This window comes from Passer domesticus, chromosome W (genome assembly GCF_036417665.1).
Source record: "Passer domesticus isolate bPasDom1 chromosome W, bPasDom1.hap1, whole genome shotgun sequence".
Classification (NCBI taxonomy): domain Eukaryota; kingdom Metazoa; phylum Chordata; class Aves; order Passeriformes; family Passeridae; genus Passer; species Passer domesticus.
This window is the reverse complement of record NC_087511.1, coordinates 36,159,760-36,230,406: the sequence shown is the minus strand read 5'-3', so window position 1 is coordinate 36,230,406 and position 70,647 is coordinate 36,159,760.

Here is a 70,647-nt window from a genome sequence, read left to right as displayed (position 1 = left end):
GCAGGCAACCGGCCACTCCGGGCCACCGTGCCCTGCTACAAAAAACAATGGTCTTTCCCCTGAGAAACAAAAGTCACCAGGCCAGGTTCCTGATGTCAGTTTGCAGGAGGCACTTGGCACTGTCAAACCAGCCACAGTTGCTTGAGGGGGCACCTTTCATCGGGGCGGCATCCTGATCTGTGCGGAATTTCAGCAGGCAGCCGGCCACTCCGGGCCACCGCGCCCTGGCTATGAACCATGGCCTTTCGCCAGAGAAACAAAAGTCAACAGGCCAGGTTCCTGATGTCAGTTTGCAGGAGGCACTTGGCACTGTCAAACCAGCCACAGGTCCTTGAGGGGGCACCTTTCATCGGGGCGGCATCCTGATCTGTGCGGAATTTCCGCAGGCAGCCGGCCTCTCCGGGCCACCGGGCCCTGGATATGAACCATGGCCTTTCGCCAGAGAAACAAAAGTCACCAGGCCAGGTTCCTGATGTCAGTTTGAAGGAGGCACTTGGCACGGCCAAACCAGCCACAGTTGCCTGTGGGGGCACCTTGCGTCTCGGAGGTATCCTGATCTGTGCGGAATTTCAGCAGGCAGCCAGCCACTCCGGGCCAACGGGCCCTGGAGAAGAGCGATGGCCTGTCCCCCGAGAAACAAAAGTCAGCAGGCCAGGTTCCTGATGTCAGTTTGCAGGAGGCACTTGGCTCTGTCAAACCAGTCACAGTTGCCTGTGCAGGCTCCTTGCATCTGGGCGGCATCCTGATCCGTGCGGAATTTGAGCCGGCAGCCGGACTCTCCGAACCCACGGGCCCTGGATATGAACCATGGCCTTTCGCCAGAGAAACAAAAGTCACCAGGCCAGGTTCCTGATGTCAGTTTGCAGGAGGCACTTGGCACTGTCAAACCAGCCACAGTTGCTTGAGGGGGCACCTTGCATCTGGGCGGCATCCTGATCCGTGCGGAATTTCAGCAGGCAGCCGGCCACTCCGGGCCACCGCGCCCTGCTACAAAAAACAATGGTCTTTCCCCTGAGAAACAAAAGTCACCAGGCCAGGTTCCTGATGTCAGTTTGCAGGAGGCACATTGCACTGTCAAACCAGCCACAGTTGCATGAGGGGGCACCTTTCATCGGGGCGGCATCCTGATCTGTGCGGAATTTCCGCAGGCAGCCGGCCTCTCCAGGCCAGCGGGCCCTGGCTATGAACCATGGCCTTTCGCCCGAGAATCAAAAGTCACCAGGCCAGGTTCCTGATGTCAGTTTGCAGGAGGCACTTGGCACTGTCAAACCAGCCACAGTTGCCTGTAGGGGCACCATGTATTGGGCCGGCATCCTGATCCGTGCGGAATTTGAGCAGGCAGCCGGCCTCTCCGGGCCACCGGGCCCTGGCTATGAACCATGGCCTTTCGCCAGAGAAACAAAAGTCAACAGGCCAGGTTCCTGATGTCAGTTTGCAGGAGGCACTTTGCGCTGTCAAACCAACCACACTTGCTTGAGGGGGCACCTTGCCTCTGGGTCGTATCCGGCTCCGTGCGGAATTTCAGCAGGCAGCCGGCCACTCCGGGCCACCGCGCCCTGGACACGAACGATGGTCTTTCACCTGTGAAACAAAACTCACCAGGCCAGGTTCCTGATGTCAGTTTGCAGGAGGCACTTGGCACTGTCAAACCAGCCACAGTTGCTTGAGGGGGCACCTTTCATCTGGGCGGTATCCTGATCCGTGCGGAATCTCAGCACGCAGCCTGCCTCTCCAGGCCACCGGGCCCTGGATATGAACCATGGCCTTTCGCCAGAGAAAAAAAAGTCACCAGGCCAGGTTCCTGATGTCAGTTTGCAGGAGGCACTTGGCACTGTCAAACCAGCCACAGTTGCTTGAGGGGGCACCTTGCATCTGGGCGGCATCCTGATCCGTGCGGAATTTCAACAGGCAGCCGGCCACTCCGTGCCACCGGGCCCTGGCTACGAACCACGGACTTTCCCCAGAGAAACAAAAGTCACCAGGCCAGGTTCCTGATGTCAGTTTGCAGGAGGCACTTGGCTCTGTCAAACCAGTCACAGTTACCTGTGCAGGCTCCTTGCATCTGGGCGGCATCCTCATCCGTGCGGAATTTCAGCAGGCAGCCGGCCACTCCGGGCCACCGTGCCCTGCTACAAAAAACAATGGTCTTTCCCCTGAGAAACAAAAGTCACCAGGCCAGGTTCCTGATGTCAGTTTGCAGGAGGCACTTGGCACTGTCAAACCAGCCACAGTTGCTTGAGGGGGCACCTTTCATCGGGGCGGCATCCTGATCTGTGCGGAATTTCAGCAGGCAGCCGGCCACTCCGGGCCACCGCGCCCTGGCTATGAACCATGGCCTTTCGCCAGAGAAACAAAAGTCAACAGGCCAGGTTCCTGATGTCAGTTTGCAGGAGGCACTTGGCACTGTCAAACCAGCCACAGGTCCTTGAGGGGGCACCTTTCATCGGGGCGGCATCCTGATCTGTGCGGAATTTCCGCAGGCAGCCGGCCTCTCCGGGCCACCGGGCCCTGGATATGAACCATGGCCTTTCGCCAGAGAAACAAAAGTCACCAGGCCAGGTTCCTGATGTCAGTTTGAAGGAGGCACTTGACACGGCCAAACCAGCCACAGTTGCCTGTGGGGGCACCTTGCGTCTCGGAGGTATCCTGATCTGTGCGGAATTTCAGCAGGCAGCCAGCCACTCCGGGCCAACGGGCCCTGGAGAAGAGCGATGGCCTGTCCCCCGAGAAACAAAAGTCAGCAGGCCAGGTTCCTGATGTCAGTTTGCAGGAGGCACTTGGCTCTGTCAAACCAGTCACAGTTGCCTGTGCAGGCTCCTTGCATCTGGGCGGCATCCTGATCCGTGCGGAATTTGAGCCGGCAGCCGGACTCTCCGAACCCACGGGCCCTGGATATGAACCATGGCCTTTCGCCAGAGAAACAAAAGTCACCAGGCCAGGTTCCTGATGTCAGTTTGCAGGAGGCACTTGGCACTGTCAAACCAGCCACAGGTCCTTGAGGGGGCACCTTGCATCTGGGCGGCATCCTGATCCGTGCGGAATTTCAGCAGGCAACCGGCCACTCCGTGCCACCGGGCCCCGGCTATGAACCACAGCCTTTCCCCAGAGAAACAAAAGTCGACAGGCCAGGTTCCTGATGTCAGTTTGAAGGAGGCACTTGGCACGGTCAAACCAGCCACAGTTGCCTGTGGGGGCACCTTGCGTCTCGGAGGTATCCTGATCTGTGCGGAATTTCAGCAGGCAGCCAGCCACTCCGGGCCAACGGGCCCTGGAGAAGAGCGATGGCCTGTCCCCCGAGAAACAAAAGTCAGCAGGCCAGGTTCCTGATGTCATTTTGAAGGAGGCACTTAGCACGGCCAAACCAGTCAAAGTTGCCAGTGCAGGCTCCTTGCATCTGGGCGGCATCCTCATCCGTGCGGAATTTCAGCAGGCAGCCGGCCACTCCGGGCCACCGGGCCCTGGCTAGGAACCATGGCCTTTCGCCCGAGAAACAAAAGTCACCAGGCCAGGTTCCTGATGTCAGTTTGCAGGAGGCACTTGGCTCTGTCAAACCAGTCACAGTTGCCTGTGCAGGCTCCTTGCATCTGGGCGGCATCCTCATCCGTGCGGAATTTCAGCAGGCCGCCGGCCACTCCGGGCCACCGCGCCCTGCTACAAAAAACAATGGTCTTTCCCCTGAGAAACAAAAGTCACCAGGCCAGGTTCCTGATGTCAGTTTGCAGGAGGCACATTGCACTGTCAAACCAGCCACAGTTGCATGAGGGGGCACCTTTCATCGGGGCGGCATCCTGATCTGTGCGGAATTTCCGCAGGCAGCCGGCCTCTCCAGGCCAGCGGGCCCTGGCTATGAACCATGGCCTTTCGCCCGAGAATCAAAAGTCACCAGGGAAGGTTCCTGATGTCAGTTTGCAGGAGGCACTTGGCACTGTCAAATCAGCCACAGTTGCCTGTAGGGGCACCATGTATTGGGCCGGCATCCTGATCCGTGCGGAATTTGAGCAGGCAGCCGGCCTCTCCGGGCCACCGGGCCCTGGCTATGAACCATGGCCTTTCGCCAGAGAAAAAAAAGTCACCAGGCCAGGTTCCTGATGTCAGTTTGCAGGAGGCACTTGGCACTGTCAAACCAGCCACAGTTGCTTGAGGGGGCACCTTGCATCTGGGCGGCATCCTGATCCGTGCGGAATTTCAACAGGCAGCCGGCCACTCCGTGCCACCGGGCCCCGGCTACGAACCACGGACTTTCCCCAGAGAAAAAAAAGTCACCAGGCCAGGTTCCTGATGTCAGTTTGCAGGAGGCACTTGGCTCTGTCAAACCAGTCACAGTTACCTGTGCAGGCTCCTTGCATCTGGGCGGCATCCTCATCCGTGCGGAATTTCAGCAGGCAGCCGGCCACTCCGGGCCACCGTGCCCTGCTACAAAAAACAATGGTCTTTCCCCTGAGAAACAAAAGTCACCAGGCCAGGTTCCTGATGTCAGTTTGCAGGAGGCACTTGGCACTGACAAACCAGCCACAGTTGCTTGAGGGGGCACCTTTCATTGCGGCGGCATCCTGATCTGTGCGGAATTTCAGCAGGCAGCCGGCCTCTCCGGGCCACCGGGCCCCGGCTATGAACCACAGCCTTTCCCCAGAGAAACAAAAGTCGACAGGCCAGGTTCCTGATGTCAGTTTGAAGGAGGCACTTGGCACGGTCAAACCAGCCACAGTTGCCTGTGGGGGCACCTTGCGTCTCGGAGGTATCCTGATCTGTGCGGAATTTCAGCAGGCAGCCAGCCACTCCGGGCCAACGGGCCCTGGAGAAGAGCGATGGCCTGTCCCCCGAGAAACAAAAGTCAGCAGGCCAGGTTCCTGATGTCAGTTTGCAGGAGGCACTTGGCTCTGTCAAACCAGTCACAGTTGCCCGTGCAGGTTCCTTGCATCTGGGCGGCATCCTCATCCGTGCGGAATTTGAGCAGGCAGCCGGCCTCTCCGGGCCACCGGGCCCTGGATATGAACCATGGCCTTTCGCCCGAGAATCAAAAGTCACCAGGCCAGGTTCCTGATGTCAGTTTGCAGGAGGCACTTTGCGCTGTCAAACCAGCCACAGTTGCTTGAGGGGGCACCTTTCATCTGGGCGGTATCCTGATCCGTGCGGAATTTCAACAGGCAGCCGGCCACCCCGTGCCACCGGGCCCCGGCTACGAACCACGGACTTTCCCCAGAGAAACAAAAGTCAGCAGGCCAGGTTCCTGATGTCAGTTTGCAGGAGGCACTTGGCTCTGTCAAACCAGTCACAGTTGCCTGTGCAGGCTCCTTGCATCTGGGCGGCATCCTCATCCGTGCGGAATTTCAGCAGGCAGCCGGTCACTCCGGGCCACCCTGCCCTGCTACAAAAAACAATGGTCTTTCCCCTGAGAAACAAAAGTCACCAGGCCAGGTTCCTGATGTCAGTTTGCAGGAGGCACTTGGCACTGTCAAACCAGCCACAGTTGCCTGTGGGGGCACCTTGCGTCTCGGAGGTATCCTGATCTGTGCGGAATTTCAGCAGGCAGCCAGCCACTCCGGGCCAACGGGCCCTGGAGAAGAGCGATGGCCTGTCCCCCGAGAAACAAAAGTCAGCAGGCCAGGTTCCTGATGTCAGTTTGCAGGAGGCACTTGGCTCTGTCAAACCAGTCACAGTTGCCTGTGCAGGCTCCTTGCATCTGGGCGGCATCCTCATCCGTGCGGAATTTCAGCAGGCAGCCGGCCACTCTGGGCCACCGGGCCCTGGCTAGGAACCATGGCCTTTCGCCCGAGAAACAAAAGTCACCAGGCAAGGTTCCTGATGTCAGTTTGCAGGAGGCACTTGGCTCTGTCAAACCAGTCACAGTTGCCTGTGCAGGCTCCTTGCATCTGGGCGGCATCCTGATCCGTGCGGAATTTGAGCAGGCCGCCGGCCACTCCGGGCCACCGCGCCCTGCTACAAAAAACAATGGTCTTTCCCCTGAGAAACAAAAGTCACCAGGCCCGGTTCCTGATGTCAGTTTGCAGGAGGCACATTGCACTGTCAAACCAGCCACAGTTGCATGAGGGGGCACCTTTCATCGGGGCGGCATCCTGATCTGTGCGGAATTTCCGCAGGCAGCCGGCCTCTCCAGGCCAGCGGGCCCTGGCTATGAACCATGGCCTTTCGCCCGAGAATCAAAAGTCACCAGGCCAGGTTCCTGATGTCAGTTTGCAGGAGGCACTTGGCACTGTCAAACCAGCCACAGTTGCCTGTAGGGGCACCATGTATTGGGCCGGCATCCTGATCCGTGCGGAATTTGAGCAGGCAGCCGGCCTCTCCGGGCCACCGGGCCCTGGCTATGAACCATGGCCTTTCGCCAGAGAAACAAAAGTCAACAGGCCAGGTTCCTGATGTCAGTTTGCAGGAGGCACTTTGCGCTGTCAAACCAACCACACTTGCTTGAGGGGGCACCTTGCATCTGGGCGGCATCCTGATCCGTGCGGAATTTCAGCAGGCAGCCGGCCACTCCGTGCCACCGGGCCCCGGCTATGAACCACGGCCTTTCCCCAGAGAAACAAAAGTCACCAGGCCAGGTTCCTGATGTCAGTTTGCAGGAGGCACTTGGCACTGTCAAACCAGCCACAGTTGCTTGAGGGGGCACCTTTCATCGGGGCGGCATCCTGATCTGTGCGGAATTTCAGCAGGCAGCCGGCCACTCCGGGCCACCGCGCCCTGGCTATGAACCATGGCCTTTCGCCAGAGAAACAAAAGTCAACAGGCCAGGTTCCTGATGTCAGTTTGCAGGAGGCACTTGGCACTGTCAAACCAGCCACAGGTCCTTGAGGGGGCACCTTTCATCGGGGCGGCATCCTGATCTGTGCGGAATTTCCGCAGGCAGCCGGTCTCTCCGGGCCACCGGGCCCTGGATATGAACCATGGCCTTTCGCCAGAGAAACATAAGTCACCAGGCCAGGTTCCTAATGTCAGTTTGAAGGAGGCACTTGGCACGGTCAAACCAGCCACACTTGCTTGAGGGGGCACCTTGCGTCTCGGAGGTATCCTGATCTGTGCGGAATTTCAGCAGGCAGCCAGCCACTCCGGGCCAACGGGCCCTGGAGAAGAGCGATGGCCTGTCCCCCGAGAAACAAAAGTCAGCAGGCCAGGTTCCTGATGTCAGTTTGCAGGAGGCACTTGGCTCTGTCAAACCAGTCACAGTTGCCTGTGCAGGCTCCTTGCATCTGGGCGGCATCCTGATCCGTGCGGAATTTGAGCCGGCAGCCGGACTCTCCGAACCCACGGGCCCTGGATATGAACCATGGCCTTTCGCCAGAGAAACAAAAGTCACCAGGCCAGGTTCCTGATGTCAGTTTGCAGGAGGCACTTGGCACTGTCAAACCAGCCACAGTTGCTTGAGGGGGCACCTTGCACCTGGGCGGCATCCTGATCCGTGCGGAATTTCAGCAGGCAGCCGGCCACTCCGTGCCACCGGGCCCCGGCTACGAACCACGGACTTTCCCCAGAGAAACAAAAGTCACCAGGCCAGGTTCCTGATGTCAGTTTGCAGGAGGCACTTGGCACTGTCAAACCAGCCACAGGTCCTTGAGGGGGCACCTTGCATCTGGGCGGCATCCTGATCCGTGCGGAATTTCAGCAGGCAGCCGGCCACTCCGTGCCACCGGGCCCCGGCTATGAACCACGGCCTTTCCCCAGAGAAAGAAAAGTCACCAGGCCAGGTTCCTGATGTCAGTTTGCAGGAGGCACTTGGCACTGTCAAACCAGCCACAGTTGCTTGAGGGGGCACCTTTCATCTGGGCGGTATCCTGATCCGTGCGGAATCTCAGCACGCAGCCTGCCTCTCCAGGCCACCGGGCCCTGGATATGAACCATGGCCTTTCGCCAGAGAAAAAAAAGTCACCAGGCCAGGTTCCTGATGTCAGTTTGCAGGAGGCACTTGGCACTGTCAAACCAGCCACAGTTGCTTGAGGGGGCACCTTTCATCGGGGCGGCATCCTGATCTGTGCGGAATTTCAGCAGGCAGCCGGCCACTCCGGGCCACCGCGCCCTGGCTATGAACCATGGCCTTTCGCCAGAGAAACAAAAGTCAACAGGCCAGGTTCCTGATGTCAGTTTGCAGGAGGCACTTTGCGCTGTCAAACCAACCACACTTGCTTGAGGGGGCACCTTGCCTCTGGGTCGTATCCGGCTCCGTGCGGAATTTCAGCAGGCAGCCGGCCACTCCGGGCCACCGCGCCCTGGACACGAACGATGGTCTTTCACCTGTGAAACAAAACTCACCAGGCCAGGTTCCTGATGTCAGTTTGCAGGAGGCACTTGGCACTGTCAAACCAGCCACAGTTGCTTGAGGGGGCACCTTTCATCTGGGCGGTATCCTGATCCGTGCGGAATCTCAGCACGCAGCCTGCCTCTCCAGGCCACCGGGCCCTGGATATGAACCATGGCCTTTCGCCAGAGAAAAAAAAGTCACCAGGCCAGGTTCCTGATGTCAGTTTGCAGGAGGCACTTGGCACTGTCAAACCAGCCACAGTTGCTTGAGGGGGCACCTTGCATCTGGGCGGCATCCTGATCCGTGCGGAATTTCAACAGGCAGCCGGCCACTCCGTGCCACCGGGCCCTGGCTACGAACCACGGACTTTCCCCAGAGAAACAAAAGTCACCAGGCCAGGTTCCTGATGTCAGTTTGCAGGAGGCACTTGGCTCTGTCAAACCAGTCACAGTTACCTGTGCAGGCTCCTTGCATCTGGGCGGCATCCTCATCCGTGCGGAATTTCAGCAGGCAGCCGGCCACTCCGGGCCACCGTGCCCTGCTACAAAAAACAATGGTCTTTCCCCTGAGAAACAAAAGTCACCAGGCCAGGTTCCTGATGTCAGTTTGCAGGAGGCACTTGGCACTGTCAAACCAGCCACAGTTGCTTGAGGGGGCACCTTTCATCGGGGCGGCATCCTGATCTGTGCGGAATTTCAGCAGGCAGCCGGCCACTCCGGGCCACCGCGCCCTGGCTATGAACCATGGCCTTTCGCCAGAGAAACAAAAGTCAACAGGCCAGGTTCCTGATGTCAGTTTGCAGGAGGCACTTGGCACTGTCAAACCAGCCACAGGTCCTTGAGGGGGCACCTTTCATCGGGGCGGCATCCTGATCTGTGCGGAATTTCCGCAGGCAGCCGGCCTCTCCGGGCCACCGGGCCCTGGATATGAACCATGGCCTTTCGCCAGAGAAACAAAAGTCACCAGGCCAGGTTCCTGATGTCAGTTTGAAGGAGGCACTTGGCACGGCCAAACCAGCCACAGTTGCCTGTGGGGGCACCTTGCGTCTCGGAGGTATCCTGATCTGTGCGGAATTTCAGCAGGCAGCCAGCCACTCCGGGCCAACGGGCCCTGGAGAAGAGCGATGGCCTGTCCCCCGAGAAACAAAAGTCAGCAGGCCAGGTTCCTGATGTCAGTTTGCAGGAGGCACTTGGCTCTGTCAAACCAGTCACAGTTGCCTGTGCAGGCTCCTTGCATCTGGGCGGCATCCTGATCCGTGCGGAATTTGAGCCGGCAGCCGGACTCTCCGAACCCACGGGCCCTGGATATGAACCATGGCCTTTCGCCAGAGAAACAAAAGTCACCAGGCCAGGTTCCTGATGTCAGTTTGCAGGAGGCACTTGGCACTGTCAAACCAGCCACAGTTGCTTGAGGGGGCACCTTGCATCTGGGCGGCATCCTGATCCGTGCGGAATTTCAGCAGGCAGCCGGCCACTCCGTGCCACCGGGCCCCGGCTACGAACCACGGACTTTCCCCAGAGAAACAAAAGTCACCAGGCCAGGTTCCTGATGTCAGTTTGCAGGAGGCACTTGGCACTGTCAAACCAGCCACAGGTCCTTGAGGGGGCACCTTGCATCTGGGCGGCATCCTGATCCGTGCGGAATTTCAGCCGGCAGCCGGCCACTCCGTGCCACCGGGCCCCGGCTATGAACCACAGCCTTTCCCCAGAGAAACAAAAGTCGACAGGCCAGGTTCCTGATGTCAGTTTGAAGGAGGCACTTGGCACGGTCAAACCAGCCACAGTTGCCTGTGGGGGCACCTTGCGTCTCGGAGGTATCCTGATCTGTGCGGAATTTCAGCAGGCAGCCAGCCACTCCGGGCCAACGGGCCCTGGAGAAGAGCGATGGCCTGTCCCCCGAGAAACAAAAGTCAGCAGGCCAGGTTCCTGATGTCATTTTGAAGGAGGCACTTAGCACGGCCAAACCAGTCAAAGTTGCCAGTGCAGGCTCCTTGCATCTGGGCGGCATCCTCATCCGTGCGGAATTTCAGCAGGCAGCCGGCCACTCCGGGCCACCGGGCCCTGGCTAGGAACCATGGCCTTTCGCCCGAGAAACAAAAGTCACCAGGCCAGGTTCCTGATGTCAGTTTGCAGGAGGCACTTGGCTCTGTCAAACCAGTCACAGTTGCCTGTGCAGGCTCCTTGCATCTGGGCGGCATCCTCATCCGTGCGGAATTTCAGCAGGCCGCCGGCCACTCCGGGCCACCGCGCCCTGCTACAAAAAACAATGGTCTTTCCCCTGAGAAACAAAAGTCACCAGGCCAGGTTCCTGATGTCAGTTTGCAGGAGGCACATTGCACTGTCAAACCAGCCACAGTTGCATGAGGGGGCACCTTTCATCGGGGCGGCATCCTGATCTGTGCGGAATTTCCGCAGGCAGCCGGCCTCTCCAGGCCAGCGGGCCCTGGCTATGAACCATGGCCTTTCGCCCGAGAATCAAAAGTCACCAGGGAAGGTTCCTGATGTCAGTTTGCAGGAGGCACTTGGCACTGTCAAATCAGCCACAGTTGCCTGTAGGGGCACCATGTATTGGGCCGGCATCCTGATCCGTGCGGAATTTGAGCAGGCAGCCGGCCTCTCCGGGCCACCGGGCCCTGGCTATGAACCATGGCCTTTTGCCAGAGAAAAAAAAGTCACCAGGCCAGGTTCCTGATGTCAGTTTGCAGGAGGCACTTGGCACTGTCAAACCAGCCACAGTTGCTTGAGGGGGCACCTTGCATCTGGGCGGCATCCTGATCCGTGCGGAATTTCAACAGGCAGCCGGCCACTCCGTGCCACCGGGCCCCGGCTACGAACCACGGACTTTCCCCAGAGAAAAAAAAGTCACCAGGCCAGGTTCCTGATGTCAGTTTGCAGGAGGCACTTGGCTCTGTCAAACCAGTCACAGTTACCTGTGCAGGCTCCTTGCATCTGGGCGGCATCCTCATCCGTGCGGAATTTCAGCAGGCAGCCGGCCACTCCGGGCCACCGTGCCCTGCTACAAAAAACAATGGTCTTTCCCCTGAGAAACAAAAGTCACCAGGCCAGGTTCCTGATGTCAGTTTGCAGGAGGCACTTGGCACTGACAAACCAGCCACAGTTGCTTGAGGGGGCACCTTTCATTGCGGCGGCATCCTGATCTGTGCGGAATTTCAGCAGGCAGCCGGCCTCTCCGGGCCACCGGGCCCTGGATATGAACCATGGCCTTTCGCCAGAGAAACAAAAGTCACCAGGCCAGGTTCCTGATGTCAGTTTGCAGGAGGCACTTTGCGCTGTCAAACCAACCACACTTGCTTGAGGGGGCACCTCGCATCTGGGCGGCATCCTGATCTGTGCGGAATTTCAGCAGGCAGCCGGCCACTCCGTGCCACCGGGCCCCGGCTATGAACCACAGCCTTTCCCCAGAGAAACAAAAGTCGACAGGCCAGGTTCCTGATGTCAGTTTGAAGGAGGCACTTGGCACGGTCAAACCAGCCACAGTTGCCTGTGGGGGCACCTTGCGTCTCGGAGGTATCCTGATCTGTGCGGAATTTCAGCAGGCAGCCAGCCACTCCGGGCCAACGGGCCCTGGAGAAGAGCGATGGCCTGTCCCCCGAGAAACAAAAGTCAGCAGGCCAGGTTCCTGATGTCAGTTTGCAGGAGGCACTTGGCTCTGTCAAACCAGTCACAGTTGCCCGTGCAGGTTCCTTGAATCTGGGCGGCATCCTCATCCGTGCGGAATTTGAGCAGGCAGCCGGCCTCTCCGGGCCACCGGGCCCTGGATATGAACCATGGCCTTTCGCCCGAGAATCAAAAGTCACCAGGCCAGGTTCCTGATGTCAGTTTGCAGGAGGCACTTTGCGCTGTCAAACCAGCCACAGTTGCTTGAGGGGGCACCTTTCATCTGGGCGGTATCCTGATCCGTGCGGAATTTCAACAGGCAGCCGGCCACCCCGTGCCACCGGGCCCCGGCTACGAACCACGGACTTTCCCCAGAGAAACAAAAGTCAGCAGGCCAGGTTCCTGATGTCAGTTTGCAGGAGGCACTTGGCTCTGTCAAACCAGTCACAGTTGCCTGTGCAGGCTCCTTGCATCTGGGCGGCATCCTCATCCGTGCGGAATTTCAGCAGGCAGCCGGTCACTCCGGGCCACCCTGCCCTGCTACAAAAAACAATGGTCTTTCCCCTGAGAAACAAAAGTCACCAGGCCAGGTTCCTGATGTCAGTTTGCAGGAGGCACTTGGCACTGTCAAACCAGCCACAGTTGCCTGTGGGGGCACCTTGCGTCTCGGAGGTATCCTGATCTGTGCGGAATTTCAGCAGGCAGCCAGCCACTCCGGGCCAACGGGCCCTGGAGAAGAGCGATGGCCTGTCCCCCGAGAAACAAAAGTCAGCAGGCCAGGTTCCTGATGTCAGTTTGCAGGAGGCACTTGGCTCTGTCAAACCAGTCACAGTTGCCTGTGCAGGCTCCTTGCATCTGGGCGGCATCCTCATCCGTGCGGAATTTCAGCAGGCAGCCGGCCACTCTGGGCCACCGGGCCCTGGCTAGGAACCATGGCCTTTCGCCCGAGAAACAAAAGTCACCAGGCCAGGTTCCTGATGTCAGTTTGCAGGAGGCACTTGGCTCTGTCAAACCAGTCACAGTTGCCTGTGCAGGCTCCTTGCATCTGGGCGGCATCCTCATCCGTGCGGAATTTCAGCAGGCCGCCGGCCACTCCGGGCCACCGCGCCCTGCTACAAAAAACAATGGTCTTTCCCCTGAGAAACAAAAGTCACCAGGCCCGGTTCCTGATGTCAGTTTGCAGGAGGCACATTGCACTGTCAAACCAGCCACAGTTGCATGAGGGGGCACCTTTCATCGGGGCGGCATCCTGATCTGTGCGGAATTTCCGCAGGCAGCCGGCCTCTCCAGGCCAGCGGGCCCTGGCTATGAACCATGGCCTTTCGCCCGAGAATCAAAAGTCACCAGGCCAGGTTCCTGATGTCAGTTTGCAGGAGGCACTTGGCACTGTCAAACCAGCCACAGTTGCCTGTAGGGGCACCATGTATTGGGCCGGCATCCTGATCCGTGCGGAATTTGAGCAGGCAGCCGGCCTCTCCGGGCCACCGGGCCCTGGCTATGAACCATGGCCTTTCGCCAGAGAAAAAAAAGTCACCAGGCCAGGTTCCTGATGTCAGTTTGCAGGAGGCACATTGCACTGTCAAACCAGCCACAGTTGCATGAGGGGGCACCTTTCATCTGGGCGGTATCCTGATCCGTGCGGAATCTCAGCACGCAGCCTGCCTCTCCAGGCCACCGGGCCCTGGATATGAACCATGGCCTTTCGCCAGAGAAAAAAAAGTCACCAGGCCAGGTTCCTGATGTCAGTTTGCAGGAGGCACTTGGCACTGTCAAACCAGCCACAGTTGCTTGAGGGGGCACCTTTCATCGGGGCGGCATCCTGATCTGTGCGGAATTTCAGCAGGCAGCCGGCCACTCCGGGCCACCGCGCCCTGGCTATGAACCATGGCCTTTCGCCAGAGAAACAAAAGTCAACAGGCCAGGTTCCTGATGTCAGTTTGCAGGAGGCACTTGGCACTGTCAAACCAGCCACAGGTCCTTGAGGGGGCACCTTTCATCGGGGCGGCATCCTGATCTGTGCGGAATTTCCGCAGGCAGCCGGTCTCTCCGGGCCACCGGGCCCTGGATATGAACCATGGCCTTTCGCCAGAGAAACATAAGTCACCAGGCCAGGTTCCTAATGTCAGTTTGAAGGAGGCACTTGGCACGGTCAAACCAGCCACACTTGCTTGAGGGGGCACCTTGCGTCTCGGAGGTATCCTGATCTGTGCGGAATTTCAGCAGGCAGCCAGCCACTCCGGGCCAACGGGCCCTGGAGAAGAGCGATGGCCTGTCCCCCGAGAAACAAAAGTCAGCAGGCCAGGTTCCTGATGTCAGTTTGCAGGAGGCACTTGGCTCTGTCAAACCAGTCACAGTTGCCTGTGCAGGCTCCTTGCATCTGGGCGGCATCCTGATCCGTGCGGAATTTGAGCCGGCAGCCGGACTCTCCGAACCCACGGGCCCTGGATATGAACCATGGCCTTTCGCCAGAGAAACAAAAGTCACCAGGCCAGGTTCCTGATGTCAGTTTGCAGGAGGCACTTGGCACTGTCAAACCAGACACAGTTGCTTGAGGGGGCACCTTGCACCTGGGCGGCATCCTGATCCGTGCGGAATTTCAGCAGGCAGCCGGCCACTCCGTGCCACCGGGCCCCGGCTACGAACCACGGACTTTCCCCAGAGAAACAAAAGTCACCAGGCCAGGTTCCTGATGTCAGTTTGCAGGAGGCACTTGGCACTGTCAAACCAGCCACAGGTCCTTGAGGGGGCACCTTGCATCTGGGCGGCATCCTGATCCGTGCGGAATTTCAGCAGGCAGCCGGCCACTCCGTGCCACCGGGCCCCGGCTATGAACCACGGCCTTTCCCCAGAGAAAGAAAAGTCACCAGGCCAGGTTCCTGATGTCAGTTTGCAGGAGGCACTTGGCACTGTCAAACCAGCCACAGTTGCTTGAGGGGGCACCTTTCATCTGGGCGGTATCCTGATCCGTGCGGAATCTCAGCACGCAGCCTGCCTCTCCAGGCCACCGGGCCCTGGATATGAACCATGGCCTTTCGCCAGAGAAAAAAAAGTCACCAGGCCAGGTTCCTGATGTCAGTTTGCAGGAGGCACTTGGCACTGTCAAACCAGCCACAGTTGCTTGAGGGGGCACCTTTCATCGGGGCGGCATCCTGATCTGTGCGGAATTTCAGCAGGCAGCCGGCCACTCCGGGCCACCGCGCCCTGGCTATGAACCATGGCCTTTCGCCAGAGAAACAAAAGTCAACAGGCCAGGTTCCTGATGTCAGTTTGCAGGAGGCACTTGGCACTGTCAAACCAGCCACAGGTCCTTGAGGGGGCACCTTTCATCGGGGCGGCATCCTGATCTGTGCGGAATTTCCGCAGGCAGCCGGTCTCTCCGGGCCACCGGGCCCTGGATATGAACCATGGCCTTTCGCCAGAGAAACATAAGTCACCAGGCCAGGTTCCTAATGTCAGTTTGAAGGAGGCACTTGGCACGGTCAAACCAGCCACACTTGCTTGAGGGGGCACCTTGCGTCTCGGAGGTATCCTGATCTGTGCGGAATTTCAGCAGGCAGCCAGCCACTCCGGGCCAACGGGCCCTGAAGAAGAGCGATGGCCTGTCCCCCGAGAAACAAAAGTCAGCAGGCCAGGTTCCTGATGTCAGTTTGCAGGAGGCACTTGGCTCTGTCAAACCAGTCACAGTTGCCTGTGCAGGCTCCTTGCATCTGGGCGGCATCCTCATCCGTGCGGAATTTGAGCCGGCAGCCGGACTCTCCGAACCCACGGGCCCTGGATATGAACCATGGCCTTTCGCCAGAGAAACAAAAGTCACCAGGCCAGGTTCCTGATGTCAGTTTGCAGGAGGCACTTGGCACTGTCAAACCAGCCACAGTTGCTTGAGGGGGCACCTTGCACCTGGGCGGCATCCTGATCCGTGCGGAATTTCAGCAGGCAGCCGGCCACTCCGTGCCACCGGGCCCCGGCTACGAACCACGGACTTTCCCCAGAGAAACAAAAGTCACCAGGCCAGGTTCCTGATGTCAGTTTGCAGGAGGCACTTGGCACTGTCAAACCAGCCACAGGTCCTTGAGGGGGCACCTTGCATCTGGGCGGCATCCTGATCCGTGCGGAATTTCAGCCGGCAGCCGGCCACTCCGTGCCACCGGGCCCCGGCTATGAACCACAGCCTTTCCCCAGAGAAACAAAAGTCGACAGGCCAGGTTCCTGATGTCAGTTTGAAGGAGGCACTTGGCACGGTCAAACCAGCCACAGTTGCCTGTGGGGGCACCTTGCGTCTCGGAGGTATCCTGATCTGTGCGGAATTTCAGCAGGCAGCTGGCCACTCCGGGCCACCGCGCCCTGGCTATGAACCATGGCCTTTCGCCAGAGAAACAAAAGTCAACAGGCCAGGTTCCTGATGTCAGTTTGCAGGAGGCACTTGGCACTGTCAAACCAGCCACAGGTCCTTGAGGGGGCACCTTTCATCGGGGCGGCATCCTGATCTGTGCATAATTTCCGCAGGCAGCCGGCCTCTCCGGGCCACCGGGCCCTGGATATGAACCATGGCCTTTCGCCAGAGAAACAAAAGTCACCAGGCCAGGTTCCTGATGTCAGTTTGCAGGAGGCACTTTGCGCTGTCAAACCAACCACACTTGCTTGAGGGGGCACCTCGCATCTGGGCGGCATCCTGATCTGTGCGGAATTTCAGCAGGCAGCCGGCCACTCCGTGCCACCGGGCCCCGGCTATGAACCACAGCCTTTCCCCAGAGAAACAAAAGTCGACAGGCCAGGTTCCTGATGTCAGTTTGAAGGAGGCACTTGGCACGGTCAAACCAGCCACAGTTGCCTGTGGGGGCACCTTGCGTCTCGGAGGTATCCTGATCTGTGCGGAATTTCAGCAGGCAGCCAGCCACTCCGGGCCAACGGGCCCTGGAGAAGAGCGATGGCCTGTCCCCCGAGAAACAAAAGTCAGCAGGCCAGGTTCCTGATGTCAGTTTGCAGGAGGCACTTGGCTCTGTCAAACCAGTCACAGTTGCCTGTGCAGGCTCCTTGCATCTGGGCGGCATCCTCATCCGTGCGGAATTTGAGCAGGCAGCCGGCCTCTCCGGGCCACCGGGCCCTGGATATGAACCATGGCCTTTCGCCCGAGAATCAAAAGTCACCAGGCCAGGTTCCTGATGTCAGTTTGCAGGAGGCACTTTGCGCTGTCAAACCAGCCACAGTTGCTTGAGGGGGCACCTTGCATCTGGGCGGCATCCTGATCCGTGCGGAATTTCAACAGGCAGCCGGCCACTCCGTGCCACCGGGCCCCGGCTACGAACCACGGACTTTCCCCAGAGAAACAAAACTCAGCAGGCCAGGTTCCTGATGTCAGTTTGCAGGAGGCACTTGGCTCTGTCAAACCAGTCACAGTTGCCTGTGCAGGCTCCTTGCATCTGGGCGGCATCCTCATCCGTGCGGAATTTCAGCAGGCAGCCGGCCACTCCGGGCCACCGCGCCTGGCTACAAAAAACAATGGTCTTTCCCCTGAGAAACAAAAGTCACCAGGCCAGGTTCCTGATGTCAGTTTGCAGGAGGCACATTGCACTGTCAAACCAGCCACAGTTGCTTGAGGGGGCACCTTTCATCGGGGCGGCATCCTGATCTGTGCGGAATTTCCGCAGGCAGCCGGCCTCTCCGGGCCAGAGGGCCCTGGCTATGAACCATGGCCTTTCGCCCGAGAATCAAAAGTCACCAGGCCAGGTTCCTGATGTCAGTTTGCAGGAGGCACTTGGCACTGTCAAACCAGCCACAGTTGCCTGTAGGGGCACAATGTATTGGGCCGGCATTCTGATCCGTGCGGAATTTCCGCAGGCAGCCGGCCTCTCCGGGCCACCGGGCCCTGGATATGAACCATGGCCTTTCGCCAGAGAAACAAAAGTCACCAGGCCAGGTTCCTGATGTCAGTTTGCAGGAGGCACTTGGCTCTGTCAAACCAGTCACAGTTGCCTGTGCAGGCTCGTTGCATCTGGGCGGCATCCTCATCCGTGCGGAATTTCAGCAGGCAGCCGGCCACTCCGGGCCACCGCGCCTGGCTACAAAAAACAATGGTCTTTCCCCTGAGAAACAAAAGTCACCAGGCCAGGTTCCTGATGTCAGTTTGCAGGAGGCACTTGGCACTGTCAAACCAGCCACAGGTCCTTGAGGGGGCACGTTTCATCGGGGCGGCATCCTGATCCGTGCGGAATTTCAGCAGGCAGCCGGCCACTCCGGGCCACCGCGCCCTGGCTATGAACCATGGCCTTTCGCCAGAGAAACAAAAGTCACCAGGCCAGGTTCCTGATGTCAGTTTGCAGGAGGCACATGGCACTGTCAAACCAGCCACAGTTGCTGGCGGGGGCACCTTTCATCGGGGCGGCATCCTGATCTGTGCGGAATTTCCGCAGGCAGCCGGCCTCTCCCGGCCGCCGGGCCCTGGATATGAACCATGGCCTTTCGCCAGAGAAACAAAAGTCAACAGGCCAGGTTCCTGATGTCAGTTTGCAGGAGGCACATGGCACTGTCAAACCAGCCACAGGTCCTTGAGGGGGCACCTTTCATCGGGGCGGCAGCCTGATCCGTGCGGAATTTCAGCAGGCAGCCGGCCACTCCGGGCCACCGCGCCCTGGCTATGAACCATGGCCTTTCGCCAGAGAAACAAAAGTCAACAGGCCAGGTTCCTGATGTCAGTTTGCAGGAGGCACATGGCACTGTCAAACCAGCCACAGTTGCTGGAGGGGGCACCTTTCATCGGGGCGGCATCCTGATCTGTGCGGAATTTCCGCAGGCAGCCGGCCTCTCCGGGCCACCGGGCCCTGGATATGAACCATGGCCTTTCCCCAGAGAAACAAAAGTCACCAGGCCAGGTTCCTGATGTCAGTTTGCAGGAGGCACTTTGCGCTGTCAAACCAACCACACTTGCTTGAGGGGGCACCTTGCATCTGGGCGGCATCCTGATCCGTGCGGAATTTCAGCCGGCAGCCGGCCACTCCGTGCCACCGGGCCCCGGCTATGAACCACAGCTTTTCCCCAGAGAAACAAAAGTCGACAGGCCAGGTTCCTGATGTCAGTTTGCAGGAGGCACTTGGCACGGTCAAACCAGCCACAGTTGCCTGTGGGGGCACCTTGCGTCTCGGAGGTATCCTGATCTGTGCGGAATTTCAGCAGGCAGCCAGCCACTCCGGGCCAACGGGCCCTGGAGAAGAGCGATGGCCTGTCCCCCGAGAAACAAAAGTTAGCAGGCCAGGTTCCTGATGTCAGTTTGCAGGAGGCACTTGGCACTGTCACACCAGCCACAGTTGCCTGTGGGGGCACCTTACATCTGGGAGGTACCCTGATCCATGCGGAATTTGAGCAAGCAGCCGGCGTCTCCGGGCCACCGGGCCCTGGATATGAACCATGGCCTTTCGCCCGAGAATCAAAAGTCACCAGGCCAGGTTCCTGATGTCAGTTTGCAGGAGGCACTTGGCTCTGTCAAACCAGTCACAGTTGCCTGTGCAGGCTCCTTGCATCTGGGCGGCATCCTCATCCGTGCGGAATTTCAGCAGGCAGCCGGCCACTCCGGGCCACCGCGCACTGCTGCAAAAAACAATGGTCTTTCCCCTGAGAAACAAAAGTCACCAGGCCAGGTTCCTGATGTCAGTTTGCAGGAGGCACTTGGCACTGTCAAACCAGCCACAGTTGCTTGAGGGGGCACCTTGCATCTGGGCGGCATCCTGATCCGTGCGGAATTTCAGCAGGCAGCCGTCCACTCCTGGCCACTGGGCCCTGGCTAAGAACCATGGCCTTTCCCCAGAGAAACAAAAGTCACCAGGCCAGGTTCCTGATGTCAGTTTGCAGGAGGCACTTGGCACTGTCAAACCAGCCACAGTTGCTTGAGGGGGCACCTTGCATCTGGGCGGCATCCTGATCCGTGCGGAATTTCAGCAGGCAGCCGTCCACTCCTGGCCACTGGGCCCTGGCTATGAACCATGGCCTTTCCCCAGAGAAACAAAAGTCACCAGGCCAGGTTCCTGATGTCAGTTTGCAGGAGGCACTTGGCACTGTCAAACCAGCCACAGGTCCTTGAGGGGGCACCTTTCATCGGGGCGGCAGCCTGATCCGTGCGGAATTTCAGCAGGCAGCCGGCCACTCCGGGCCACCGCGCCCTGGCTATGAACCATGGCCTTTCGCCAGAGAAACAAAAGTCAACAGGCCAGGTTCCTGATGTCAGTTTGCAGGAGGCACTTGGCACTGTCAAACCAGCCACAGGTCCTTGAGGGGGCACCTTTCATCGGGGCGGCATCCTGATCTGTGCATAATTTCCGCAGGCAGCCGGCCTCTCCGGGCCACCGGGCCCTGGATATGAACCATGGCCTTTCGCCAGAGAAACAAAAGTCACCAGGCCAGGTTCCTGATGTCAGTTTGCAGGAGGCACTTTGCGCTGTCAAACCAACCACACTTGCTTGAGGGGGCACCTTGCATCTGGGCGGCATCCTGATCCGTGCGGAATTTCAGCAGGCAGCCGGCCACTCCGTGCCACCGGGCCCCGGCTATGAACCACAGCCTTTCCCCAGAGAAACAAAAGTCGACAGGCCAGGTTCCTGATGTCAGTTTGCAGGAGGCACTTGGCACGGTCAAACCAGCCACAGTTGCCTGTGGGGGCACCTTGCGTCTCGGAGGTATCCTGATCTGTGCGGAATTTCAGCAGGCAGCCAGCCACTCCGGGCCAACGGGCCCTGGAGAAGAGCGATGGCCTGTCCCCCGAGAAACAAAAGTTAGCAGGCCAGGTTCCTGATGTCAGTTTGCAGGAGGCACTTGGCTCTGTCAAACCAGTCACAGTTGCCTGTGCAGGCTCCTTGCATCTGGGCGGCATCCTCATCCGTGCGGAATTTGAGCCGGCAGCCGGACTCTCCGAACCCACGGGCCCTGGATATGAACCATGGCCTTTCGCCAGAGAAACAAAAGTCACCAGGCCAGGTTCCTGATGTCAGTTTGCAGGAGGCACTTGGCACTGTCAAACCAGCCACAGTTGCTTGAGGGGGCACCTTGCACCTGGGCGGCATCCTGATCCGTGCGGAATTTCAGCAGGCAGCCGGCCACTCCGTGCCACCGGGCCCCGGCTACGAACCACGGACTTTCCCCAGAGAAACAAAAGTCACCAGGCCAGGTTCCTGATGTCAGTTTGCAGGAGGCACTTGGCACTGTCAAACCAGCCACAGGTCCTTGAGGGGGCACCTTGCATCTGGGCGGCATCCTGATCCGTGCGGAATTTCAGCCGGCAGCCGGCCACTCCGTGCCACCGGGCCCCGGCTATGAACCACAGCCTTTCCCCAGAGAAACAAAAGTCGACAGGCCAGGTTCCTGATGTCAGTTTGAAGGAGGCACTTGGCACGGTCAAACCAGCCACAGTTGCCTGTGGGGGCACCTTGCGTCTCGGAGGTATCCTGATCTGTGCGGAATTTCAGCAGGCAGCTGGCCACTCCGGGCCACCGCGCCCTGGCTATGAACCATGGCCTTTCGCCAGAGAAACAAAAGTCAACAGGCCAGGTTCCTGATGTCAGTTTGCAGGAGGCACTTGGCACTGTCAAACCAGCCACAGGTCCTTGAGGGGGCACCTTTCATCGGGGCGGCATCCTGATCTGTGCATAATTTCCGCAGGCAGCCGGCCTCTCCGGGCCACCGGGCCCTGGATATGAACCATGGCCTTTCGCCAGAGAAACAAAAGTCACCAGGCCAGGTTCCTGATGTCAGTTTGCAGGAGGCACTTTGCGCTGTCAAACCAACCACACTTGCTTGAGGGGGCACCTCGCATCTGGGCGGCATCCTGATCTGTGCGGAATTTCAGCAGGCAGCCGGCCACTCCGTGCCACCGGGCCCCGGCTATGAACCACAGCCTTTCCCCAGAGAAACAAAAGTCGACAGGCCAGGTTCCTGATGTCAGTTTGAAGGAGGCACTTGGCACGGTCAAACCAGCCACAGTTGCCTGTGGGGGCACCTTGCGTCTCGGAGGTATCCTGATCTGTGCGGAATTTCAGCAGGCAGCCAGCCACTCCGGGCCAACGGGCCCTGGAGAAGAGCGATGGCCTGTCCCCCGAGAAACAAAAGTCAGCAGGCCAGGTTCCTGATGTCAGTTTGCAGGAGGCACTTGGCTCTGTCAAACCAGTCACAGTTGCCTGTGCAGGCTCCTTGCATCTGGGCGGCATCCTCATCCGTGCGGAATTTGAGCAGGCAGCCGGCCTCTCCGGGCCACCGGGCCCTGGATATGAACCATGGCCTTTCGCCCGAGAATCAAAAGTCACCAGGCCAGGTTCCTGATGTCAGTTTGCAGGAGGCACTTTGCGCTGTCAAACCAGCCACAGTTGCTTGAGGGGGCACCTTGCATCTGGGCGGCATCCTGATCCGTGCGGAATTTCAACAGGCAGCCGGCCACTCCGTGCCACCGGGCCCCGGCTACGAACCACGGACTTTCCCCAGAGAAACAAAACTCAGCAGGCCAGGTTCCTGATGTCAGTTTGCAGGAGGCACTTGGCTCTGTCAAACCAGTCACAGTTGCCTGTGCAGGCTCCTTGCATCTGGGCGGCATCCTCATCCGTGCGGAATTTCAGCAGGCAGCCGGCCACTCCGGGCCACCGCGCCTGGCTACAAAAAACAATGGTCTTTCCCCTGAGAAACAAAAGTCACCAGGCCAGGTTCCTGATGTCAGTTTGCAGGAGGCACATTGCACTGTCAAACCAGCCACAGTTGCTTGAGGGGGCACCTTTCATCGGGGCGGCATCCTGATCTGTGCGGAATTTCCGCAGGCAGCCGGCCTCTCCGGGCCAGAGGGCCCTGGCTATGAACCATGGCCTTTCGCCCGAGAATCAAAAGTCACCAGGCCAGGTTCCTGATGTCAGTTTGCAGGAGGCACTTGGCACTGTCAAACCAGCCACAGTTGCCTGTAGGGGCACAATGTATTGGGCCGGCATTCTGATCCGTGCGGAATTTCCGCAGGCAGCCGGCCTCTCCGGGCCACCGGGCCCTGGATATGAACCATGGCCTTTCGCCAGAGAAACAAAAGTCACCAGGCCAGGTTCCTGATGTCAGTTTGCAGGAGGCACTTGGCTCTGTCAAACCAGTCACAGTTGCCTGTGCAGGCTCGTTGCATCTGGGCGGCATCCTCATCCGTGCGGAATTTCAGCAGGCAGCCGGCCACTCCGGGCCACCGCGCCTGGCTACAAAAAACAATGGTCTTTCCCCTGAGAAACAAAAGTCACCAGGCCAGGTTCCTGATGTCAGTTTGCAGGAGGCACTTGGCACTGTCAAACCAGCCACAGGTCCTTGAGGGGGCACGTTTCATCGGGGCGGCATCCTGATCCGTGCGGAATTTCAGCAGGCAGCCGGCCACTCCGGGCCACCGCGCCCTGGCTATGAACCATGGCCTTTCGCCAGAGAAACAAAAGTCACCAGGCCAGGTTCCTGATGTCAGTTTGCAGGAGGCACATGGCACTGTCAAACCAGCCACAGTTGCTGGCGGGGGCACCTTTCATCGGGGCGGCATCCTGATCTGTGCGGAATTTCCGCAGGCAGCCGGCCTCTCCCGGCCGCCGGGCCCTGGATATGAACCATGGCCTTTCGCCAGAGAAACAAAAGTCAACAGGCCAGGTTCCTGATGTCAGTTTGCAGGAGGCACATGGCACTGTCAAACCAGCCACAGGTCCTTGAGGGGGCACCTTTCATCGGGGCGGCAGCCTGATCCGTGCGGAATTTCAGCAGGCAGCCGGCCACTCCGGGCCACCGCGCCCTGGCTATGAACCATGGCCTTTCGCCAGAGAAACAAAAGTCAACAGGCCAGGTTCCTGATGTCAGTTTGCAGGAGGCACATGGCACTGTCAAACCAGCCACAGTTGCTGGAGGGGGCACCTTTCATCGGGGCGGCATCCTGATCTGTGCGGAATTTCCGCAGGCAGCCGGCCTCTCCGGGCCACCGGGCCCTGGATATGAACCATGGCCTTTCCCCAGAGAAACAAAAGTCACCAGGCCAGGTTCCTGATGTCAGTTTGCAGGAGGCACTTTGCGCTGTCAAACCAACCACACTTGCTTGAGGGGGCACCTTGCATCTGGGCGGCATCCTGATCCGTGCGGAATTTCAGCCGGCAGCCGGCCACTCCGTGCCACCGGGCCCCGGCTATGAACCACAGCCTTTCCCCAGAGAAACAAAAGTCGACAGGCCAGGTTCCTGATGTCAGTTTGCAGGAGGCACTTGGCACGGTCAAACCAGCCACAGTTGCCTGTGGGGGCACCTTGCGTCTCGGAGGTATCCTGATCTGTGCGGAATTTCAGCAGGCAGCCAGCCACTCCGGGCCAACGGGCCCTGGAGAAGAGCGATGGCCTGTCCCCCGAGAAACAAAAGTTAGCAGGCCAGGTTCCTGATGTCAGTTTGCAGGAGGCACTTGGCACTGTCACACCAGCCACAGTTGCCTGTGGGGGCACCTTACATCTGGGAGGTACCCTGATCCATGCGGAATTTGAGCAAGCAGCCGGCCTCTCCGGGCCACCGGGCCCTGGATATGAACCATGGCCTTTCGCCCGAGAATCAAAAGTCACCAGGCCAGGTTCCTGATGTCAGTTTGCAGGAGGCACTTGGCTCTGTCAAACCAGTCACAGTTGCCTGTGCAGGCTCCTTGCATCTGGGCGGCATCCTCATCCGTGCGGAATTTCAGCAGGCAGCCGGCCACTCCGGGCCACCGCGCACTGCTGCAAAAAACAATGGTCTTTCCCCTGAGAAACAAAAGTCACCAGGCCAGGTTCCTGATGTCAGTTTGCAGGAGGCACTTGGCACTGTCAAACCAGCCACAGTTGCTTGAGGGGGCACCTTGCATCTGGGCGGCATCCTGATCCGTGCGGAATTTCAGCAGGCAGCCGTCCACTCCTGGCCACTGGGCCCTGGCTAAGAACCATGGCCTTTCCCCAGAGAAACAAAAGTCACCAGGCCATGTTCCTGATGTCAGTTTGCAGGAGGCACTTGGCACTGTCAAACCAGCCACAGTTGCTTGAGGGGGCACCTTGCATCTGGGCGGCATCCTGATCCGTGCGGAATTTCAGCAGGCAGCCGTCCACTCCTGGCCACTGGGCCCTGGCTATGAACCATGGCCTTTCCCCAGAGAAACAAAAGTCACCAGGCCAGGTTCCTGATGTCAGTTTGCAGGAGGCACTTGGCACTGTCAAACCAGCCACAGGTCCTTGAGGGGGCACCTTTCATCGGGGCGGCAGCCTGATCCGTGCGGAATTTCAGCAGGCAGCCGGCCACTCCGGGCCACCGCGCCCTGGCTATGAACCATGGCCTTTCGCCAGAGAAACAAAAGTCAACAGGCCAGGTTCCTGATGTCAGTTTGCAGGAGGCACATGGCACTGTCAAACCAGCCACAGTTGCTGGAGGGGGCACCTTTCATCGGGGCGGCATCCTGATCTGTGCGGAATTTCCGCAGGCAGCCGGCCTCTCCGGGCCACCGGGCCCTGGATATGAACCATGGCCTTTCCCCAGAGAAACAAAAGTCACCAGGCCAGGTTCCTGATGTCAGTTTGCAGGAGGCACTTTGCGCTGTCAAACCAACCACACTTGCTTGAAGGGGCACCTTGCATCTGGGCGGCATCCTGATCCGTGCGGAATTTCAGCCGGCAGCCGGCCACTCCGTGCCACCGGGCCCCGGCTATGAACCACAGCCTTTCCCCAGAGAAACAAAAGTCGACAGGCCAGGTTCCTGATGTCAGTTTGCAGGAGGCACTTGGCACGGTCAAACCAGCCACAGTTGCCTGTGGGGGCACCTTGCGTCTCGGAGGTATCCTGATCTGTGCGGAATTTCAGCAGGCAGCCAGCCACTCCGGGCCAACGGGCCCTGGAGAAGAGCGATGGCCTGTCCCCCGAGAAACAAAAGTTAGCAGGCCAGGTTCCTGATGTCAGTTTGCAGGAGGCACTTGGCTCTGTCAAACCAGTCACAGTTGCCTGTGCAGGCTCCTTGCATCTGGGCGGCATACTCATCCGTGCGGAATTTGAGCAGGCAGCCGGCCTCTCCGGGCCACCGGGCCCTGGATATGAACCATGGCCTTTCGCCCGAGAATCAAAAGTCACCAGGCCAGGTTCCTAATGTCAGTTTGCAGGAGGCACTTTGCGCTGTCAAACCAGCCACAGTTGCTTGAGGGGGCACCTTTCATCTGGGCGGTATCCTGATCCGTGCGGAATTTCAACAGGCAGCCGGCCACCCCGTGCCACCGGGCCCCGGCTACGAACCACGGACTTTCCCCAGAGAAACAAAAGTCAGCAGGCCAGGTTCCTGATGTCAGTTTGCAGGAGGCACTTGGCTCTGTCAAACCAGTCACAGTTGCCTGTGCAGGCTCCTTGCATCTGGGCGGCATCCTCATCCGTGCGGAATTTCAGCAGGCAGCCGGTCACTCCGGGCCACCCTGCCCTGCTACAAAAAACAATGGTCTTTCCCCTGAGAAACAAAAGTCACCAGGCCAGGTTCCTGATGTCAGTTTGCAGGAGGCACTTGGCACTGTCAAACCAGCCACAGTTGCCTGTGGGGGCACCTTGCGTCTCGGAGGTATCCTGATCTGTGCGGAATTTCAGCAGGCAGCCAGCCACTCCGGGCCAACGGGCCCTGGAGAAGAGCGATGGCCTGTCCCCCGAGAAACAAAAGTCAGCAGGCCAGGTTCCTGATGTCAGTTTGCAGGAGGCACTTGGCTCTGTCAAACCAGTCACAGTTGCCTGTGCAGGCTCCTTGCATCTGGGCGGCATCCTCATCCGTGCGGAATTTCAGCAGGCAGCCGGCCACTCTGGGCCACCGGGCCCTGGCTAGGAACCATGGCCTTTCGCCCGAGAAACAAAAGTCACCAGGCCAGGTTCCTGATGTCAGTTTGCAGGAGGCACTTGGCTCTGTCAAACCAGTCACAGTTGCCTGTGCAGGCTCCTTGCATCTGGGCGGCATCCTCATCCGTGCGGAATTTCAGCAGGCCGCCGGCCACTCCGGGCCACCGCGCCCTGCTACAAAAAACAATGGTCTTTCCCCTGAGAAACAAAAGTCACCAGGCCCGGTTCCTGATGTCAGTTTGCAGGAGGCACATTGCACTGTCAAACCAGCCACAGTTGCATGAGGGGGCACCTTTCATCGGGGCGGCATCCTGATCTGTGCGGAATTTCCGCAGGCAGCCGGCCTCTCCAGGCCAGCGGGCCCTGGCTATGAACCATGGCCTTTCGCCCGAGAATCAAAAGTCACCAGGCCAGGTTCCTGATGTCAGTTTGCAGGAGGCACTTGGCACTGTCAAACCAGCCACAGTTGCCTGTAGGGGCACCATGTATTGGGCCGGCATCCTGATCCGTGCGGAATTTGAGCAGGCAGCCAGCCTCTCCGGGCCACCGGGCCCTGGCTATGAACCATGGCCTTTCGCCAGAGAAACAAAAGTCAACAGGCCAGGTTCCTGATGTCAGTTTGCAGGAGGCACTTTGCGCTGTCAAACCAACCACACTTGCTTGAGGGGGCACCTTGCATCTGGGCGGCATCCTGATCCGTGCGGAATTTCAGCAGGCAGCCGGCCACTCCGTGCCACCGGGCCCCGGCTATGAACCACGGCCTTTCCCCAGAGAAACAAAAGTCACCAGGCCAGGTTCCTGATGTCAGTTTGCAGGAGGCACTTGGCACTGTCAAACCAGCCACAGTTGCTTGAGGGGGCACCTTTCATCGGGGCGGCATCCTGATCTGTGCGGAATTTCAGCAGGCAGCCGGCCACTCCGGGCCACCGCGCCCTGGCTATGAACCATGGCCTTTCGCCAGAGAAACAAAAGTCAACAGGCCAGGTTCCTGATGTCAGTTTGCAGGAGGCACTTGGCACTGTCAAACCAGCCACAGGTCCTTGAGGGGGCACCTTTCATCGGGGCGGCATCCTGATCTGTGCGGAATTTCCGCAGGCAGCCGGTCTCTCCGGGCCACCGGGCCCTGGATATGAACCATGGCCTTTCGCCAGAGAAACATAAGTCACCAGGCCAGGTTCCTAATGTCAGTTTGAAGGAGGCACTTGGCACGGTCAAACCAGCCACACTTGCTTGAGGGGGCACCTTGCGTCTCGGAGGTATCCTGATCTGTGCGGAATTTCAGCAGGCAGCCAGCCACTCCGGGCCAACGGGCCCTGGAGAAGAGCGATGGCCTGTCCCCCGAGAAACAAAAGTCAGCAGGCCAGGTTCCTGATGTCAGTTTGCAGGAGGCACTTGGCTCTGTCAAACCAGTCACAGTTGCCTGTGCAGGCTCCTTGCATCTGGGCGGCATCCTGATCCGTGCGGAATTTGAGCCGGCAGCCGGACTCTCCGAACCCACGGGCCCTGGATATGAACCATGGCCTTTCGCCAGAGAAACAAAAGTCACCAGGCCAGGTTCCTGATGTCAGTTTGCAGGAGGCACTTGGCACTGTCAAACCAGCCACAGTTGCTTGAGGGGGCACCTTGCACCTGGGCGGCATCCTGATCCGTGCGGAATTTCAGCAGGCAGCCGGCCACTCCGTGCCACCGGGCCCCGGCTACGAACCACGGACTTTCCCCAGAGAAACAAAAGTCACCAGGCCAGGTTCCTGATGTCAGTTTGCAGGAGGCACTTGGCACTGTCAAACCAGCCACAGGTCCTTGAGGGGGCACCTTGCATCTGGGCGGCATCCTGATCCGTGCGGAATTTCAGCCGGCAGCCGGCCACTCCGTGCCACCGGGCCCCGGCTATGAACCACAGCCTTTCCCCAGAGAAACAAAAGTCGACAGGCCAGGTTCCTGATGTCAGTTTGAAGGAGGCACTTGGCACGGTCAAACCAGCCACAGTTGCCTGTGGGGGCACCTTGCGTCTCGGAGGTATCCTGATCTGTGCGGAATTTCAGCAGGCAGCTGGCCACTCCGGGCCACCGCGCCCTGGCTATGAACCATGGCCTTTCGCCAGAGAAACAAAAGTCAACAGGCCAGGTTCCTGATGTCAGTTTGCAGGAGGCACTTGGCACTGTCAAACCAGCCACAGGTCCTTGAGGGGGCACCTTTCATCGGGGCGGCATCCTGATCTGTGCATAATTTCCGCAGGCAGCCGGCCTCTCCGGGCCACCGGGCCCTGGATATGAACCATGGCCTTTCGCCAGAGAAACAAAAGTCACCAGGCCAGGTTCCTGATGTCAGTTTGCAGGAGGCACTTTGCGCTGTCAAACCAACCACACTTGCTTGAGGGGGCACCTCGCATCTGGGCGGCATCCTGATCTGTGCGGAATTTCAGCAGGCAGCCGGCCACTCCGTGCCACCGGGCCCCGGCTATGAACCACAGCCTTTCCCCAGAGAAACAAAAGTCGACAGGCCAGGTTCCTGATGTCAGTTTGAAGGAGGCACTTGGCACGGTCAAACCAGCCACAGTTGCCTGTGGGGGCACCTTGCGTCTCGGAGGTATCCTGATCTGTGCGGAATTTCAGCAGGCAGCCAGCCACTCCGGGCCAACGGGCCCTGGAGAAGAGCGATGGCCTGTCCCCCGAGAAACAAAAGTCAGCAGGCCAGGTTCCTGATGTCAGTTTGCAGGAGGCACTTGGCTCTGTCAAACCAGTCACAGTTGCCTGTGCAGGCTCCTTGCATCTGGGCGGCATCCTCATCCGTGCGGAATTTGAGCAGGCAGCCGGCCTCTCCGGGCCACCGGGCCCTGGATATGAACCATGGCCTTTCGCCCGAGAATCAAAAGTCACCAGGCCAGGTTCCTGATGTCAGTTTGCAGGAGGCACTTTGCGCTGTCAAACCAGCCACAGTTGCTTGAGGGGGCACCTTGCATCTGGGCGGCATCCTGATCCGTGCGGAATTTCAACAGGCAGCCGGCCACTCCGTGCCACCGGGCCCCGGCTACGAACCACGGACTTTCCCCAGAGAAACAAAACTCAGCAGGCCAGGTTCCTGATGTCAGTTTGCAGGAGGCACTTGGCTCTGTCAAACCAGTCACAGTTGCCTGTGCAGGCTCCTTGCATCTGGGCGGCATCCTCATCCGTGCGGAATTTCAGCAGGCAGCCGGCCACTCCGGGCCACCGCGCCTGGCTACAAAAAACAATGGTCTTTCCCCTGAGAAACAAAAGTCACCAGGCCAGGTTCCTGATGTCAGTTTGCAGGAGGCACATTGCACTGTCAAACCAGCCACAGTTGCTTGAGGGGGCACCTTTCATCGGGGCGGCATCCTGATCTGTGCGGAATTTCCGCAGGCAGCCGGCCTCTCCGGGCCAGAGGGCCCTGGCTATGAACCATGGCCTTTCGCCCGAGAATCAAAAGTCACCAGGCCAGGTTCCTGATGTCAGTTTGCAGGAGGCACTTGGCACTGTCAAACCAGCCACAGTTGCCTGTAGGGGCACAATGTATTGGGCCGGCATCCTGATCCGTGCGGAATTTCCGCAGGCAGCCGGCCTCTCCGGGCCACCGGGCCCTGGATATGAACCATGGCCTTTCGCCAGAGAAACAAAAGTCACCAGGCCAGGTTCCTGATGTCAGTTTGCAGGAGGCACTTGGCTCTGTCAAACCAGTCACAGTTGCCTGTGCAGGCTCGTTGCATCTGGGCGGCATCCTCATCCGTGCGGAATTTCAGCAGGCAGCCGGCCACTCTGGGCCACCGCGCCTGGCTACAAAAAATAATGGTCTTTCCCCTGAGAAACAAAAGTCACCAGGCCAGGTTCCTGATGTCAGTTTGCAGGAGGCACTTGGCACTGTCAAACCAGCCACAGGTCCTTGAGGGGGCACGTTTCATCGGGGCGGCATCCTGATCCGTGCGGAATTTCAGCAGGCAGCCGGCCACTCCCGGCCGCCGGGCCCTGGATATGAACCATGGCCTTTCGCCAGAGAAACAAAAGTCAACAGGCCAGGTTCCTGATGTCAGTTTGCAGGAGGCACATGGCACTGTCAAACCAGCCACAGTTGCTGGAGGGGGCACCTTTCATCGGGGCGGCATCCTGATCTGTGCGGAATTTCCGCAGGCAGCCGGCCTCTCCCGGCCGCCGGGCCCTGGATATGAACCATGGCCTTTCGCCAGAGAAACAAAAGTCAACAGGCCAGGTTCCTGATGTCAGTTTGCAGGAGGCACATGGCACTGTCAAACCAGCCACAGGTCCTTGAGGGGGCACCTTTCATCGGGGCGGCAGCCTGATCCGTGCGGAATTTCAGCAGGCAGCCGGCCACTCCGGGCCACCGCGCCCTGGCTATGAACCATGGCCTTTCGCCAGAGAAACAAAAGTCAACAGGCCAGGTTCCTGATGTCAGTTTGCAGGAGGCACATGGCACTGTCAAACCAGCCACAGTTGCTGGAGGGGGCACCTTTCATCGGGGCGGCATCCTGATCTGTGCGGAATTTCCGCAGGCAGCCGGCCTCTCCGGGCCACCGGGCCCTGGATATGAACCATGGCCTTTCCCCAGAGAAACAAAAGTCACCAGGCCAGGTTCCTGATGTCAGTTTGCAGGAGGCACTTTGCGCTGTCAAACCAACCACACTTGCTTGAGGGGGCACCTTGCATCTGGGCGGCATCCTGATCCGTGCGGAATTTCAGCCGGCAGCCGGCCACTCCGTGCCACCGGGCCCCGGCTATGAACCACAGCCTTTCCCCAGAGAAACAAAAGTCGACAGGCCAGGTTCCTGATGTCAGTTTGCAGGAGGCACTTGGCACGGTCAAACCAGCCACAGTTGCCTGTGGGGGCACCTTGCGTCTCGGAGGTATCCTGATCTGTGCGGAATTTCAGCAGGCAGCCAGCCACTCCGGGCCAACGGGCCCTGGAGAAGAGCGATGGCCTGTCCCCCGAGAAACAAAAGTTAGCAGGCCAGGTTCCTGATGTCAGTTTGCAGGAGGCACTTGGCACTGTCACACCAGCCACAGTTGCCTGTGGGGGCACCTTACATCTGGGAGGTATCCTGATCCATGCGGAATTTGAGCAAGCAGCCGGCCTCTCCGGGCCACCGGGCCCTGGATATGAACCATGGCCTTTCGCCCGAGAATCAAAAGTCACCAGGCCAGGTTCCTGATGTCAGTTTGCAGGAGGCACTTGGCTCTGTCAAACCAGTCACAGTTGCCTGTGCAGGCTCCTTGCATCTGGGCGGCATCCTCATCCGTGCGGAATTTCAGCAGGCAGCCGGCCACTCCGGGCCACCGCGCACTGCTGCAAAAAACAATGGTCTTTCCCCTGAGAAACAAAAGTCACCAGGCCAGGTTCCTGATGTCAGTTTGCAGGAGGCACTTGGCACTGTCAAACCAGCCACAGGTCCTTGAGGGGGCACCTTGCATCTGGGCGGCATCCTGATCCGTGCGGAATTTCAGCAGGCAGCCGTCCACTCCTGGCCACTGGGCCCTGGCTAAGAACCATGGCCTTTCCCCAGAGAAACAAAAGTCACCAGGCCAGGTTCCTGATGTCAGTTTGCAGGAGGCACTTGGCACTGTCAAACCAGCCACAGTTGCTTGAGGGGGCACCTTGCATCTGGGCGGCATCCTGATCCGTGCGGAATTTCAGCAGGCAGCCGTCCACTCCTGGCCACTGGGCCCTGGCTATGAACCATGGCCTTTCCCCAGAGAAACAAAAGTCACCAGGCCAGGTTCCTGATGTCAGTTTGCAGGAGGCACTTGGCACTGTCAAACCAGCCACAGGTCCTTGAGGGGGCACGTTTCATCGGGGCGGCAGCCTGATCCGTGCGGAATTTCAGCAGGCAGCCGGCCACTCCGGGCCACCGCGCCCTGGCTATGAACCATGGCCTTTCGCCAGAGAAACAAAAGTCAACAGGCCAGGTTCCTGATGTCAGTTTGCAGGAGGCACATGGCACTGTCAAACCAGCCACAGTTGCTGGAGGGGGCACCTTTCATCGGGGCGGCATCCTGATCTGTGCGGAATTTCCGCAGGCAGCCGGCCTCTCCGGGCCACCGGGCCCTGGATATGAACCATGGCCTTTCCCCAGAGAAACAAAAGTCACCAGGCCAGGTTCCTGATGTCAGTTTGCAGGAGGCACTTTGCGCTGTCAAACCAACCACACTTGCTTGAAGGGGCACCTTGCATCTGGGCGGCATCCTGATCCGTGCGGAATTTCAGCCGGCAGCCGGCCACTCCGTGCCACCGGGCCCCGGCTATGAACCACAGCCTTTCCCCAGAGAAACAAAAGTCGACAGGCCAGGTTCCTGATGTCAGTTTGCAGGAGGCACTTGGCACGGTCAAACCAGCCACAGTTGCCTGTGGGGGCACCTTGCGTCTCGGAGGTATCCTGATCTGTGCGGAATTTCAGCAGGCAGCCAGCCACTCCGGGCCAACGGGCCCTGGAGAAGAGCGATGGCCTGTCCCCCGAGAAACAAAAGTTAGCAGGCCAGGTTCCTGATGTCAGTTTGCAGGAGGCACTTGGCACTGTCACACCAGCCACAGTTGCCTGTGGGGGCACCTTACATCTGGGAGGTATCCTGATCCATGCGGAATTTGAGCAAGCAGCCGGCCTCTCCGGGCCACCGGGCCCTGGATATGAACCATGGCTTTTCGCCCGAGAATCAAAAGTCACCAGGCCAGGTTCCTAATGTCAGTTTGCAGGAGGCACTTGGCACTGTCAAACCAGCCACAGTTGCTTGAGGGGGCACCTTTCTGCGGGGCGGCATCCTGATCCGTGCGGAATTTCAGCAGGCAGCCGGCCACTCCGGGCCACCGGGCCCTGGATATGAACCATGGCCTTTCGCCCGAGAATCAAAAGTCACCAGGCCAGGTTCCTGATGTCAGTTTGCAGGAGGCACTTGGCGCTGTCAAACCAGCCACAGTTGCTTGAGGGGGCACATTGCATCTGGGCGGCATCCTGATCCGTGCGGAATTTCAGCAGGCAGCCGGCCACTCCGTGCCACCGGGCCCCGGCTATGAACCACGGCCTTTCCCCAGAGAAACAAAAGTCACCAGGCCAGGTTCCTGATGTCAGTTTGCAGGAGGCACTTGGCACTGTCAAACCAGCCACAGTTGCCTGTGGGGACACCTTGCATCTGGGCGGCATCCTGATCCGTGCGGAATTTCAGCAGGCAGCCGGCCTCTCCGGGCCACCGGGCCCTGGACATGAACCATGGCCTGTCCCCCAGAGAAACAAATTCACCAGGCCAGGTTCCTGATGTCAGTTTGCAGGAGGCACTTGGCACTGTCAAACCAGCCACAGTTGCTTGAGGGGGCATCTTTCATCGGGGCGGTATCCTGATCCATGCGGAATTTCAGCGGGCAGCCGGCCTCTCCAGGCCCCCGGGCCCTGGATATGAACCATGGCCTTTCCCCAGAGAAACAATTGTCACCAGGCCAGGTTCCTGATGTCAGTTTGCAGGAGGCACTTTGCGCTGTCAAACCAACCACACTTGCTTGAGGGGGCACCTTGCATCTGGGCGGCATCCTGATCCGTGCGGAATTTCAGCCGGCAGCCGGCCACTCCGTGCCACCGGGCCCCGGCTATGAACCACAGCCTTTCCCCAGAGAAACAAAAGTCGACAGGCCAGGTTCCTGATGTCAGTTTGCAGGAGGCACTTGGCACGGTCAAACCAGCCACAGTTGCCTGTGGGGGCACCTTGCGTCTCGGAGGTATCCTGATCTGTGCGGAATTTCAGCAGGCAGCCAGCCACTCCGGGCCACCGGGCCCTGGATATGAACCATGGCCTTTCGCCCGAGAATCAAAAGTCACCAGGCCAGGTTCCTAATGTCAGTTTGCAGGAGGCACTTGGCACTGTCAAACCAGCCACAGTTGCTTGAGGGGGCACCTTTCTGCGGGGCGGCATCCTGATCCGTGCGGAATTTCAGCAGGCAGCCGGCCACTCCGGGCCACCGGGCCCTGGATATGAACCATGGCCTTTCGCCCGAGAATCAAAAGTCACCAGGCCAGGTTCCTGATGTCAGTTTGCAGGAGGCACTTGGCGCTGTCAAACCAGCCACAGTTGCTTGAGGGGGCACCTTGCATCTGGGCGGCATCCTGATCCGTGCGGAATTTCAGCAGGCAGCCGGCCACTCCGTGCCACCGGGCCCCGGCTATGAACCACGGCCTTTCCCCAGAGAAACAAAAGTCACCAGGCCAGGTTCCTGATGTCAGTTTGCAGGAGGCACTTGGCACTGTCAAACCAGCCACAGTTGCTTGAGGGGGCACCTTGCATCTGGGCGGCATCCTGATCCGTGCGGAATCTCAGCACGCAGCCTGCCTCTCCAGGCCACCGGGCCCTGGATATGAACCATGGCCTTTCGCCAGAGAAACAAAAGTAACCAGGCCAGGTTCCTGATGTCAGTTTGCAGGAGGCACTTGGCGCTGTCAAACCAACCACACTTGCTTGAGGGGGCACCTTGCATCTGGGCGGCATCCTGATCCGTGCGGAATTTCAGCAGGCAGCTGGCCACTCCGTGCCACCGGGCCCCGGCTATGAACCATGGCCTTTTGCCAGAGAATCAAAAGTCACCAGGCCAGGTTCCTGATGTCAGTTTGCAGGAGGCACTTGGCACTGTCAAACCAGCCACAGTTACCTGTGGGGGCACCTTACATCTGGGAGGTATCCTGATCCGTGCGGAATTTCAGCAGGCAGCCGGCCTCTCCGGGCCACCGGGCCCTGAATATGAACCATGGCCTTTCCCCAGAGAAACAAAAGTCACCAGGCCAGGTTCCTGATGTCAGTTTGCAGGAGGCACTTGGCGCTGTCAAACCAGCCACACTTGCTTGAGGGGGCACCTTGCATCTGGGCGGCATCCTGATCCGTGCGGAATTTCAGCAGGCAGCCGGCCACTCCGTGCGACCGGGCCCCGGCTATGAACCACGGCCTTTCCCCAGAGAAACAAAAGTCACCAGGCCAGGTTCCTGATGTCAGTTTGCAGGAGGCACTTGGCACTGTCAAACCAGCCACAGTTGCTTGAGGGGGCACCTTGCATCTGGGCGGCATCCTGATCCGTGGGGTATCTCAGCACGCAGCCTGCCTCTCCAGGCCACCGGGCCCTGGATATGAACCATGGCCTTTCGCCAGAGAAACAAAAGTCACCAGGCCAGGTTCCTGATGTCAGTTTGCAGGAGGCACTTGGCACTGTTAAAGCGGCCAGAGTTGCTTGAGGGAGCACCGTTCATCGGGGCGGTATCCTGATCCCTGTGGTATTTCAGCAGGCAGCCGGCCTCTCCGGGCCACCGGGCCCTGGCTATGAACCATGGCCTTTAGCCAGAGAAACAAAAGTCACCAGGCCAGGTTCCTGATGTCAGTTTGCAGGAGGCACTTGGCACTGTCAAACCAACCACACTTGCTTGAGGGGGCATCTTGCATCTGGGCGGCATCCTGATCCGTGCGGAATTTCAGCAGGCAGCCGGCCACTCCGGGACAACGGGCCCCGGCCATGTACTACGGACTTTCCCCAGAGAAACAAATGTCACCAGGCCAGGTTCCTGATGTCAATTTGCAGGAGGCACTTGGCTCTGTCAAACCAGCCACAGTTGCTTGAGGGGGCACATTGCATCTGGGCGGCATCCTGATCCGTGCGGAATTTCAGCAGGCAGCCGTCCACTCCGGGCCACCGGGCCCTGGCTAAGGATCATGGCCTTTCCCCAGAGAAAAAAAAGTCACCAGGCCAGGTTCCTGATGTCAGTTTGCAGGAGGCACTTGGCGCTGTCAAACCAGCCACAGGTACTTGAGGGGGCAACTTTCATCGGGGCGGCATCCTGATCCGTGCGGAATTTCCGCAGGCAGCCGACCACTCCGTGCCAACGGGCCCTGGCTAAGAACCATGGCCTTTAGCCAGAGAAAGAAAAGTCACCAGGCCAGGTTCCTGATGTCAGTTTGCAGGAGGCACTTGGCACTGTCAAACCAGCCACAGTTGCCTGTGGGGACACCTTGCATCTGGGCAGCATCCTGATCCGTGCGGAATTTCAGCAGGCAGCCGGCCACTCCGGGCCACCGGGCCCCGGCTATGAACCACGGCCTTTCCCCAGAGAAACAAAAGTCAACAGGCCAGGTTCCTGATGTCAGTTTGCAGGAGGCACTTGACACTGTCAAACCAACCACACTTGCTTGAGGGGGCACCTTGCATCTGGGCGGCATCCTGATCCGTGCGGAATTTCAGCAGGCAGCCGGCCACTCCGTGCCACCGGGCCCCGGCTATGAACCACGGCCTTTCCCCAGAGAAACAAAAGTCGACAGGCAAGGTTCCTGATGTCAGTTTGCAGGAGGCACTTGGCACGGTCAAACCAGCCACAGTTGCCTGTGGGGGCACCTTGCGTCTGCGAGGTATCCTGATCTGTGCGGAATTTCAGCAGGCAGCCAGCCACTCCGGGCCAACGGGCCCTGGAGAAGAGCGATGGCCTGTCCCCCGAGAAACAAAAGTCAGCAGGCCAGGTTCCTGATGTCAGTTTGCAGGAGGCACTTGGCACTGTCACACCAGCCACAGTTGCCTGTGGGGGCACCTTACATCTGGGAGGTATCCTGATCCATGCGGAATTTGAGCAGGCAGCCGGCCTCTCCGGGCCACCGGGCCTTGGATATGAACCATGGCCTTTCGCCCGAGAATCAAAAGTCACCAGGCCAGGGTCCTAATGTCAGTTTGCAGGAGGCACTTGGCACTGTCAAACCAGCCACAGTTGCTTGAGGGGGCACATTTCATTGGGGCGGCATACTGATCGGAGCCAAATTTCAGCAGGCAGCCGGCCACTCTGGGCCACCGGGCCCTGGCTATGAACCATGGCCTTTCCCCAGAGAAGCAGAAGTCACCCGGACAGGTTCCTGATGTCAGTTTGCAGGAGGCACTTGGCACTGTCAAACCAGCCACCGTTGCTTGAGGGGGCACCTTTCTGCGGGGCGGCATCCTGATCCGTGCGGAATTTCAGCAGGCAGCCGGCCACTCCGGGCCACCGGGCCCTGGATATGAACCAAGGCCTTTCGCCCGAGAATCAAAAGTCACCAGGCCAGGTTCCTGATGTCAGTTTGCAGGAGGCACTTGGCACTGTCAAACCAGCCACAGTTGCTTGAGGGGGCACCTTTCATCGGGGCGGCATCCTGATCCGTGCGGAATTTCAGCAGGCAGCCGGCCTCTCCGGGCCACCGGGCCCTGGATATGAACCATGGCCTTTCGCCAGAGAAACAAAAGTCACCAGGCCAGGTTCCTGATGTCAGTTTGCAGGAGGCACTTGGCACTGTCAAACCAGCCACCGTTGCTTGAGGGGGCACCTTTCTGCGGGGCGGCATCCTTATCCGTGCGGAATTTTAACAGGCAGCCGTCCTCTCCGGGCCGGCGGGCCCTGGCTATGAACCATGGCTTTTCGCCAGAGAAACAAAAGTCACCAGGCCAGGTTCCTGATGTCATTTTGCAGGAGGCACTTGGCACTGTCAAACCAGCCACAGTTGCTTGAGGGGGCACCTTTCATCGGGGCGGCATCCTGATCCGTGCGGAATTTCAGCAGGCAGCCGGCCTCTCCGGGCCACCGGGCCCTGGATATGAACCATGGCCTTTCGCCAGAGAAACAAAAGTCACCAGGCCAGGTTCCTGATGTCAGTTTGCAGGAGGCACTTTGCGCTGTCAAACCAACCACACTTGCTTGAGGGGGCACCTTGCATCTGGGCGGCATCCTGATCCGTGCGGAATTCCAGCCGGCAGCCGGCCACTCCGTGCCACCGGGCCCCGGCTATGAACCACAGCCTTTCCCCAGAGAAACAAAAGTCGACAGGCCAGGTTCCTGATGTCAGTTTGCAGGAGGCACTTGGCACGGTCAAACCAGCCACAGTTGCTTGAGGGGGCACCTTTCATCGGGGCTGTATCCTGATCCGTGTGGAATTTTAACAGGCAGCCGTCCTCTCCGGGCCGGCGGGCCCTGGCTATGAACCATGGCTTTTCGCCAGAGAAACAAAAGTCACCAGGCCAGGTTCCTGATGTCATTTTGCAGGAGGCACTTGGCACTGTCAAACCAGCCACAGTTGCTTGAGGGGGCACCTTTCATCGGGGCGGCATCCTGATCTGTGCGGAATTTCCGCAGGCAGCCGGCCTCTCCGGGCCACCGGGCCCTGGATATGAACAATGGCCTTTCCCCAGAGAAACAAAAGTCACCAGGCCAGGTTCCTGATGTCAGTTTGCAGGAGGCACTTTGCGCTGTCAAACCAACCACACTTGCTTGAGGGGGCACCTTGCATCTGGGCGGCATCCTGATCCGTGCGGAATTCCAGCCGGCAGCCGGCCACTCCGTGCCACCGGGCCCCGGCTATGAACCACAGCCTTTCCCCAGAGAAACAAAAGTCGACAGGCCAGGTTCCTGATGTCAGTTTGCAGGAGGCACTTGGCACGGTCAAACCAGCCACAGTTGCCTGTGGGGGCACCTTGCGTCTCGGAGGTATCCTGATCCGTGCGGAATTTCAGCAGGCAGCCAGCCACTCCGGGCCAACGGGCCCTGGAGAAGAGCGATGGCCTGTCCCCCGAGAAACAAAAGTCACCAGGCCAGGTTCCTGATGTCAGTTTGCAGGAGGCACTTGGCACTGTCACACCAGCCACAGTTGCCTGTGGGGGCACCTTACATCTGGGAGGTATCCTGATCCATGCGGAATCTGAGCAAGCAGCCGGCCTCTCCGGGCCACCGGGCCCTGGATATGAACCATGGCTTTTCGTCCGAGAATCAAAAGTCACCAGGCCAGGTTCCTAATGTCAGTTTGCAGGAGGCACTTGGCACTGTCAAACCAGCCACAGTTGCTTGAGGGGGCACCTTTCTGCGGGGCGGCATCCTGATCCGTGCGGAATTTCAGCAGGCAGCCGGCCACTCCGGGCCGCCGGGCCCTGGATATGAACCATGGCCTTTCGCCCGAGAATCAAAAGTCACCAGGCCAGGTTCCTGATGTCAGTTTGCAGGAGGCACTTGGCACTGTCAAACCAGCCACAGTTGCCTGTGGGGGCACCATGCATTGGGCCGGCATCCGGATCCGTGCGGAATTTCCGCAGGCAGCCGGCCTCTCCGGGCCGGCGGGCCCTGGCTATGAACCATGGCTTTTCGCCAGAGAAACAAAAGTCACCAGGCCAGGTTCCTGATGTCAGTTTGCAGGAGGCACTTTGCGCTGTCAAACCAACCACACTTGCTTGAGGGGGCACCTCGCATCTGGGCGGCATCCTGATCTGTGCGGAATTTCAGCAGGCAGCCGGCCACTCCGTGCCACCGGGCCCCGGCTATGAACCACGGCCTTTCCCCAGAGAAACAAAAGTCACCAGGCCAGGTTCCTGATGTCAGTTTGCAGGAGGCACTTGGCACTGTCAAACCAGCCACAGTTGCTGGAGGGGGCACCTTTCATCGGGGCGGCATCCTGATCTGTGCGGAATTTCCGCAGGCAGCCGGCCTCGCCGGGCCACCGGGCCCGGAATATGAACCATGGCCTTTCGCCAGAGGAACAAAAGTCACCAGGCCAGGTTCCTGATGTCAGTTTGCAGGAGGCACTTTGCGCTGTCAAACCAACCACACTTGCTTGAGGGGGCACCTTGCATCTGGGCGGCATCCTGATCCGTGCGGAATTTCAGCAGGCAGCCGGCCACTCCGTGCCACCGGGCCCCGGCTATGAACCACGGCCTTTCCCCAGAGAAACAAAAGTCGACAGGCAAGGTTCCTGATGTCAGTTTGCAGGAGGCACTTGGCACGGTCAAACCAGCCACAGTTGCCTGTGGGGGCACCTTGCGTCTCGGAGGTATCCTGATCTGTGCGGAATTTCAGCAGGCAGCCAGCCACTCCGGGCCAACGGGCCCTGGAGAAGAGCGATGGCCTGTCCCCCGAGAAACAAAAGTCAGCAGGCCAGGTTCCTGATGTCAGTTTGCAGGAGGCACTTGGCACTGTCACACCAGCCACAGTTGCCTGTGGGGGCACCTTACATCTGGGAGGTATCCTGATCCATGCGGAATTTGAGCAGGCAGCCGGCCTCTCCGGGCCACCGGGCCCTGGATATGAACCATGGCCTTTCGCCCGAGAATCAAAAGTCACCAGGCCAGGTTCCTAATGTCAGTTTGCAGGAGGCACTTGGCACTGTCAAACCAGCCACAGTTGCTTGAGGGGGCACCTTTCATCGGGGCGGCATCCTGATCGGAGCGAAATTTCAGCAGGCAGCCGGCCACTCTGGGCCACCGGGCCCTGGCTATGAACCATGGCCTTTCCCCAGAGAAGCAGAAGTCACCCGGACAGGTTCCTGATGTCAGTTTGCAGGAGGCACTTGGCACTGTCAAACCAGCCACCGTTGCTTGAGGGGGCACCTTTCTGCGGGGCAGCATCCTGATCCGTGCGGAATTTCAGCAGGCAGCCGGCCACTCCGGGCCACCGGGCCCTGGATATGAACCAAGGCCTTTCGCCCGAGAAACAAAAGTCACCAGGCCAGGTTCCTGATGTCAGTTTGCAGGAGGCACTTGGCACTGTCACACCAGCCACAGTTGCCTGTGGGGACACCTTGCATCTGGGCGGCATCCTGATCCGTGCGGAATTTCAGCAGGCAGCCGGCCTCTCCGGGCCACCGGGCCCTGGATATGAACCATGGCCTTTCCCCAGAGAAACAAAAGTCACCAGGCCAGGTTCCTGATGTCAGTTTGCAGGAGGCACTTTGCGCTGTCAAACCAACCACACTTGCTTGAGGGGGCACCTTGCATCTGGGCGGCATCCTGATCCCTGCGGAATTTCAGCCGGCAGCCGGCCACTCCGTGCCACCGGGCCCCGGCTATGAACCACGGCCTTTCCCAAGAGAAACAAAAGTCGACAGGCCAGGTTCCTGATGTCAGTTTGCAGGAGGCACTTGGCACGGTCAAACCAGCCACAGTTGCTTGAGGGGGCACCTTTCATCGGGGCTGTATCCTGATCCGTGCGGAATTTTAACAGGCAGCCGGCCTCTCCGGGCCACCGGGCCCTGTCTAAGTACTATGGCCTTTCCCCAGAGAAACAAAAGTCACCAGGCCAGGTTCCTGATGTCAGTTTGCAGGAGGCACTTGGCGCTGTCAAACCAACCACACTTGCTTGAGGGGGCACTTTGCATCTGGGCGGCATCCTGATCCGTGCGGAATTTCAACAGGCAGCCAGCCACTCCGGGCCAACGGGCCCTGGAGAAGAGCAATGGCCTGTCCCCCGAGAAACAAAAGTCAGCAGGCCAGGTTCCTGATGTCAGTTTGCAGGAGGCACCTGGCACTGTCACACCAGCCACAGTTACCTGTGGGGGCACCTTACATCTGGGAGGTATCCTGATCTATGCATAATTTGAGCAGGCAGCCGGCCTCTCCGGGCCACCGGGCCCTGGATATGAACCGTGGCCGTTCCCCAGAGAAAAAAAAGTCACCAGGCCAGGTTCCTGATGTCAGTTTGCAGGAGGCACTTGGCACTGTTAAAGCGGCCAGAGTTGCTTGAGGGAGCACCTTTCATCGGGGCGGTATCCTGATCCGTGTGGTATTTCAGCAGGCAGCCGGCCTCTTCGGGCCACCGGGCCCTGGCTATGAACCATGGCCTTTAGCCAGAGAAACAAAAGTCACCAGGCCAGGTTCCTGATGTCAGTTTGAAGGAGGCACTTGGCACTGTCAAACCAGCCACAGTTGCTTGAGGGGGCACCTTGCATCTGGGCGGCATCCTGATCCGTGCGGAATCTCAGCAGGCAGCTGGCCACTCCGTGCCACCGGGCCCTGGATATGAACCATGGCCTTTCGCCAGAGAAACAAAAGTAACCAGGCCAGGTTCCTGATGTCAGTTTGCAGGAGGCACTTGGCGCTGTCAAACCAACCACACTTGCTTGAGGGGGCACCTTGCATCTGGGCGGCATCCTGATCCGTGCGGAATTTCAGCAGGCAGCTGGCCACTCCGTGCCACCGGGCCCCGGCTATGAACCACGGCCTTTCCCCAGAGAAACAAAAGTCGACAGGCAAGGTTCCTGATGTCAGTTTGCAGGAGGCACTTGGCACGGTCAAACCAGCCACAGTTGCCTGTGGGGGCACCTTGCGTCTCGGAGGTATCCTGATCTGTGCGGAATTTCAGCAGGCAGCCAGCCACTCCGGGCCAACGGGCCCTGGAGAAGAGCGATGGCCTGTCCCCCGAGAAACAAAAGTCAGCAGGCCAGGTTCCTGATGTCAGTTTGCAGGAGGCACTTGGCACTGTCACACCAGCCACAGTTGCCTGTGGGGGCACCTTACATCTGGGAGGTATCCTGATCCATGCGGAATTTGAGCAGGCAGCCGGCCTCTCCGGGCCACCGGGCCCTGGATATGAACCATGGCCTTTCGCCCGAGAATCAAAAGTCACCAGGCCAGGTTCCTAATGTCAGTTTGCAGGAGGCACTTGGCACTGTCAAACCAGCCACAGTTGCTTGAGGGGGCACCTTTCATCGGGGCGGCATCCTGATCGGAGCGAAATTTCAGCAGGCAGCCGGCCACTCTGGGCCACCGGGCCCTGGCTATGAACCATGGCCTTTCCCCAGAGAAGCAGAAGTCACCCGGACAGGTTCCTGATGTCAGTTTGCAGGAGGCACTTGGCACTGTCAAACCAGCCACCGTTGCTTGAGGGGGCACCTTTCTGCGGGGCAGCATCCTGATCCGTGCGGAATTTCAGCAGGCAGCCGGCCACTCCGGGCCACCGGGCCCTGGATATGAACCAAGGCCTTTCGCCCGAGAAACAAAAGTCACCAGGCCAGGTTCCTGATGTCAGTTTGCAGGAGGCACTTGGCACTGTCACACCAGCCACAGTTGCCTGTGGGGACACCTTGCATCTGGGCGGCATCCTGATCCGTGCGGAATTTCAGCAGGCAGCCGGCCTCTCCGGGCCACCGGGCCCTGGATATGAACCATGGCCTTTCCCCAGAGAAACAAAAGTCACCAGGCCAGGTTCCTGATGTCAGTTTGCAGGAGGCACTTTGCGCTGTCAAACCAACCACACTTGCTTGAGGGGGCACCTTGCATCTGGGCGGCATCCTGATCCCTGCGGAATTTCAGCCGGCAGCCGGCCACTCCGTGCCACCGGGCCCCGGCTATGAACCACGGCCTTTCCCAAGAGAAACAAAAGTCGACAGGCCAGGTTCCTGATGTCAGTTTGCAGGAGGCACTTGGCACGGTCAAACCAGCCACAGTTGCTTGAGGGGGCACCTTTCATCGGGGCTGTATCCTGATCCGTGCGGAATTTTAACAGGCAGCCGGCCTCTCCGGGCCACCGGGCCCTGTCTAAGTACTATGGCCTTTCCCCAGAGAAACAAAAGTCACCAGGCCAGGTTCCTGATGTCAGTTTGCAGGAGGCACTTGGCGCTGTCAAACCAACCACACTTGCTTGAGGGGGCACTTTGCATCTGGGCGGCATCCTGATCCGTGCGGAATTTCAACAGGCAGCCAGCCACTCCGGGCCAACGGGCCCTGGAGAAGAGCAATGGCCTGTCCCCCGAGAAACAAAAGTCAGCAGGCCAGGTTCCTGATGTCAGTTTGCAGGAGGCACCTGGCACTGTCACACCAGCCACAGTTACCTGTGGGGGCACCTTACATCTGGGAGGTATCCTGATCTATGCGGAATTTGAGCAGGCAGCCGGCCTCTCCGGGCCACCGGGCCCTGGATATGAACCGTGGCCGTTCCCCAGAGAAAAAAAAGTCACCAGGCCAGGTTCCTGATGTCAGTTTGCAGGAGGCACTTGGCACTGTTAAAGCGGCCAGAGTTGCTTGAGGGAGCACCTTTCATCGGGGCGGTATCCTGATCCGTGTGGTATTTCAGCAGGCAGCCGGCCTCTTCGGGCCACCGGGCCCTGGCTATGAACCATGGCCTTTAGCCAGAGAAACAAAAGTCACCAGGCCAGGTTCCTGATGTCAGTTTGAAGGAGGCACTTGGCACTGTCAAACCAGCCACAGTTGCTTGAGGGGGCACCTTGCATCTGGGCGGCATCCTGATCCGTGCGGAATCTCAGCAGGCAGCTGGCCACTCCGTGCCACCGGGCCCTGGATATGAACCATGGCCTTTCGCCAGAGAAACAAAAGTAACCAGGCCAGGTTCCTGATGTCAGTTTGCAGGAGGCACTTGGCGCTGTCAAACCAACCACACTTGCTTGAGGGGGCACCTTGCATCTGGGCGGCATCCTGATCCGTGCGGAATTTCAGCAGGCAGCTGGCCACTCCGTGCCACCGGGCCCCGGCTAAGAACCATGGCCTTTTGCCAGAGAATCAAAAGTCACCAGGCCAGGTTCCTGATGTCAGTTTGCAGGAGGCACTTGGCACTGTCAAACCAGCCACAGTTGCTTGAGGGGGCACCTTTCATCGGGGCGGTATCCTGATCCGTGCGGAATTTCAGCAGGCAGCCGGCCACTCCGGGCCACCGGGCCCTGGCTATGAACCATGGCCTTTCGCCCGAGAAACAAAAGTCACCAGGCCAGGTTCCTGATGTCAGTTTGCAGGAGGCACTTGGCAGTGTCAAACCAGCCACAGTTGCTTGAGGGGGCACATTGCATCTGGGCGGCATCCTGATCCGTGCGGAATTTCAGCAGGCAGCCGTCCACTCCGGGCCACCGGGCCCTGGCTAAGGATCATGGCCTTTCCCCAGAGAAAAAAAAGTCACCAGGCCAGGTTCCTGATGTCAGTTTGCAGGAGGCACTTGGCACTGTCAAACCAGCCACAGTTGCTTGAGGGGGCACCTTTCATCGGGGCGGTATCCTGATCCGTGCGGAATTTTAAGAGGCAGCCGGCCTCTCCGGGCCACCGGGCCCTGCCTAAGTACTATGGCCTTTCCCCTGAGAAAGAAAAGTCACCAGGCCAGGTTCCTGATGTCATTTTGCAGGAGGCACTTGGCACTGTCAAATCAGCCACACTTGCTTGAGGGGGCACCTTGCATCTGGGCGGCACCCTGATCCGTGCGGAATCTCAGCACGCAGCCTGCCTCTCCAGGCCACCGGGCCCTGGCTATGAACCATGGCCTTTCGCCAGAGAAACAAAAGTCACCAGGCCAGGTTCCTGATGTCACTTTGCAGGAGGCACTTTGCGCTGTCAAACCAACCACACTTGCTTGAGGGGGCACCTTGCATCTGGGCGGCATCCTGATCCGAGCGGAATTTCAACAGGAAACCGGCCACTCCGCGCCACCGGGCCCCGGCTATGAACCACGGACTTTCCCCAGAGAAACAAAAGTCACCAGGCCAGGTTCCAGATGTCAGTTTGCAGGAGGCACTTGGCACTGTCAAACCAGTCACAGTTGCCTGTGCATGCTCCTTGCATCTGGGCGGCATCCTCATCCGTGCGGAATTTCAGCAGGCAGCCGGCCACTCCGGGCCACCGGGCCCTGGCTAAGAACCATGGCCTTTAGCCAGAGAAACAAAAGTCACCAGGCCAGGTTCCTGATGTCAGTTTGCAGGAGGCACTTGGCACTGTCAAACCAGCCACAGGTCCTTGAGGGGGCACGTTTCATCGGTGCGGCATCCTGATCCGTGCGGAATTTCAGCAGGCAGCCGGCCACTCCGGGCCACCGGGCCCTGGATATGAACCATGGCCTTTCGCCCGAGAATCAAAAGTCACCAGGCCAGGTTCCTGATGTCAGTTTGCAGGAGGCACATGGCACTGTCAAACCAGCCACAGTTGCTTGAGGGGGCACCTTGCATCAGGCTGGCATCCTGATCCGTGTGGTATTTCAGCAGGCAGCCGGCCACTCCGGGCCACCGCGCCCTGCTACAAAAAACAATGGTCTTTCCCCTGAGAAACAAAAGTCACCAGGCCAGGTTCCTGATGTCAGTTTGCAGGAGGCACATTGCACTGTCAAACCAGCCACAGTTGCTTGAGGGGGCACCTTTCATCGGGGCGGCATCCTGATCTGTGCGGAATTTCCGCAGGCAGCCGGCCTCTCCGGGCCAGCGGGCCCTGGCTATGAACCATGGCCTTTCGCCCGAGAATCAAAAGTCACCAGGCCAGGTTCCTGATGTCAGTTTGCAGGAGGCACTTGGCACTGTCACACCAGCCACAGTTACCTGTGGGGGCACCTTACATCTGGGAGGTATCCTGATCCATGCGGAATTTGAGCAGGCAGCCGGCCTCTCCGGGCCACCGGGCCCTGGATATGAACCATGGCCTTTCCCCAGAGAAAAAAAAGTCACCAGGCCAAGTTCCTAATGTCAGTTTGCAGGAGGCACTTGGCACTGTTAAAGCGGCCAGAGTTGCTTGAGGGAGCACCTTTCATCGGGGCGGTATCCTGATCCATGTGGTATTTCAGCAGGCAGCCGGCCTCTCCGGGCCACCGGGCCCTGGCTAAGTACGATGGCCTTTAGCCAGAGAAACAAAAGTCACCAGGCCAGGTTCCTGATGTCAGTTTGAAGGAGGCACTTGGCACTGTCAATTCAGCCACAGTTGCTTGAGGGGGCACCTTGCATCTGGGCGGCATCCTGATCCGTGCGGAATCTCAGCACGCAGCCTGCCTCTCCAGGCCACCGGGCCCTGGATATGAACCATGGCCTTTCGCCAGAGAAACAAAAGTAACCAGGCCAGGTTCCTGATGTCAGTTTGCAGGAGGCACTTGGCGCTGTCAAACCAACCACACTTGCTTGAGGGGGCACCTTGCATCTGGGCGGCATCCTGATCCGTGCGGAATTTCAGCAGGCAGCTGGCCACTCCGTGCCACCGGGCCCCGGCTATGAACCATGGCCTTTTGCCAGAGAATCAAAAGTCACCAGGCCAGGTTCCTGATGTCAGTTTGCAGGAGGCACATTGCACTGTCAAACCAGCCACAGTTGCTTGAGGGGGCACCTTTCATCGGGGCGGTATCCTGATCCGTGCGGAATTTCAGCAGGCAGCCGGCCACTCCGGGCCACCGGGCCCTGGCTATGAACCATGGCCTTTCCCCAGAGAAAAAAAAGTCACCAGGCCAGGTTCCTGATGTCAGTTTGCAGGAGGCACTTGGCACTGTCAAACCAGCCACAGTTGCTTGTGGGGGCACCTTTCATCGGGGCGGTATCCTGATCCGTGCGGAATTTTAAGAGGCAGCCGGCCTCTCCGGGCCACCGGGCCCTGCCTAAGTACTATGGCCTTTCGCCCGAGAAAGAAAAGTCACCAGGCCAGGTTCCTGATGTCATTTTGCAGGAGGCACTTGGCACTGTCAAATCAGCCACACTTGCTTGAGGGGGCACCTTGCATCTGGGCGGCATCCTGATCCGTGCGGAATCTCAGCACGCAGCCTGCCTCTCCAGGCCACCGGGCCCTGGCTATGAACCGTGGCCTTTCGCCAGAGAAACAAAAGTCACTAGGCCAGGTTCCTGATGTCACTTTGCAGGAGGCACTTTGCGCTGTCAAACCAACCACACTTGCTTGAGGGGGCACCTTGCATCTGGGCGGCATCCTGATCCGAGCGGAATTTCAACAGGAAACCGGCCACTCCGTGCCACCGGGCCCCGGCTATGAACCACGGACTTTCCCCAGAGAAACAAAAGTCACCAGGCCAGGTTCCAGATGTCAGTTTGCAGGAGGCACTTGGCACTGTCAAACCAGTCACAGTTGCCAGTGCATGCTCCTTGCATCTGGGCGGCATCCTCATCCGTGCGGAATTTCAGCAGGCAGCCGTCCACTCTAGGCCACCGGGCCCTGGCTAAGAACCATGGCCTTTAGCCAGAGAAACAAAAGTCACCAGGCCAGGTTCCTGATGTCAGTTTGCAGGAGGCACTTGGCACTGTCAAACCAGCCACAGGTCCTTGAGGGGGCACGTTTCATCGGGGCGGCATCCTGATCCGTGCGGAATTTCAGCAGGCAGCCGGCCACTCCGGGCCACCGGGCCCTGGATATCAACCACGGACTTTCCCCAGAGAAAAAAAAGTCACCAGGCCAGGTTCCTGATGTCAGCTTGCAGGAGGCACTTTGCGCTGTCAAACCAACTACACTTGCTTGAGGGGGCACCTCGCATCTGGGCGGCATCCTGATCCGTGCGGAATTTCAGCAGGCAGCCGGCCACTCCGGGCCACCGGGCCCGGGCTAGGAACCATGGCCTTTCGCCCGAGAAACAAAAGTCACCAGGCCAGGTTCCTGATGTCAATTTGCAGGAGGCACTTGGCTCTGTCAAACCAGTCACAGTTGCCTGTGTAGGCTCCTTGCATCTGGGCGGCATCCTCATCCGTGCGGAATTTCAGCAGGCAGCCGGCCACTCCGGGCCACCTCGCCCTGCTACAAAAAACAATGGTCTTTCCCCTGAGAAACAAAAGTCACCAGGCCAGGTTCCTGATGTCAGTTTGCAGGAGGCACATTGCACTGTCAAACCAGCCACAGTTGCTTGAGGGGGCACCTTTCATCGGGGCGGCATCCTGATCTGTGCGGAATTTCAGCAGGCAGCCGGCCTCTCCGGGCCAGCGGGCCCTGACTATGAACCATGGCCTTTCGCCCGAGAATCAAAAGTCACCAGGCCAGGTTCCTGATGTCAGTTTGCAGGAGGCACTTGGCACTGTCAAACCAGCCACAGTTGCCTGTAGGGGCACCATGTATTGGGCCGGCATCCTGATCCGTGCGGAATTTGAGCAGGCAGCCGGCCTCTCCGGGCCACCGGGCCCTGGCTATGAACCATGGCCTTTCGCCAGAGAAACAAAAGTCAACAGGCCAGGTTCCTGATGTCAGTTTTCAGGAGGCACATGGCACTGTCAAACCAGCCACAGTTGCTTGAGGGGGCACCTTTCATCGGGGCGGCATCCTGATCTGTGCCGAATTTCCGCAGGCAGCCGGCCTCTCCGGGCCACCGGGCCCTGGATATGAACCATGGCCTTTCGCCAGAGAAACAAAAGTCACCAGGCCAGGTTCCTGATGTCAATTTGCAGGAGGCACTTTGCGCTGTCAAACCAACCACACTTGCTTGTGGGGGCACCTTGCATCTGGGCGGCATCCTGATCCGTGCGGAATTTCAGCAGGCAGCCGGCCACTCCGTGCCACAGGGCCCCGGCTATGAACCACGGCCTTTCCCCAGAGAAAAAAAAGTCACCAGGCCAGGTTCCTGATGTCAGTTTGCAGGAGGCACTTGGCACTGTCAAACCAGCCACAGTTGCTTGAGGGGGCACATTTCATCGGGGCGGTATCCTGATCCGGCGGAATCTCAGGACGCAGCCTGCCTCTGCAGGCCACCGGGCCCAGGATATGAACCATGGCCTTTCGCCAGAGAAACAAAAGTCACCAGGCCAGGTTCCTGATGTCAGTTTGCAGGAGGCACTTGGCACTGTCAAACCAGCCACAGTTGCTTGAGGGGGCACCTCGCATCTGGGCGGCATCCTGATCCGTGCGGAATTTCAACAGGCAGCCGGCCACTCCGTGCCACCGGGCCCCGGCTACGAACCACGGACTTTCCCCAGAGAAACAAAAGTCACCAGGCCAGGTTCCTGATGTCAGTTTGCAGGAGGCACTTGGCTCTGTCAAACCAGTCACAGTTGCCTGTGCAGGCTCCTTGCATCTGGGCGGCATCCTCATCCGTGCGGAATTTCAGCAGGCAGCCGGCCACTCCGGGCCACCGCACCCTGCTACAAAAAACAATGGTCTTTCCCCTGAGAAACAAAAGTCACCAGGCCAGGTTCCTGATGTCAGTTTGCAGGAGGCACATTGCACTGTCAAACCAGCCACAGTTGCTTGAGGGGGCACCTTTCATCGGGGCGGCATCCTGATCTGTGCGGAATTTCAGCAGGCAGCCGGCCACTCCGGGCCACCGCGCCCTGGCTATGAACCATGGCCTTTCGCCAGAGAAACAAAAGTCAACAGGCCAGGTTCCTGATGTCAGTTTGCAGGAGGCACTTGGCACTGTCAAACCAGCCACAGGTCCTTGAGGGGGCACCTTTCATCGGGGCGGCATCCTGATCTGTGCGGAATTTCCGCAGGCAGCCGGCCTCTCCGGGCCACCGGGCCCTGGATATGAACCATGGCCTTTCGCCAGAGAAACAAAAGTCACCAGGCCAGGTTCCTGATGTCACTTTGCAGGAGGCACTTTGCGCTGTCAAACCAACCACACTTGCTTGAGGGGGCACCTTGCATCTGGGCGGCATCCTGATCCGTGCGGAATTTCAGCCGGCAGCCGGCCACTCCGTGCCACCGGGCCCCGGCTGTGAACCACAGCCTTTCCCCAGTGAAACAAAAGTCGACAGGCCAGGTTCCTGATGTCAGTTTGCAGGAGGCACTTGGCACGGTCAAACCAGCCACAGTTGCTTGAGGGGGCACCTTGCGTCTCGGAGGTATCCTGATCCATGCGGAATTTGAGCAGGCAGCCGGCCTCTCCGGGCCACCGGGCCCTGGATATGAACCATGGCCTTTCGCCCGAGAATCAAAAGTCACCAGGCCAGGTTCCTGATGTCAGTTTGCAGGAGGCACTTGGCTCTGTCAAACCAGTCACAGTTACCTGTGCAGGCTCCTTGCATCTGGGCGGCATCCTCATCCGTGCGGAATTTCAGCAGGCAGCCGGCCACTCCGGGCCACCGCGCCCTGCTACAAAAAACAATGGTCTTTCCCCTGAGAAACAAAAGTCACCAGGCCAGGTTCCTGATGTCAGTTTGCAGGAGGCACATTGCACTGTCAAACCAGCCACAGTTGCTTGAGAGGGCACCTTTCATCGGGGCGGCATCCTGATCTGTGCGGAATTTCCGCAGGCAGCCGGCCTCTCCGGGCCAGCGGGCCCTGGCTATGAACCATGGCCTTTCGCCCGAGAATCAAAAGTCACCAGGCCAGGTTCCTGATGTCAGTTTGCAGGAGGCACTTGGCACTGTCAAACCAGCCACAGTTGCCTGTAGGGGCACCATGTATTGGGCCGGCATCCTGATCCGTGCGGAATTTGAGCAGGCAGCCGGCCTCTCCGGGCCACCGGGCCCTGGCTATGAACCATGGCCTTTCGCCAGAGAAACAAAAGTCAACAGGCCAGGTTCCTGATGTCAGTTTGCAGGAGGCACATGGCACTGTCAAACCAGCCACAGTTGCTGGAGGGGGCACCTTTCATCGGGGCGGCATCCTGATCTGTGCCGAATTTCCGCAGGCAGCCGGCCTCTCCGGGCCACCGGGCCCTGGATATGAACCATGGCCTTTCGCCAGAGAAACAAAAGTCACCAGGCCAGGTTCCTGATGTCAGTTTGCAGGAGGCACTTTGCGCTGTCAAACCAACCACTCTTGCTTGAGGGGGCACCTTGCATCTGGGCGGCATCCTGATCCGTGCGGAATTTCAGCAGGCAGCCGGCCACTCCATGCCACCGGGCCCCGGCTATGAACCATGGCCTTTCCCCAGAGAAAAAAAAGTCACCAGGCCAGGTTCCTGATGTCAGTTGGCAGGAGGCACTTGGCACTGTCAAACCAGCCACAGTAGCTTGAGGGGGCACCTTGCATCTGGGCGGCATCTTCATCCGTGCGGAATTTCAGCAGGCAGCCGGCCACTCCGGGCCACCGCGCCCTGCTACAAAAAACAATGGTCTTTCCCCTGAGAAACAAAAGTCACCAGGCCAGGTTCCTGATGTCAGTTTGCAGGAGGCACTTGGCACTGTCAAACCAGCCACAGGTCCTTGAGGGGGCACCTTTCATCGGGGCGGCATCCTGATCTGTGCGGAATTTCAGCAGGCAGCCGGCCACTCCGGGCCACCGCGCCCTGGCTATGAACCATGGCCTTTCGCCAGAGAAACAAAAGTCAACAGGCCAGGTTCCTGATGTCAGTTTGCAGGAGGCACTTTGCGCTGTCAAACCAACCACACTTGCTTGAGGGGGCACCTTGCATCTGGGCATCATCCTGATCCGTGCGGAATTTCAGCCGGCAGCCGGCCACTCCGTGCCTCCGGGCCCCGGCTGTGAACCACAGACTTTCCCCAGAGAAACAAAAGTCGACAGGCGAGGTTCCTGATGTCAGTTTGCAGGAGGCACTTGGCACGGTCAAACCAGCCACAGTTGCCTGTGGGGGCACCTTGCGTCTCGGAGGTATCCTGATCTGTGCGGAATTTCAGCAGGCAGCCAGCCACTCTGGGCCAACGGGCCCTGGAGAAGAGCGATGGCCTGTCCCCCGAGAAACAAAAGTCAGCAGGCCAGGTTCCTGATGTCAGTTTGCAGGAGGCACTTGGCACAGTCACACCAGCCACAGTTGCCTGTGGGGGCACCTTACATCTGGGAGGTATCCTGATCCATGCGGAATTTGAGCAGGCAGCCGGCCTCTCCGGGCCACCGGGCCCTGGATATGAACCATGGCCTTTCGCCCGAGAATCAAAAGTCACCAGGCCAGGTTCCTGATGTCAGTTTGCAGGAGGCACTTGGCTCTGTCAAACCAGTCACAGTTACCTGTGCAGGCTCCTTGCATCTGGGCGGCATCCTCATCCGTGCGGAATTTCAGCAGGCAGCCGGCCACTCCGGGCCACCGCACCCCGCTACAAAAAACAATGGTCTTTCCCCTGAGAAACAAAAGTCACCAGGCCAGGTTCCTGATGTCAGTTTGCAGGAGGCACATTGCACTGTCAAACCAGCCACAGTTGCTTGAGGGGGCACCTTTCATCGGGGCGGCATCCTGATCTGTGCGGAATTTCCGCAGGCAGCCGGCCTCTCCGGGCCAGCGGGCCCTGGCTATGAACCATGGCCTTTCGCCCGAGAATCAAAAGTCACCAGGCCAGGTTCCTGATGTCAGTTTGCAGGAGGCACTTGGCACTGTCAAACCAGCCACAGTTGCCTGTAGGGGCACCATGTATTGGGCCGGCATCCTGATCCGTGCGGAATTTGAGCAGGCAGCCGGCCTCTCCGGGCCACCGGGCCCTGGCTATGAACCATGGCCTTTCGCCAGAGAAACAAAAGTCACCAGGCCAGGTTCCTGATGTCAGTTTGCAGGAGGCACATGGCACTGTCAAACCAGCCACAGTTGCTGGAGGGGGCACCTTTCATCGGGGCGGCATCCTGATCTGTGCCGAATTTCCGCAGGCAGCCGGCCTCTCCGTGCCACCGGGCCCCGGCTATGAACCACGGCCTTTCCCCTGAGAAACAAAAGTCACCAGGCCAGGTTCCTGATGTCAGTTTGCAGGAGGCACTTGGCACTGTCAAAGCAGCCACAGTTGCTTGAGGGGGCACCTTTCATCGGGGCGGTATCCTGATCCGTGCGGAATCTCAGCACGCAGGCTGCCTCTCCAGGCCACCGGGCCCTCGATATGAACCATGGCCTTTCGCCAGAGAAACAAAAGTCACCAGGCCAGGTTCCTGATGTCAGTTTGCAGGAGGCACTTGGCTCTGTCAAACCAGTCACAGTTGCCTGTGCAGGCTCCTTCCATCTGGGCGGCATCCTCATCCGTGCGGAATTTCAGCAGGCAGCCGGCCACTCCGGGCCACCGTGCCCTGCTACAAAAAACAATGGTCTTTCCCCTGAGAAACAAAAGTCACCAGGCCAGGTTCCTGATGTCAGTTTGCAGGAGGCACTTGGCACTGTCAAACCAGCCACAGTTGCCTGTAGGGGCACCATGTATTGGGCCGGCATCCTGATCCGTGCGGAATTTGAGCAGGCAGCCGGCCTCTCCGGGCCACCGGGCCCTGGCTATGAACCATGGCCTTTCGCCAGAGAAACAAAAGTCACCAGGCCAGGTTCCTGATGTCAGTTTGCAGGAGGCACATGGCACTGTCAAACCAGCCACAGTTGCTGGAGGGGGCACCTTTCATCGGGGCGGCATCCTGATCTGTGCCGAATTTCCGCAGGCAGCCGGCCTCTCCGTGCCACCGGGCCCCGGCTATGAACCACGGCCTTTCCCCTGAGAAACAAAAGTCACCAGGCCAGGTTCCTGATGTCAGTTTGCAGGAGGCACTTGGCACTGTCAAAGCAGCCACAGTTGCTTGAGGGGGCACCTTTCATCGGGGCGGTATCCTGATCCGTGCGGAATCTCAGCACGCAGGCTGCCTCTCCAGGCCACCGGGCCCTGGATATGAACCATGGCCTTTCGCCAGAGAAACAAAAGTCACCAGGCCAGGTTCCTGATGTCAGTTTGCAGGAGGCACTTGGCTCTGTCAAACCAGTCACAGTTGCCTGTGCAGGCTCCTTCCATCTGGGCGGCATCCTCATCCGTGCGGAATTTCAGCAGGCAGCCGGCCACTCCGGGCCACCGTGCCCTGCTACAAAAAACAATGGTCTTTCCCCTGAGAAACAAAAGTCACCAGGCCAGGTTCCTGATGTCAGTTTGCAGGAGGCACTTGGCACTGACAAACCAGCCACAGTTGCTTGAGGGGGCACCTTGCATCTGGGCGGCATCCTGATCCGTGCGGAATTTCAGCAGGCAGCCGTCCACTCCGTGCCACCGGGCCCCGGCTGTGAACCACAGCCTTTCCCCAGAGAAACAAAAGTCGACAGGCCAGGTTCCTGATGTCAGTTTGCAGGAGGCACTTGGCACGGTCAAGCCAGCCACAGTTGCTTGAGGGGGCACCTTGCGTCTCGGAGGTATCCTGATCTGTGCGGAATTTCAGCAGGCAGCCAGCCACTCCGGGCCAACGGGCCCTGGAGAAGAGCGATGGCCTGTCCCCCGAGAAACAAAAGTCAGCAGGCCAGGTTCCTGATGTCAGTTTGCAGGAGGCACTTGGCACAGTCACACCAGCCACAGTTGCCTGTGGGGGCACCTTACATCTGGGAGGTATCCTGATCCATGCGGAATTTGAGCAGGCAGCCGGCCTCTCCGGGCCACCGGGCCCTGGATATGAACCATGGCCTTTCGCCCGAGAATCAAAAGTCACCAGGCCAGGTTCCTGATGTCAGTTTGCAGGAGGCACTTGGCTCTGTCAAACCAGTCACAGTTACCTGTGCAGGCTCCTTGCATCTGGGCGGCATCCTCATCCGTGCGGAATTTCAGCAGGCAGCCGGCCACTCCGGGCCACCGCGCCCTGCTACAAAAAACAATGGTCTTTCCCCTGAGAAACAAAAGTCACCAGGCCAGGTTCCTGATGTCAGTTTGCAGGAGGCACATTGCACTGTCAAACCAGCCACAGTTGCTTGAGGGGGCACCTTTCATCGGGGCGGTATCCTGATCCGTGCGGAATCTCAGCACGCAGGCTGCCTCTCCAGGCCACCGGGCCCTGGATATGAACCATGGCCTTTCGCCAGAGAAACAAAAGTCACCAGGCCAGGTTCCTGATGTCAGTTTGCAGGAGGCACTTGGCTCTGTCAAACCAGTCACAGTTGCCTGTGCAGGCTCCTTCCATCTGGGCGGCATCCTCATCCGTGCGGAATTTCAGCAGGCAGCCGGCCTCTCCGGGCCACCGTGCCCTGCTACAAAAAACAATGGTCTTTCCCCTGAGAAACAAAAGTCACCAGGCCAGGTTCCTGATGTCAGTTTGCAGGAGGCACTTGGCACTGACAAACCAGCCACAGTTGCTTGAGGGGGCACCTTGCATCTGGGCGGCATCCTGATCCGTGCGGAATTTCAGCAGGCAGCCGTCCACTCCGTGCCACCGGGCCCCGGCTGTGAACCACAGCCTTTCCCCAGAGAAACAAAAGTCGACAGGCCAGGTTCCTGATGTCAGTTTGCAGGAGGCACTTGGCACGGTCAAACCAGCCACAGTTGCTTGAGGGGGCACCTTGCGTCTCGGAGGTATCCTGATCTGTGCGGAATTTCAGCAGGCAGCCAGCCACTCCGGGCCAACAGGCCCTGGAGAAGAGCGATGGCCTGTCCCCCGAGAAACAAAAGTCAGCAGGCCAGGTTCCTGATGTCAGTTTGCAGGAGGCACTTGGCACAGTCACACCAGCCACAGTTGCCTGTGGGGGCACCTTACATCTGGGAGGTATCCTGATCCATGCGGAATTTGAGCAGGCAGCCGGCCTCTCCGGGCCACCGGGCCCTGGATATGAACCATGGCCTTTCGCCCGAGAATCAAAAGTCACCAGGCCAGGTTCCTGATGTCAGTTTGCAGGAGGCACTTGGCTCTGTCAAACCAGTCACAGTTACCTGTGCAGGCTCCTTGCATCTGGGCGGCATCCTCATCCGTGCGGAATTTCAGCAGGCAGCCGGCCACTCCGGGCCACCGCGCCCTGCTACAAAAAACAATGGTCTTTCCCCTGAGAAACAAAAGTCACCAGGCCAGGTTCCTGATGTCAGTTTGCAGGAGGCACATTGCACTGTCAAACCAGCCACAGTTGCTTGAGAGGGCACCTTTCATCGGGGCGGCATCCTGATCTGTGCGGAATTTCCGCAGGCAGCCGGCCTCTCCGGGCCAGCGGGCCCTGGCTATGAACCATGGCCTTTCGCCCGAGAATCAAAAGTCACCAGGCCAGGTTCCTGATGTCAGTTTGCAGGAGGCACTTGGAACTGTCAAACCAGCCACAGTTGCCTGTAGGGGCACCATGTATTGGGCCGGCATCCTGATCCGTGCGGAATTTGAGCAGGCAGCCGGCCTCTCCGGGCCACCGGGCCCTGGCTATGAACCATGGCCTTTCGCCAGAGAAACAAAAGTCAACAGGCCAGGTTCCTGATGTCAGTTTGCAGGAGGCACATGGCACTGTCAAACCAGCCACAGTTGCTGGAGGGGGCACCTTTCATCGGGGCGGCATCCTGATCTGTGCCGAATTTCCGCAGGCAGCCGGCCTCTCCGGGCCACCGGGCCCTGGATATGAACCATGGCCTTTCGCCAGAGAAACAAAAGTCACCAGGCCAGGTTCCTGATGTCAGTTTGCAGGAGGCACTTTGCGCTGTCAAACCAACCACTCTTGCTTGAGGGGGCACCTTGCATCTGGGCGGCATCCTGATCCGTGCGGAATCTCAGCACGCAGGCTGCCTCTCCAGGCCACCGGGCCCTGGATATGAACCATGGCCTTTCGCCAGAGAAACAAAAGTCACCAGGCCAGGTTCCTGATGTCAGTTTGCAGGAGGCACTTGGCTCTGTCAAACCAGTCACAGTTGCCTGTGCAGGCTCCTTCCATCTGGGCGGCATCCTCATCCGTGCGGAATTTCAGCAGGCAGCCGGCCACTCCGGGCCACCGTGCCCTGCTACAAAAAACAATGGTCTTTCCCCTGAGAAACAAAAGTCACCAGGCCAGGTTCCTGATGTCAGTTTGCAGGAGGCACTTGGCACTGACAAACCAGCCACAGTTGCTTGAGGGGGCACCTTGCATCTGGGCGGCATCCTGATCCGTGTGGAATTTCAGCAGGCAGCCGTCCACTCCGTGCCACCGGGCCCCGGCTATGAACCACGGCCTTTCCCCAGAGAAGCAAAAGTCACCAGGCCAGGTTCCTGATGTCAGTTTGCAGGAGGCACTTGGCACTGTCAAACCAGCCACAGTTCCTTGAGGCGGCACCTTTCATCGGGGCGGTATCCTGATCCGTGCGGAATTTTAACAGGCAGCCGGCCTCTCCGGGCCACCGGGCCCTGGATATGAACCATGGCCTTTCGCCAGAGAAACAAAAGTCACCAGGCCAGGTTCCTGATGTCAGTTTGCAGGAGGCACTTGGCACTGTCAAACCAGCCACAGGTCCTTGAGGGGGCACCTTTCATCGGGGCGGCATCCTGATCTGTGCGGAATTTCCGCAGGCAGCCGGCCTCTCCGGGCCACCGGGCCCTGGATATGAACCATGGCCTTTCGCCAGAGAAACAAAAGTCACCAGGCCAGGTTCCTGATGTCAGTTTGCAGGAGGCACTTTGCGCTGTCAAACCAACCACACTTGCTTGTGGGGGCACCTTGCATCTGGGCGGCATCCTGATCCGTGCGGAATTTCAGCCGGCAGCCGGCCACTCCGTGCCACCGGGCCCCGGCTGTGAACCACAGCCTTTCCCCAGAGAAACAAAAGTCGACAGGCCAGGTTCCTGATGTCAGTTTGCAGGAGGCACTTGGCACGGTCAAACCAGCCACAGTTGCCTGTGGGGGCACCTTGCGTCTCGGAGGTATCCTGATCTGTGCGGAATTTCAGCAGGCAGCCAGCCACTCCGGGCCAACGGGCCCTGGAGAAGAGCGATGGCCTGACCCCCGAGAAACAAAAGTCAGCAGGCCAGGTTCCTGATGTCAGTTTGCAGGAGGCACTTGGCACAGTCACACCAGCCACAGTTGCCTGTGGGGGCACCTTACATCTGGGAGGTATCCCGATCCATGCGGAATTTGAGCAGGCAGCCGGCCTCTCCGGGCCACCGGGCCCTGGATATGAAAGATGGCCTTTCGCCCGAGAATCAAAAGTCACCAGGCCAGGTTCCTGATGTCAGTTTGCAGGAGGCACTTGGCTCTGTCAAACCAGTCACAGTTACCTGTGCAGGCTCCTTGCATCTGGGCGGCATCCTCATCCGTGCGGAATTTCAGCAGGCAGCCGGCCACTCCGGGCCACCGCGCCCTGCTACAAAAAACAATGGTCTTTCCCCTGAGAAACAAAAGTCACCAGGCCAGGTTCCTGATGTCAGTTTGCAGGAGGCACATTGCACTGTCAAACCAGCCACAGTTGCCTGTGGGGGCACCATGTATTGGACCGGCATCCTGATCCGTGCGGAATTTGAGCAGGCAGCCGGCCTCTCCGGGCCACCGGGCCCTGGCTATGAACCATGGCCTTTCGCCAGAGAAACAAAAGTCACCAGGCCAGGTTCCTGATGTCAGTTTGCAGGAGGCACATGGCATTGTCAAACCAGCCACAGTTGCTGGAGGGGGCACCTTTCATCGGGGCGGCATCCTGATCTGTGCCGAATTTCCGCAGGCAGCCGGCCTCTCCGGGCCACCGGGCCCTGGATATGAACCATGGCCTTTCGCCAGAGAAACAAAAGTCACCAGGCCAGGTTCCTGATGTCAGTTTGCAGGAGGCACTTTGCGCTGTCAAACCAACCACACTTGCTTGAGGGGACACCTTGCATCTGGGCGGCATCCTGATCCGTGCGGAATTTCAGCAGGCAGCTGGCCACTCCGTGCCACCGGGCCCCGGCTATGAACCACGGCCTTTCCCCAGAGAAAAAAAAGTCACCAGGCCAGGTTCCTGATGTCAGTTTGCAGGAGGCACTTGGCACTGTCAAACCAGCCACAGTTGCTTGAGGGGGCACCTTTCATCGGGGCGGTATCCTGATCCGTGCGGAATCTCAGCACGCAGCCTGCCTCTCCAGGCCACCGGGCCCTGGATATGAACCATGGCCTTTCGCCAGAGAAACAAAAGTCACCAGGCCAGGTTCCTGATGTCAGTTTGCAGGAGGCACTTGGCTCTGTCAAACCAGCCACAGTTGCCTGTGCAGGCTCCTTGCATCTGGGCGGCATCCTCATCCGTGCGGAATTTCAGCAGGCAGCCGGCCACTCCGGGCCACCGTGCCCTGCTACAAAAAACAATGGTCTTTCCCCTGAGAAACAAAAGTCACCAGGCCAGGTTCCTGATGTCAGTTTGCAGGAGGCACTTGGCACTGACAAACCAGCCACAGTTGCTTGAGGGGGCACCTTGCATCTGGGCGGCATCCTGATCCGTGCGGAATTTCAGCAGGCAGCCGTCCACTCCGTGCCACCGGGCCCCGGCTATGAACCACGGCCTTTCCCCAGAGAAACAAAAGTCACCAGGCCAGGTTCCTGATGTCAGTTTGCAGGAGGCACTTGGCACTGTCAAACCAGCCACAGTTGCTTGAGGCGGCACCTTTCATCGGGGCGGTATCCTGATCCGTGCGGAATTTTAACAGGCAGCCGGCCTCTCCGGGCCACCGGGCCCTGGATATGAACCATGGCCTTTCGCCAGAGAAACAAAAGTCACCAGGCCAGGTTCCTGATGTCAGTTTGCAGGAGGCACTTGGCTCTGTCAAACCAGTCACAGTTACCTGTGCAGGCTCCTTGCATCTGGGCGGCATCCTCATCCGTGCGGAATTTCAGCAGGCAGCCGGCCACTCCGGGCCACCGCGCCCTGCTACAAAAAACAATGGTCTTTCCCCTGAGAAACAAAAGTCAACAGGCCAGGTTCCTGATGTCAGTTTGCAGGAGGCACATTGCACTGTCAAACGAGCCACAGTTGCTTGAGGGGGCACCTTTCATCGGGGCGGCATCCTGATCTGTGCGGAATTTCTGCAGGCAGCCGGCCTCTCCGGGCCAGCGGGCCCTGGCTATGAACCATGGCCTTTCGCCCGAGAATCAAAAGTCACCAGGCCAGGATCCTGATGTCAGTTTGCAGGAGGCACTTGGCACTGTCAAACCAGCCACAGTTGCCTGTAGGGGCACAATGTATTGGGCCGGCATCCTGATCCGTGCGGAATTTGAGCAGGCAGCCGGCCTCTCCGGGCCACCGGGCCCTGGCTATGAACCATGGCCTTTCGCCAGAGAAACAAAAGTCAACAGGCCAGGTTCCTGATGTCAGTTTGCAGGAGGCACTTGGCACTGTCAAACCAGCCACAGTTGCTGGAGGGGGCACCTTTCATCGGGGCGGCATCCTGATCCATGCGGAATTTGAGCAGACAGCCGGCCTCTCCGGGCCACCGGGCCCTGGATATGAACCATGGCCTTTCGCCCGAGAATCAAAAGTCACCAGGCCAGGTTCCTGATGTCAGTTTGCAGGAGGCACTTGGCTCTGTCAAACCAGTCACAGTTACCTGTGCAGGCTCCTTGCATCTGGGCGGCATCCTGATCCGTGCGGAATTTCTGCAGGCAGCCGGCCACTCCGGGCCACCGCGCCCTGCTACAAAAAACAATGGTCTTTCCCCTGAGAAACAAAAGTCACCAGGCCAGGTTCCTGATGTCAGTTTGCAGACGGCACATTGCACTGTCAAACCAGCCACAGTTGCTTGAGGGGGCACCTTTCATCGGGGCGGCATCCTGATCTGTGCGGAATTTGAGCAGGCAGCCGGCCTCTCCGGGCCAGCGGGCCCTGGCTATGAACCATGGCCTTTCGCCCGAGAATCAAAAGTCACCAGGCCAGGTTCCTGATGTCAGTTTGCAGGAGGCACTTGGCACTGTCAAACCAGCCACAGTTGCCTGTGGGGGCACCATGTATTGGGCCGGCATCCTGATCCGTGCCTAATTTGAGCAGGCAGCCGGCCTCTCCGGGCCACCGGGCCCTGGCTATGAACCATGGCCTTTCGCCAGAGAAACAAAAGTCAACAGGCCAGGTTCCTGATGTCAGTTTGCAGGAGGCACATGGCACTGTCAAACCAGCCACAGTTGCTGGAGGGGGCACCTTTCATCGGGGCGGCATCCTGATCTGTGCCGAATTTCCGCAGGCAGCCGGCCTCTCCGGGCCACCGGGCCCTGGATATGAACCATGGCCTTTCGCCAGAGAAACAAAAGTCACCAGGCCAGGTTCCTGATGTCAGTTTGCAGGAGGCACTTTGCGCTGTCAAACCAACCACACTTGCTTGAGGGGGCACCTTGCATCTGGGCGGCATCCTGATCCGTGCGGAATTTCAGCAGGCAGCCGGCCACTCCGTGCCACCGGGCCCCGGCTATGAACCACGGCCTTTCCCCAGAGAAACAAAAGTCACCAGGCCAGGTTCCTGATGTCAGTTTGCAGGAGGCACTTTGCGCTGTCAAACCAACCACAGTTGCTTGAGGGGGCACCTTGCATCTGGGCGGCATCCTCATCCGTGCGGAATTTCAGCAGGCAGCCGGCCACTCCGGGCCACCGCGCCCTGCTACAAAAAACAATGGTCTTTCCCCTGAGAAACAAAAGTCACCAGGCCAGGTTCCTGATGTCAGTTTGCAGGAGGCACTTGGCACTGTCAAACCAGCCACAGGTCCTTGAGGGGGCACCTTTCATCGGGGCGGCATCCTGATCTGTGAGGAATTTCAGCAGGCAGCCGGCCACTCCGGGCCACAGCGCCCTGGCTATGAACCATGGCCTTTCGCCAGAGAAACAAAAGTCAACAGGCCAGGTTCCTGATGTCAGTTTGCAGGAGGCACTTGGCACTGTCAAACCAGCCACAGGTCCTTGAGGGGGCACCTTTCATCGGGGCGGCATCCTGATCTGTGCGGAATTTCCGCAGGCAGCCGGCCTCTCCGGGCCCCCGGGCCCTGGATATGAACCATGGCCTTTCGCCAGAGAAACAAAAGTCACCAGGCCAGGTTCCTGATGTCAGTTTGCAGGAGGCACTTTGCGCTGTCAAACCAACCACACTTGCTTGAGGGGACACCTTGCATCTGGGCGGCATCCTGATCCGTGCGGAATTTCAGCAGGCAGCCGGCCACTCCGTGCCACCGGGCCCCGGCTATGAACCACGGCCTTTCCCCAGAGAAAAAAAAGTCACCAGGCCAGGTTCCTGATGTCAGTTTGCAGGAGGCACTTGGCACTGTCAAACCAGCCACAGTTGCTTGAGGGGGCACCTTGCATCTGGGCGGCATCCTGATCCGTGCGGAATTTCAACAGGCAGCCGGCCACTCCGTGCCACCGGGCCCCGGCTACGAACCACGGACTTTCCCCAGAGAAACAAAAGTCACCAGGCCAGGTTCCTGATGTCAGTTTGCAGGAGGCACTTGGCTCTGTCAAACCAGCCACAGTTGCCTGTGCAGGCTCCTTGCATCTGGGCGGCATCCTCATCCGTGCGGAATTTCAGCAGGCAGCCGGCCACTCCGGGCCACCGTGCCCTGCTACAAAAAACAATGGTCTTTCCCCTGAGAAACAAAAGTCACCAGGCCAGGTTCCTGATGTCAGTTTGCAGGAGGCACTTGGCACTGACAAACCAGCCACAGTTGCTTGAGGGGGCACCTTGCATCTGGGCGGCATCCTGATCCGTGCGGAATTTCAGCAGGCAGCCGTCCACTCCGTGCCACCGGGCCCCAGCTATGAACCACGGCCTTTCCCCAGAGAAACAAAAGTCACCAGGCCAGGTTCCTGATGTCAGTTTGCAGGAGGCACTTTGCGCTGTCAAACCAACCACACTTGCTTGAGGGGGCACCTTGCATCTGGGCGGCATCCTGATCCGTGCGGAATTTCAGCCGGCAGCCGGCCACTCCGTGCCACCGGGCCCCGGCTGTGAACCACAGCCTTTCCCCAGAGAAACAAAAGTCGACAGGCGAGGTTCCTGATGTCAGTTTGCAGGAGGCACTTGGCACGGTCAAACCAGCCACAGTTGCCTGTGGGGGCACCTTGCGTCTGGGAGGTATCCTGATCCATGCGGAATTTGAGCAGGCAGCCGGCCTCTCCGGGCCACCGGGCCCTGGATATGAACCATGGCCTTTCGCCCGAGAATCAAAAGTCACCAGGCCAGGTTCCTGATGTCTGTTTGCAGGAGGCACTTGGCTCTGTCAAACCAGTCACAGTTACCTGTGCAGGCTCCTTGCATCTGGGCGGCATCCTCATCCGTGCGGAATTTCAGCAGGCAGCCGGCCACTCTGGGCCAACGGGCCCTGGAGAAGAGCGATGGCCTGTCCCCCGAGAAACAAAAGTCAGCAGGCCAGGTTCCTGATGTCAGTTTGCAGGAGGCACTTGGCACAGTCACACCAGCCACAGTTGCCTGTGGGGGCACCTTACATCTGGGAGGTATCCCGATCCATGTGGAATTTGAGCAGGCAGCCGGCCTCTCCGGGCCACCGGGCCCTGGATATGAACCATGGCCTTTCGCCCGAGAATCAAAAGTCACCAGGCCAGGTTCCTGATGTCAGTTTGCAGGAGGCACTTGGCTCTGTCAAACCAGTCACAGTTACCTGTGCAGGCTCCTTGCATCTGGGCGGCATCCTCATCCGTGCGGAATTTCAGCAGGCAGCCGGCCACTCCGGGCCACCGCGCCCTGCTACAAAAAACAATGGTCTTTCCCCTGAGAAACAAAAGTCACCAGGCCAGGTTCCTGATGTCAGTTTGCAGGAGGCACATTGCACTGTCAAACCAGCCACAGTTGCTTGAGGGGGCACCATGTATTGGGCCGGCATCCTGATCCGTGCGGAATTTGAGCAGGCAGCCGGCCTCTCCGGGCCACCGGGCCCTGGCTATGAACCATGGCCTTTCGCCAGAGAAACAAAAGTCACCAGGCCAGGTTCCTGATGTCAGTTTGCAGGAGGCACTTGGCACTGTCAAACCAGCCACAGGTCCTTGAGGGGGCACCTTGCATCTGGGCGGCATCCTGATCCGTGCGGAATTTCAACAGGCAGCCGGCCACTCCGTGCCACCGGGCCCCGGCTACGAACCACGGACTTTCCCCAGAGAAACAAAAGTCACCAGGCCAGGTTCCTGATGTCAGTTTGCAGGAGGCACTTGGCTCTGTCAAACCAGTCACAGTTGCCTGTGCAGGCTCCTTGCATCTGGGCGGCATCCTCATCCGTGTGGAATTTCAGCAGGCAGCCGGCCACTCCGGGCCACCGTGCCCTGCTACAAAAAACAATGTTCTTTCCCCTGGGAAACAAAAGTCGCCAGGCCAGGTTCCTGATGTCAGTTTGCAGGAGGCCCTTGGCACTGACAAACCAGCCACAGTTGCTTGAGGGGGCACCTTGCATCTGGGCGGCATCCTGATCCGTGTGGAATTTCAGCAGGCAGCCGTCCACTCCGTGCCACCGGGCCCCGGCTATGAACCACGGCCTTTCCCCAGAGAAGCAAAAGTCACCAGGCCAGGTTCCTGATGTCAGTTTGCAGGAGGCACTTGGCACTGTCAAACCAGCCACAGTTGCTGGAGGGGGCACCTTTCATCGGGGCGGCATCCTGATCCATGCGGAATTTGAGCAGGCAGCCGGCCTCTCCGGGCCACCGGGCCCTGGATATGAACCATGGCTTTTCGCCCGAGAATCAAAAGTCACCAGGCCAGGTTCCTGATGTCAGTTTGCAGGAGGCACTTGGCTCTGTCAAACCAGTCACAGTTACCTGTGCAGGCTCCTTGCATCTGGGCGGCATCCTGATCCGTGCGGAATTTCAGCAGGCAGCCGGCCACTCCGGGCCACCGCGCCCTGCTACAAAAAAAAATGGTCTTTCCCCTGAGAAACAAAAGTCACCAGGCCAGGTTCCTGATGTCAGTTTGCAGGAGGCACTTGGCACTGTCAAACCAGCCACAGTTGCTTGAGGGGGCACCTTTCATCGGGGCGGCATCCTGATCTGTGCGGAATTTCCGCAGGCAGCCGGCCTCTCCGGGCCAGCGGGCCCTGGCTATGAACCATGGCCTTTCGCCCGAGAATCAAAAGTCACCAGGCCAGGTTCCTGATGTCAGTTTGCAGGAGGCACTTGGCACTGTCAAACCAGCCACAGTTGCCTGTAGGGGCACCATGTATTGGGCCGGCATCCTGATCCGTGCGGAATTTGAGCAGGCAGCCAGCCTCTCCGGGCCACCGGGCCCTGGCTATGAACCATGGCCTTTCGCCAGAGAAACAAAAGTCAACAGGCCAGGTTCCTGATGTCAGTTTGCAGGAGGCACATGGCACTGTCAAACCAGCCACAGTTGCTGGAGGGGGCACCTTTCATCGGGGCGGCATCCTGATCTGTGCCGAATTTCCGCAGGCAGCCGGCCTCTCCGGGCCACCGGGCCCTGGATATGAACCATGGCCTTTCGCCAGAGAAACAAAAGTTACCAGGCCAGGTTCCTGATGTCAGTTTGCAGGAGGCACTTTGCGCTGTCAAACCAACCACACTTGCTTGAGGGGGCACCTTGCATCTGGGCGGCATCCTGATCCGTGCGGAATTTCAGCAGGCAGCCGGCCACTCCGTGCCACCGGGCCCCGGCTATGAACCACGGCCTTTCCCCAGAGAAAAAAAAGTCACCAGGCCAGGTTCCTGTTGTCAGTTTGCAGGAGGCACTTGGCACTGTCAAACCAGCCACAGTTGCTTGAGGCGGCACCTTTCATCGGGGCGGCATCCTGATCCGTGCGGAATTTCCGCAGGCAGCCGGCCTCTCCGGGCCACCGGGCCCTGGATATGAACCATGGCCTTTCGCCAGAGAAACAAAAGTCACCAGGCCAGGTTCCTGATGTCAGTTTGCAGGAGGCACTTGGCACTGTCAAACCAGCCACAGGTCCTTGAGGGGGCACCTTTCATCGGGGCGGCATCCTGATCTGTGAGGAATTTCAGCAGGCAGCCGGCCACTCCGGGCCACCGCGCCCTGGCTATGAACCATGGCCTTTCGCCAGAGAAACAAAAGTCAACAGGCCAGGTTCCTGATGTCAGTTTGCAGGAGGCACTTGGCACTGTCAAACCAGCCACAGGTCCTTGAGGGGGCACCTTTCATCGGGGCGGCATCCTGATCTGTGCGGAATTTCCGCAGGCAGCCGGCCTCTCCGGGCCCCCGGGCCCTGGATATGAACCATGGCCTTTCGCCAGAGAAACAAAAGTCACCAGGCCAGGTTCCTGATGTCAGTTTGCAGGAGGCACTTTGCGCTGTCAAACCAACCACACTTGCTTGAGGGGGCACCTTGCATCTGGGCGGCATCCTGATCCGTGCGGAATTTCAGCCGGCAGCCGGCCACTCCGTGCCACCGGGCCCCGGCTGTGAACCACAGCCTTTCCCCAGAGAAACAAAAGTCGACAGGCGAGGTTCCTGATGTCAGTTTGCAGGAGGCACTTGGCACGGTCAAACCAGCCACAGTTGCCTGTGGGGGCACCTTGCGTCTGGGAGGTATCCTGATCCATGCGGAATTTGAGCAGGCAGCCGGCCTCTCCGGGCCACCGGGCCCTGGATATGAACCATGGCCTTTCGCCCGAGAATCAAAAGTCACCAGGCCAGGTTCCTGATGTCAGTTTGCAGGAGGCACTTGGCTCTGTCAAACCAGTCACAGTTACCTGTGCACGCTCCTTGCATCTGGGCGGCATCCTCATCCGTGCGGAATTTCAGCAGGCAGCCGGCCACTCTGGGCCAACGGGCCCTGGAGAAGAGCGATGGCCTGTCCCCCGAGAAACAAAAGTCAGCAGGCCAGGTTCCTGATGTCAGTTTGCAGGAGGCACTTGGCACAGTCACACCAGCCACAGTTGCCTGTGGGGGCACCTTACATCTGGGAGGTATCCCGATCCATGTGGAATTTGAGCAGGCAGCCGGCCTCTCCGGGCCACCGGGCCCTGGATATGAACCATGGCCTTTCGCCCGAGAATCAAAAGTCACCAGGCCAGGTTCCTGATGTCAGTTTGCAGGAGGCACTTGGCTCTGTCAAACCAGTCACAGTTACCTGTGCAGGCTCCTTGCATCTGGGCGGCATCCTCATCCGTGCGGAATTTCAGCAGGCAGCCGGCCACTCCGGGCCACCGCGCCCTGCTACAAAAAACAATGGTCTTTCCCCTGAGAAACAAAAGTCACCAGGCCAGGTTCCTGATGTCAGTTTGCAGGAGGCACATTGCACTGTCAAACCAGCCACAGTTGCCTGTAGGGGCACCATGTATTGGGCCGGCATCCTGATCCGTGCGGAATTTGAGCAGGCAGCCGGCCTCTCCGGGCCACCGGGCCCTGGCTATGAACCATGGCCTTTCGCCAGAGAAACAAAAGTCAACAGGCCAGGTTCCTGATGTCAGTTTGCAGGAGGCACATGGCACTGTCAAACCAGCCACAGTTGCTGGAGGGGGCACCTTTCATCGGGGCGGCATCCTGATCTGTGCCGAATTTCCGCAGGCAGCCGGCCTCTCCGGGCCACCGGGCCCTGGATATGAACCATGGCCTTTCGCCAGAGAAACAAAAGTCACCAGGCCAGGTTCCTGATGTCAGTTTGCAGGAGGCACTTTGCGCTGTCAAAACAACCACACTTGCTTGAGGGGGCACCTTGCATCTGGGCGGCATCCTGATCCGTGCGGAATTTCAGCAGGCAGCCGGCCACTCCGTGCCACCGGGCCCCGGCTATGAACCACGGCCTTTCCCCAGAGAAAAAAAAGTCACCAGGCCAGGTTCCTGTTGTCAGTTTGCAGGAGGCACTTGGCACTGTCAAACCAGCCACAGTTGCTTGAGGCGGCACCTTTCATCGGGGCGGCATCCTGATCCGTGCGGAATTTCCGCAGGCAGCCGGCCTCTCCGGGCCACCGGGCCCTGGATATGAACCATGGCCTTTCGCCAGAGAAACAAAAGTCACCAGGCCAGGTTCCTGATTTCAGTTTGCAGGAGGCACTTTGCGCTGTCAAACCAACCACACTTGCTTGAGGGGGCAACTTTCATCTGGGCGGCATCCTGATCCGTGCGGAATTTCAGCCGGCAGCCGGCCACTCCGTGCCACCGGGCCCCGGCTGTGAACCACAGCCTTTCCCCAGAGAAACAAAAGTCGACAGGCGAGGTTCCTGATGTCAGTTTGCAGGAGGCACTTGGCACGGTCAAACCAGCCACAGTTGCCTGTGGGGGCACCTTGCGTCTCGGAGGTATCCTGATCTGTGCGGAATTTCAGCAGGCAGCCAGCCACTCCGGGCCAACGGGCCCTGGAGAAGAGCAATGGCCTGCCCCCCGAGAAACAAAAGTCAGCAGGCCAGGTTCCTGATGTCAGTTTGCAGGAGGCACTTGGCACAGTCACACCAGCCACAGTTGCCTGTGGGGGCACCTTACATCTGGGAGGTATCCCGATCCATGCGGAATTTGAGCAGGCAGCCGGCCTCTCCGGGCCACCGGGCCCTGGATATGAACCATGGCCTTTCGCCCGAGAATCAAAAGTCACCAGGCCAGGTTCCTGATGTCAGTTTGCAGGAGGCACTTGGCTCTGTCAAACCAGTCACAGTTACCTGTGCAGGCTCCTTGCATCTGGGCGGCATCCTCATCCGTGCGGAATTTCAGCAGGCGGCCGGCCACTCCGTGCCACCGGGCCCCGGCTATGAACCACGGCCTTTCCCCAGAGAAAAAAAAGTCACCAGGCCAGGTTCCTGATGTCAGTTTGCAGGAGGCACTTGGCTCTGTCAAACCAGTCACAGTTGCCTGTGCAGGCTCCTTGCATCTGGGCGGCATCCTCATCTGTGCGGAATTTCAGCAGGCAGCCGGCCACTCCGGGCCACCGTGCCCTGCTACAAAAAACAATGGTCTTTCCCCTGAGAAACAAAAGTCACCAGGCCAGGTTCCTGATGTCAGTTTGCAGGAGGCACTTGGCACTGACAAACCAGCCACAGTTGCTTGAGGGGGCACCTTGCATCTGGGCGGCATCCTGATCCGTGCGGAATTTCAGCAGGCAGCCAGCCACTCCGTGCCACCGGGCCCCGGCTATGAACCACGGCCTTTCCCCAGAGAAACAAAAGTCACCAGGCCAGGTTCCTGATGTCAGTTTGCAGGAGGCACTTGGCTCTGTCAAACCAGTCACAGTTGCCTGTGCAGGCTCCTTGCATCTGGGCGGCATCCTCATCCGTGTGGAATTTCAGCAGGCAGCCGGCCACTCCGGGCCACCGTGCCCTGCTACAAAAAACAATGTTCTTTCCCCTGGGAAACAAAAGTCGCCAGGCCAGGTTCCTGATGTCAGTTTGCAGGAGGCACTTGGCACTGACAAACCAGCCACAGTTGCTTGAGGGGGCACCTTGCATCTGGGCGGCATCCTGATCCGTGTGGAATTTCAGCAGGCAGCCGTCCACTCCGTGCCACCGGGCCCCGGCTATGAACCACGGCCTTTCCCCAGAGAAGCAAAAGTCACCAGGCCAGGTTCCTGATGTCAGTTTGCAGGAGGCACTTGGCACTGTCAAACCAGCCACAGTTGCTTGAGGCGGCACCTTTCATCGGGGCGGCATCCTGATCCGTGCGGAATTTCCGCAGGCAGCCGGCCTCTCGGGGCCACCGGGCCCTGGATATGAACCATGGCCTTTCGCCAGAGAAACAAAAGTCACCAGGCCAGGTTCCTGATGTCAGTTTGCAGGAGGCACTTTGCGCTGTCAAACCAACCACACTTGCTTGAGGGGGCACCTTGCATCTGGGCGGCATCCTGATCCGTGCGGAATTTCAGCCGGCAGCCGGCCACTCCGTGCCACCGGGCCCCGGCTGTGAACCACAGCCTTTCCCCAGAGAAACAAAAGTCGACAGGCCAGGTTCCTGATGTCAGTTTGCAGGAGGCACTTGGCACGGTCAAACCAGCCACAGTTGCCTGTGGGGGCACCTTGCGTCTCGGAGGTATCCTGATCTGTGCGGAATTTCAGCAGGCAGCCAGCCACTCCGGGCCACCGGGCCCTGGAGAAGAGCAATGGCCTGCCCCCCGAGAA